Source organism: Poecile atricapillus, chromosome W, assembly GCF_030490865.1.
Source record: "Poecile atricapillus isolate bPoeAtr1 chromosome W, bPoeAtr1.hap1, whole genome shotgun sequence".
Classification (NCBI taxonomy): domain Eukaryota; kingdom Metazoa; phylum Chordata; class Aves; order Passeriformes; family Paridae; genus Poecile; species Poecile atricapillus.
Genome location: NC_081288.1, coordinates 22289130 through 22360087, shown reverse-complemented (window position 1 = coordinate 22360087; position 70958 = coordinate 22289130). Strand labels below are relative to the sequence as shown.

General features: G+C 45.1%; 2 protein-coding genes across 2 annotated transcripts; one reads left to right on the top strand and one right to left on the bottom strand.

The window, feature by feature from the left end:
* Positions 1-25090: 25090 nt before the first annotated feature.
* LOC131591877 (achaete-scute homolog 1-like) lies at positions 25091-26201 on the bottom strand. Its single transcript, XM_058862986.1, has 2 exons — positions 25412-26201; positions 25091-25189 (listed from the first exon to the last, which is right to left on the bottom strand). Exon 1 carries the CDS (start codon positions 26082-26084, stop codon positions 25434-25436), a length of 651 nt encoding a protein of 216 aa, XP_058718969.1. The 5' UTR covers positions 26085-26201; the 3' UTR covers positions 25091-25189; positions 25412-25433.
* Positions 26202-34987: 8786 nt separating this feature from the next.
* On the top strand, positions 34988-69557 carry LOC131592005 (phenylalanine-4-hydroxylase-like). Its single transcript, XM_058863197.1, has 13 exons — positions 34988-35133; positions 39191-39298; positions 49048-49231; positions 54576-54664; positions 56827-56894; positions 59206-59402; positions 59777-59912; positions 60828-60897; positions 62366-62422; positions 63429-63524; positions 63846-63979; positions 66062-66177; positions 66744-69557. The coding sequence occupies exons 1-13, from the start codon at positions 35092-35094 to the stop codon at positions 66785-66787; spliced, it is 1341 nt and encodes a 446-aa protein (XP_058719180.1). The 5' UTR covers positions 34988-35091; the 3' UTR covers positions 66788-69557.
* Positions 69558-70958: the final 1401 nt, after the last annotated feature.

Sequence of the window (70958 nt, the reverse complement as noted above, 5' to 3'; positions counted from 1 at the left end):
AGTTAGGATGGGTAATAATTGATAGGAGTGTCCTTCTCTGGCTCACATTATACCTCACAAAACAACCAGAAAGCACAAAGGGGAGGGATAGCGGAGGGTCTTTTACTCTGCATGCTTGGCTGAGCCTCAGACAGGGTGAGAGAGATCATGGCTGCATTGTCAGGGAGTTCAGTGAAAAGACCCTGTTGGCTCTGAATTTGCTAGTTCAAGGCCATGCATGTGTTGACAGGGTGCTGAGCTGAGCCCAAGCGAATACTCCTTGGCTGAGAGGAAAAGCCCATGTGTGTGTCAGGCTGATAAAGCCACTCATCCTGCTGCAAGTGTGTCTGCATGGCAGCATGCTCTCCCACAGAGGGACAGTCCCCCTGAGCACTGTGCTCCGCTGGGCTCTGCCCCCACTTCAAACTGATTTGGGAAAGGGACAATTTGCTTGCTGCAAAAAGGTGGCTGCAAAGCTTTCTTTCTCCCACCTGGTGCCCATTTAAACTGTCAGGTCTATTACAGCTGTGATGGGGTTGTACCTTGGCACATCTACACCCTTATTTCTCATAAGCATTGCTAATTCAAGAAATTCTGGAGGTGTTTATGGATGGCTGAACACCACAGAGCACTCTGAAGGGTCTTGTGGTCATTGGACAAAATCCATGCTCTGCACAGCACATTCACAGAAATTCAGAACACCCTTTCTATTGGATGTGTTTTAAAAATCCTAGAGGAATGACCACACAAGGTATCTGAGAATCACAGTTGAACTGTTCCTTTAGTCCCACATCCACAGTTCTACAAAGCTCAAGGCTTGGCTGGGTGAATACTGCTGTGTAGCACCCAAAATCTGTATTTTCTGGTATCATGAAAGGGGGTGTTGATCAAAAAAAGATATTGACTTGGCACTGAAGATGTTAGATTAAGCTTTCACCTGAGCTCTGTGAACCTTGCAGTACATCTAGACCAATGCAGTGTGAACAGAGCCTACAGCCAATGGCTCTCAGGGTGCTGGTGTCACTCAGATCTGCCTGCTGGTCACAGAGTTAATTTCTACATATAGACTGTATGTCATCCGTCTATGAATCTTCTTTTCTAAATATCACCAGACTATCCAATCTTGGTGCTGAAATGGCCTCTTTTGTGCCCAAATAGTGAGCACTAAGGCTGGAGAACCCCAGCTGTTGTGTCCCAATAACATCAAACGTGCTTTTACATGTTCATCAAGAACAACAGCCACATTCACCTCAAAGCTAGGAGTGTCATCTCAGCCAGGCCATTGCTTCTGAAGTCTTCACTGGCAAAGGGAGAAGCTGTTTTGTGGGTTCATGCAGGATCATGAGGAGGTGCAGTGCTGTTATGCCTCATATCACTATGCTGCATACAAAGTATTAGAAATGTACCTGACAACACTTGGCCATGGCAGGCAAAATGCCTGTGCCTTTGCTGTCCAGAGATGCAGCATGGAAATAAAGCTTTTCTTGATGTGCTCGGCCATAGGAATGTTTTCTAGGTAGGCATGTTTCCTCAGCATTATATATAATTATATACATATATATATATATAATATATATATATATAAATTATATATAATTATATACATATATATATTATATATATATATATAATAATTATGTATAATATATATAACCATGTGATTATAAAAATATTCCCTTTGAAACCAAAGGGGCTCGGCAGGGATTTCGGCTGGTGGATTTTGCGGGAACTGGAAGCATTTCCAGCGTGGTTTTTGCTGTCGCTCCCAGAAGAGTGCGAGTGCGGCGGGCCGGGCGCTGTCCGTGGTGCTGCCCGGCGGAGGCGCGGGGGTGCCCGGGTGGGAGGCGTGAGCGCCTGGGCACGCTTGAGAGCGCACAGGTGTGAGAGTGAGAGAGAGTAGAGGGGCGTGCAGACTGCTCCTGCTGGTGGTGATGTGTTAGATGCATCATGGAATCACAGAATGGGTCGGGCTGGAAGGGACCTCAACGATCATTTAGCAAACACCTTGCCATGGGCGGGGATGCCTCCTGCTAGACCAAATTACTCCAAGGTGCATCCATCCTGGCCTTGGACACTGAGAGGGATGGAACATTCACAACTTCTTTTATAAAACTGGTCCAGTGGCTCAATAGTCTCCTTTTTACGATAAAAATTAAAAATTGTGTCATTTTAACATGATTACACACAGGATCTCAGTTCAACAGTCACAAGTTCCTTAGAGGCCTGCAGTTTTCAAACCTTTCACAAGACAGATAAATCAGTATGGACCAGGGAAAACTGTATGAGTTAGTATTGTCTTCATATCCTTTTACTTCCCCTGCTAGAAATACCACACAGAGACCATCTTAAGAGATTGAAATATTTCAGAAACTTTTGAGTGATTCTGCTGATTATTATTTTTTTTTCTCTGCTTGATTCTGGTAGAGAGCAGGATGTGTCCCATTAGTTATTGTAGTATTTCTGTCATATGATAGTAATGCTGCTGGTTATTTTGACTCTTGCTTTAAAAAAACACCCCTTTTTGCTACAGTCTGCCAAGCTTGATTCTTTCATGTGATTATGGGAACAGGCACCTCCGCCATTTGCAGCCCAGGTATGGAAATTCATATTTAATATTTCTGGGGTACCAGAGAAATCAGTAAAATTGTTGGGCAAAAGCTGTCTTGCAGATGATGAGATATGTCCCATTGCTTCATTTCTGAGCAGCATTTTTTTTGATGCTCATCAGGTAGAAAACTATTCTGGATCTATTCAAGAGGCATGACCTCTTCATTCTGTCATGTTCTGCTGGTGGCAGGTACTTCTTGATGCTCATTCTCTCTTATAGTAGGTAACCTGTGAAGAATACCATTTAGCCCAGAAGGCTTTTCACTGGCAGCAGAATAATGCTCCCCACTGTTAGAATATACAAATGTGGGTTTGAAATTCCATCCCTTCTTGGAGTGGTGGGATGGTTCTTTGTGCAGACCTCATGATTCACAATGTTACTTTGCAACTCGCCCCAGGCAGCAGAGTTACTCAAATGCAATCCCAGCTAAGCCTCAGTGGAGAAGCCCAAACCTTTTTCTGTGTCTCTCTCCACGCGTTTTGATGGTGTCCTATGGTACCAAATCCTTTCCCAGGATCTTAGAGTAAGGAATGTGACAGAACCACTAGGGGCTATTTTGGCTCACAGGATGCCCACAGCAGCTGCTCCAGCTCTGGCCAGCTCTGGAGCACCACAGAGGCAGCTGCTTTGCACTCACTGAGTATCTGGGGGATGTTTTTTCCATTGCCTCGTGCTCTTGGTTTGAACCTTTCAGTGTCTGTAGGCTGACCTTTGCGTACTTACCCTCCTCTTACTGGAGTGAAAGAAACAAGTAGTTCTTGCCCCTTTGTTTCAGAGAGCAGTTCATTGTCCACTCTGTTTTCTAACACAAAATAAATAAGGAAATAATTTCATCATTACTTGTTAGTTTGGCTGTTTTTTAATAGGGATGTAGGGCAGCTGCACGGAGCTTTGAGAGTTTCCTTAGAAAACCCCAGGCCTTAAATAACAGAAGCAAACTCTTGGAGAGGGTAGAGAATGACAATGTACTTCTCCCTCTGTTTGGCAGGACTGGCAAATGGATATATAATGTGCTTCCTAATCACAAGGAATTCTGTCCTGTGATCAATTATTCTTTAATGTCATCACTTTAATAATATGTCATCTTGAATTTGTGACACTGTTGGGCAACACAAATGACCAATGAGGGGGATTTGGCCTGTGTCAGTGAACAGCATCTGCTCAGCCCCATGCCTGCAGAAATGCCTGAGGGAAGGTGTGAGTTTAACTTTGTTCCCTTCCTCGGCAGATTCCTGTTTCTAGGCTGAAAACAAGTACAGGATGTAAGGAAAATCATAAACAACTGAAAAATCCATTCTAATTTACAATTTAATTCAGTTGGGTTTTGTTTTTGTTGGAAAACCAGAAAAAAACCTACCAAAACAAAAGAACAACAAAAAGTCCCAGCCCTTCTAGGATCCCTGAATGCACGAAAGGTATTAATTTAGCTACTTACCTGGCCCATTGCCTAGAAACCTCACACTCCAGTGTTTTCTTCTCCACCACCACCACATCACAAAATGGGTGATTATCCTTACTTTACCAATGGAATCTGAAATAAAAGGAGGCAAACTGTAGGGTCAAATTGCAGGCCAAGGCCCCATCTACTTGGCTTTTCCAGCTTGCCTTTCACTGTAACACACCTCAGTTTATGCCAACAGGACTCTCTTAGCTTCCCCCTTTTCCCCTTCCAGCTGCAACTTTTGTCAAAGTTTAGTAATCAGGGTATGAAAGGTAAATAAGGCTTTCCACCAAAGATCTCTGTCGAGATAAATGCCTCTCCATGAATCAGCCTGACATCAGGAAAACAGCTGAAGACACATTCTGAAGCCTCAGCCCCACAGGATCGTTAGGAATATTACTGTCCCGACCTAATGAGCTACCACTGATCCTAAACAATGTCTAGGACAAAAGACTAGAGGGGGATTGGCTCCCCTCACCCTGCTGCCTGCAGACTTCTGACAACCCATTAAGGTTATAGCTATTCAGCTCTGTTCAGACAGCCCTTTTTTTCTTCTTTTTTTTCCCCCTAACAACTCCCAGCTAATGAGCAGACAGCGTTACTTTTATTTTGTGCAGGGAATGTATGGCTAAATAGGTGTCTGTGCATGGCTCTGGAAATTGGAACGAGATGAGGAAAGCAGAGGAAGAGAGACTGGAGGTCTTTTAGAAATGTCCCCGTCGCCTTCATCTGTCAGGCAGAGACCCTTGGCTGAGGAGTCGTCCCCGCAGGGATGGGTTAGGATTTGAGGCTGAGGCTGTGACATCGGGCTAGCAGAGAGACAGCAGCCCAGTCCTGCTGATCCCTGGTTTTGCAGAAATGGGCAGGGGAGGCAAAGCCAAAAGGCATCTTGGCATGTGCCATCGGCTCTAGACGCTCCTTGGACGCTGCCCTTGCCGTGCGCCTCCATCTACTTTTACTATAAAAATTGCCGAAGGTGCAGCTCTCCCTGTGCCTGCCCCCCTTTCCCTCCTACTTTACTAAGTGATTGGAGTTGCCCTCTTCCTTTTGCGCCTTCCCACCTCCTTCAAGCTCCCTCTTCAGCGACAAGCAGCATCACTAATTGCTTTTTAGGGTCTCTTTTCTGCTCTCTGTTCAAAATTCATGGGGCATTCCCTGGCCCCATTATGCTCCTTTCTGAACCTTTTCAGCTTCTTTTACAAACTTAGCACTTTCTGTTCTTCTCTTAGCCTTTGCAAAAAAAAAAAAAAAAAAAAAAAAAAAAAAAAAAAAAATTTGGATTTTTTTTTTTTTTTGGCAAGCAGGCCCCCTCCCTCTGCAGCCCCCCCTCCCTGCCAGAAAAGCACACGCACGGGCCCACCTCCCATTGAATGGTGGGCTTTGTGCAGGGAATTTCCGGAACACAGCCCAGGGCTGGAGGCGCAGTGTGAGTGGAGGGGCTTTGGGCAAGGAGCCTCCCTAAGCCCACCCCATTACCACGGTCACTGTTTGCCCATGGCTCTCTAAAAGGACTATTGTTGCCTGTTGCCAGGTATTCCCTAGCAACACTTAAGCCAAGCTGCCTCCTCTATTTATGGCAGAAACTTTTCAATGGTCTCCAAAACACGTGCTTGTCAACTTCAGAGAATACCTTCAAACAGACACAGAGGGGGAAAAAATAATCCCAAGCACTTGCTTTAGTTGAAATATGTGTGTTGGGGGTGTTTTTCGATTTCTTGTCATTTACCTTGGATCAGAAACCCAAACAATTGCAATTTGAAAAAAAAAAAAAATCCCTCCCCATCACCTTCTCCCAGCCCCTGTCCCCTGCACTGCTGAGCCTTTCCACTGGCAGGTGGGTGGGGGTCATTTATTAGATGGACGAGCTTTTGCTACACTTTGAATCTTTTTGCACAAAAGATTGCTTCATTATTTTAAGACAGATTTTCATTTCTTTGTGTGTGCCAGAGCCCTAACAAGAGCCACCATAGTTCTTGTGTTGTCTAGCAGCAAATGATCAATTACCAAGGGGGATGTAGGGTGGGAAGGGGGTCACTAATATACCTGTACAGCATAGACATGGCACCAGCAAGTCACACCGCCAAAGGGTTGAGGTAATCCCGTGTGGTGGATGCACACATCTGTGGATTTATTTCAGGATCTGCATATTCCTATGCCTGCATATCTGCAGTCATTTTGTCCGCTACAGACAGTCAGTGCTTCAGGCAAGTTCAAAGAGGGAACCAAGCTGTTGCATCTCCAAAAAGCTGCATACTATTTTGGTGATCAAATAATGATGTGAGAGAAAAGCTTTTTACAGCAAGTCTCACTTGATAGAAATAGTCTTTGTTCCTTGTGTGATGTCATACGAAGAGTTCCAGCATAAATTGGTGTCTTTTCTTCTATCACATTACTTGCAGATTGTTACTGCTAAAAAGCACTGAAGTCATTGTCACTTTTGGGAAAACCTTATCCGATAAGGCCAAGGTTTACAACGACAGCTGAAGCAATGTGGCATCCAACTCATCCCGAATTTCAATGGACCATGAGCACCTCTGAGCTACCCACCCACGTGTCCATGAAAGCAGTGGCTGCACTCCCAGTGCCATAGAGGACAACACACTGGTGCACTGTCAGCACCATGTCTGGAGTAATAATCTGAAATTTTCCCATCTGCAAATTCACATTGTGTTTCCTGACATGTCCTTTAAAGCTTCAGTATGTTAACATGTCATCCTGGGCCTGGGACCTTTTTCTTAGCCATACCCTCCACGCTGCTGTGGTGGCCCCAAGAGCTGAGCTTTCCAGAGCCATGCAGGAAGGCAGCCTGAGGCAGCTCCCTGTGGAGGGAGCACCATGGAGGCCTTCAGAGCTGAAGCAAAGCCCCAGGAGTGAGATGGGAATTGACAGGGAAATGCTGTGCTGCCGTTTGCTGCTCTCTCTCCCCAATAGATGGCCAGGGTCACAGTTGCCTTTCTTGTTCTGAGCAAGAATCTGAAAATATTGCATAGATGTGACTCATTTTGTATATGACTTTGGGTTGTGACTCTCTGATGAGCAGTGTCAGGTTTTTAGAAAGATTAGAGCACATGACTATATGGTAGTTCTCTTTTATGACCTATAAGTACGGAAGCTACTCAGTCAATGAGAATGCATACTTATTCCAAAATTACATGTGGGTTTTATGATAATACATCTTTTCCCAGACGTGTCTGCCAGTGCCTCTGCAGAGAAGTGAAATATACTATACCATCTTTCTGCACTGGTGCTTCTGCATCTGCCATGGAATAGCTCCTGCTCTCAGCTCAACCTTCAAAACTCAGTTTTGTTTCTGTTTCATAGAAGTACTGTAATTAGAAGATGCTAGATTTCCTCTGTTAACATATTCCCCTGAGGAGTTTGACATTACAGTGAATGTAAATGGTTTCATGAAGTGCAAGATTAGGGCTGTTTAAATAATTGTTGTAATTGGAAATATGTGTATTATTATCTCTCAAGATGTTTTAGATTAAATTAATGAAGTTCACATCTGGAAGAGCAGATATTAACCCTTTCTGTGTTTCTGATCCCTTATCTAGGTAATATGAAGCTCAGATTTCTGGTCCAGCCCCTATAACACAACTGTTCTTAGCTTTGAGAAGTACTGTGTTTTAGCCCTAGATATTTATTCTATTCTATTTTGTCTGGATTACACTGCTTGTCTTAGAGCAAATACATCAAAACCTACCAGCTTGGTCTGTGGAAAGTCTGTCCCATAGTTCCTATTAAACCCAATGGAGTACACAAGACATAATAGAAATTTCTGCCTTGCACTGCATTTAGTTAGCAATTATATAGCAAAATATTTCAGAAGGCCAAGATTTTTATTTCTGGAGCATTCACTGTTGTCCTACTGCTTGTCTAGAGGCAGTGTAGGAAAGAGGCATTCATATTCCTTCTCCAAGTCTCTCCAAAGTTCTTTAGCCCTATGACCCCATTTAACCTATCTGTAGCACATAAAGGTGCTCAAATAACTTTAAAAAAGGCATGGAGAAAGGGATTCTCTATAGAGGGACTGATCACTCAATACTTTCTTCTTGTTTAAAAGGGTTAACTTCTAGCTCTTGCCTTTGCAACTGGCTGACATGCATCCTAAATGTGATTCTGTAAGCTGGGAAAAAAAATTATGGTTCCCAAGTGAACAGAGGGATACAACAACTCTGGGCAAGCTATTCTGTGGACAGGCTTACCTAGGAATAGCTGTGGTCATCCCTGCTTGCCTGTCTCAAATGATACAATTTTCACTTTAAAAGCAACCCATAAAAATGGTGTTTGCAATTGTCAGCCGCTGTTTGCCAATAGCCAGCACAACTGTCTGTTACACCCATTTTGAATAAATGATCTACTAGCTGAGATAGTCACTGTGTGTTAGTTTGGAAACTACTCATTGATATATATGCCAGTGCTTGAAGTGATTCTGGGTGATTCTGGGGCAGATTTCTCAGCTTCTGATGGAATTAAGTTTTCTTGTCTCACTTACATGTGTAAAATTACACACTTGTCCACATTCTTGAGGGTACAAAATATTCTTTCACCAAAGGAGAAGTACGACTTAAGTCACTCTCAGATTCCAAAACACATCAGTTTGCACCTTGAAGACTCCTGCAAAAGTTTCTAACTTCCCTAAGACTTAAATCCCAGCACTTGAACTCTGGCCCTCCAGGAATACTGAGCCATCACTGAAGACCACAGACTTTCCTTCTGAAGCATCTGGACTACAAAAAGATGCCATGAGCAAAGCTCATGCTTATTTCTCCTCTGTCCGTATACAAGTCATTCTTAGAATATAAGGTTTGTCTTTTGCATACCCAGACACCATGGTCTTCAGCCACCCAGACCTCCTCTGGAAAACTCTATCCAGTTCACCTTTAAGCAACAGTTCAAATTAAGGTAACTAAAGAAACAGAGAGGGTGAGAGGTGTGAAATAAGGTTGAGGTCATCACACTGCTCAGCAGGCAGTTGGCTATCTCACAGGAAGCACATCCCACATCTCTAACAGCTGGTTCCAGTAGAAAAGCCAAGGACATGGCTCTAGTGAAGACACTGTGTCTTTTTTAGTGCCATCCTGTACAGAGGATGGTGAAAGTCTGATGCCAGTGGGGACCCTTGCCTTATTCCCATCCAAGTTATTCATATGGACGTGAACATCCCGAGGAAGCAAGCAAAGATGCTTCTAAATTCGAATTAATTTTTTGTTGATTTTTTCGTCTTTCTCAGAATCACCTGTGGGCTCCCAGACAAAATATTTCCTCTGTATAGGCCTGCTCTGACCCTATTTTTATTGTATGAAATTTGCATACTTTTGTTGCTTCCTGACTTCAGTGAAGTCAAAGGAGTCCCAAACAGACTTGGAGACAGCATCTACCCGAGAGGACAGTCACTGATTTTCAGAGGCACAGGCAAGGCTGAGAGCCAGAGGCTATGGTATGCTGAGAGTGAAAGGGCTCCCTGCTGCTGCCTTTGCTTTATCCCCTGAGTCAGGAGGGTGGTTGTCTCACACAGGCCAATGATCCCACTGCAGCAGCCTTTTACCTCTCTGTGGCAGTATCTTCCAGCTAACAGTGGTCTCTGTCCTGCCTAACCCCTACTTTGGGGCTGATAAACCACAGACTAGAAGAGCATCACTAAAAGGTTGTTGACCCTCATCTAGTCCAATCCTTTGCCCTGAAGGCAGTGTCAGCTACACAACCATTCAGAGATTAATAGACTTATATGCACAGCAACACTATCATGGCTGTACAGCAGTCTGCTCACAGCTAATTTTATTTATTTATGTACATATTTGAGGCAAAGATTAGTTTAAAACCTATAAAACGGTAGGGCATCCACAGTGCATAGCTGTGGGTTGACTCATGGCATAAGGATGAAATTCTGGATAAAAAGAGGGTAAATGCTGCTTTGCTTGCTTACATTCATAGCTGGATGTTTCTTACTCCTCTCCCCTATCAGTAGGAAAGGAATGAGAAACTGTAACTGCTCTGAGTCTTCAAGCTGCATATTGTATTTTTCTTGTTTTTGTTACAGTGTTAAAAATGTTGGGTTTTTTTTTAACAGGTGTTCTCCAATACATTGGGCTCTGAGGTTTGTTACCTACAGTGGAATCTAAAAGGCTTTCTTCACAAAGGCTTGGGGACTTCTCTGTCTTCACTCTGGACATAAAGTAAACCCTGATTAATTTGCTTAAGCCTGGATGCAGAGAATCACACTTGTACTTAAATCTGAGACCACGAAGCCTCTCTGCATTCAGGGTCTCAGGGCACTATGTACTTGGACTAGGAGACAAAGTTCTTTGTGGGACTCAATGTTGTTATGAGGCTTCAATACTAGCACAGTGTTTAAAGCTCCCAATCACTTTAATAATAATAATAAAAACAACTGCAACAGTAGCAATAGCATGGACATGGATGGACATGGGTGCATGGACATGCTATATTGCCCCTCTAGTCCTCAATCCCTCTTGCCCACAAAAAAGACAGACAGAAACTAAAACTAGATGAATTATTAAACTGTATGTGACTGCAACCCAGCTAATATGAGAACTCTTTTTGGTCATGGCGGAATTATTTGGGTTTCATGTAATAACTGACAATAGAAACAGGAACATATTTATATTATCCTAAAATTATTTTTTGGAAGATAACTTATGTCTGAAAGACAGACTCCATTAGTAGTTGTCTTCAATTTTCCTTTCTATATTTACTTTTATTCAAAACAACCTTATAAACAGAAGTTAGATTTTCCAAAATCATTATTATTATCAAGGCCTATGCTTTGAAAAAAAGTTTGTAGAGCAGTTTTCTACAGACAGTTTTTAACTGGATACAGATCCAGTTGAAGTCTATAAATAAAACCCATAGCCTATTTCTGAAACTGAAATGGAGACAAAGCTTTCACTTCAAAATCTGCTTAGATTTTCAGATTTCATTTATAGCATGGGTTTCCAAAGATAAACTTTTTTGCTTTCAAACTGCATTAATAGCATTAGGCATCAATTAATCAGATTCAAAATTTGGAAACAAAGAAAGTATTTTGTCTGTATAATCACTGAGAGGCCATATACCAGGATCTTTTCTTACCAGCCTTTTTAATGATTATTTCAGTCCAGGTTTTTGTTTTTTTTTTTTTTTTTTTTAAAGGAACCGCTAAAATCTAGGCTTTGAATTTTGTAAATGAGCCCGCTGCCCAACGCACTTCTCAGCAAGATAAGGGCAGAATGGCATTTGCAGAAATGTTTAGCTATCTCTCTAACAATCCTGCTTGGTTGTGGGCCCCTTGGTAACAGCTTGGCAAATCTGCAAAAGGAATGCGACTATATAGTTTGTGTGTGGATTGTTGAGTCATTATAGCCTCCAAATTGCACAGCAGATCATTAATCATAGGCCAAGATAGGCAATCACTGCAGAAACCTGATGAAAAGGCTCCAGAATAATGCCTGCTAAATCATGTTTAACATGCAGACCTTGCCTGCGCAGATATGGAAAGGGGGAGGTAAGGAAAAAAAATTATTCCCCTTTTAGGAAAGAAAACTTCTACTTATCTTTGATTTGCATTCAGCCCTCCCTCAATAGTCCTTAAGCCTGTTATTTAATTCATTTTGGTGCCAGGTCCCATCACAAAGCGAAAACCCTAACCAGGACCTATGCAGTCTATGACCTCCAAACCCCCTGTCTTTTCTTGTCAGTTCTATGTCATTTGTGCAGTTGAACTCCACCAATTTGAAATGCTGACCTCTTCCATAGACAACCTTATTCTCCTTGAGTGAAAGAAAGGGCCAAGGCCTACAAACCACTCAAGCGAGAGATGGCAAGAAAAGAGAAAAGTGGTTGACTCGTAAATCAATTTCCACAGCCCACCCAAAACCCACATGAACAATAACAATGGTATTTTTAAAAAGTTGTGCTGTTGTGGTTTTCTTAATTGAGCTTATTCTTTTTAGAAAAATTTTTGAGCAAAGCAAAATTGTTTGTTCAGGGTGGAAAATTAGGCCAGATCTTGCTCCCGATCCACTTCAGACCAGGGTATATTTATATCAAACCTCCTTTCCCACCTGTCATCTGCACAAAAAAGGAGAATAGCCTCACAACAGGTCTTTGTCTGCACTGGAAGAGGTGGCAATATCTAAAGAAAGGGAAACATTTGGGGCATAAATATGTCTGTGCAGCACCAGTATGCAGGCAGAGCGATGGTACCTGTCTTTGTGCCACACAGCCTGCCCACATGGAGATAGCTGCGCAGTTCTGTCTTTGGGCCCTGCCAGCCCCAAGTGTGTGTCTGTGGCCTGTCCCAAGCCCCTGGTGTCCTGTGAACAAGAAGAACATGCACATGTAAGGGCTGCATCACACCAAGTGCACGCACTGCCAGTACAGACACGCAGGCGGGCGTGCAGGCAAAGAAGCCAGGGAGAAATCTACCATCACACAGTGAGGCAAAGTTTTAAAGACCCATATTACACTCCCTGGGGGTCTGATTCTGCCTGTGTTGCTCTCTCAGGAAGGTTTCCTACTCCTCAGGTGGTCTCATTGGATTCAATAGCTGTATCTTTGAAGAGCAGATGCAGAAATTGCCTGGAGCATACCATGCCCCAGGCCCCCATCCCATTAGCATCTTTACGCTTTTCAGAGGCCTGAATCTGGCTGTGCTGTTTCTTACTGCATAGTCACATCTCTGAGTTTAAGTCTGGGACAGCCTTAAAAAAGCATTTCTCATCTTCTCAGAGGGAAATAGACCCTCTTCCCTTCCGGACCTGCATTTCTCACTCCTGCTCTCCCAAGATCATAATCTTCTGTAGCATGGGATGACTTGTTAGTGTCTCAGCAGAGGCAGATCCAGCCCTTAGGCTGAACATAAAAAATGAATCTTTTAAATTTTCTCATTGATTTGGTTTAGTTTTATATACATCCAAAGCTTAGAGTCACTTACAGCAGGTTTATGGCATGGCAGGAAAGATCTCTGGGAGGAATTAAATACAGTATCACTGCCTTGGCTCCTCACATCCTTGAGCTGAACTACACTGAAGGTAGCATCACCATGTGCTTCCCTTTTGTTATTTTTTTCCTTCTACCTCTGGCATTGACCCTTTCTGGGCTATTCAAACCTTCCCTTCAGCCTCGCTTTCTTGAAACAGAATGATGGAACTTTATGATCTGAACATGCTTGATACCTTACAAGCAAAATAGTGTGATGTGTTGTTATGAAAGTTGGAAAGTTACTCCATCAGAAAAGAAATACCTACAATGGCAGACTAACTCCTCCAAGGAACCTGGCCTATTGCATTGGATTTTCTCAAAATTTCTGTGAAAATGCTGGTGGGATGTGGTCAATGGGAGGAATTCCTCATCTGGGAGAGCAGATGCTCCGAAGGAATCTGCCTGTGGAGCCTGCTCAGCCAACATGCCCCCATCAGGTCTGTGCCTGCTTGCCCTGGGGCTTACCAGCTCCGAGCCCTTGGGTAGAAGGGAGATTTGGAGCTGTTTATCCCACTTGACCCTCCATACAGATGACCTTCCATCATCTGGGGCCAGCTAATGCTAAGCAGTAAATTAAATTCAGTGGCATGCTGTCTCGGTTCTCAATGGCGTTTTAGTGCAAGTGTCGGAGCCCATAGAGCAGGGCTCATTACACGCTGCTGCAGCAGCTGGAGCTGGGGGGTGTCAAGCTCATTACCTTTTATAATATGCCCACCGATGGAGCTAGGTGTGCTCTAGATGGATTTGTCAGAGGCCAGCACTTTTGTCTGGGGGTGAAGCATTGCGTTAATCTGACAGGCAAGGCTCCACATTATGCAAAAGGAAGAATTCAACAGGAAACAGATGCGTGTGGATAAAAATTAATCAATGTTTTTGCAACCTGCACCTCTGAATGCAGCATCTGTAGCACTAGGAAGAATTTATTCTCTCCTCCCTCAAATCTTTTCCTCAGCAAACCAAAGCTTATGGTAAGCAGTTTGCAAAGTTTGACTCCAGTTCTGTGAAATCCTTATGTGTTACTGAAGTTTTCAGCAATAATATTGTTGACTTTCTTTGTCAGCCTTGTGTACATCATTGTCATGCCCAACAATTCAGAGATGATTTTGTTCCTGGATTTTTGAAGTAATGCACCAAAATCTTTATTTTACTGCTCTTCTTACTATTCTAGCATACACTTCCGTTCCAAGCTTACCTTCCAACAGTGTTTTGTTTGGAATGCATTACAACATGTTTCAGTAGTCAATGTGCATTCAACTAATTTGCTATACTCCAGAAAAAAATGTGACATGTCTGTAAGGAAGAGAAAAAGGCAAAATCAATGAAGATAACTGGTGGTGCCCAGACTCCCTGGATAGATAAGGCATATCTTGTATCCATTCATTAAAATCTAGATCTTTGGGGGAAAAGAACCTCAGATGTATAACAACAAAGTCAGAAGAACAGGGCCTGCAGAGAGTCCCTTGCTGTGGCTACTGTCCATACGGCACCACAGCGGAGAGCTGAACTGGAAAATTTGAGTATAACACATTTGTCATTGCAGACTGTCTTCCTGGGAGCTTTGTTTCTTAAGATTTTTAAGGATAAAAAGCTCTTTCTGAAATTCGGAGCTCGTTAGTACTTATTGATTACAGCCACTGGGTTACTGATGGTGTACAATGTCCCTACTAGAGGAGTAAGAAAAGTTTACAGAGCTAGGAGGAGGTGAGCTCAAGGGAATGCACTGACATTGTACACCTTGTCCTTCCAGTGCCCCCTGATTCACACTTCTCACATCCCTGTTAGAAGAGGTGGGCTGCTGTATCATAGGGGGGAATTTTACACAGGCCCAACACTGGGGCAGACCATTTTAATTTCCTGTTTTCTTAGAAAGGGAGATGGCAAGGATATCTGTGAGTGGTCTCAATTACAGCAGCAGCAGCTAGCAGGAGTGCAGCATGCATTTAACAGTGGTGTTAATAAGGCACATGCTCCTGGTTGTGTCTCACACAAGTAGTTGCTCAGCCCCTGCTTCTTTTCATGCTGTGGTGTCATCTGGCACAGCTAGATCCTTGTTTGGGTTATTTAATTGCTTCTTTGCCTGCCTTATGCAAACTCCATTTGTAGCTGGGCTTTTGGGCACTCGGACCCATGACTGCACTGCATTTAGTAAGCACTCTGCTCTGTCTGTAGGCAGTATTTCACACAGTCACCCAGTGACTTTATTCAGTTTGCTGGTCCCCAAAGTTATTGTCACTCTGCATCATTTACCAATGCAATTTTCACAAACAAAATTAGTCATTGCAATGTATAGGTGTATGGAAGCTGTCCCACTCTGGAAGAATTCATTAAAATTCTCATAATAGTCTCCTTGTCAGGACTCTTGCCTGCTGTCTGGGAAGTATTTCAACAAGTCTGTCCTACTGTTGTGTTAATTAAACATTGTTCTATTTATAAATGCTCTGTTGGTCAGTAGCAGCTCCCCACACAGAGAGAGAGGCTTAGTGGTAACTAAAAGTGAAGTGCCAAGAAGACGGGGGTTGGCCATGCAGGGAAGCCAAGGGACAACCCAGACTGAGCAAAGTGCCCCTCTTGGATTTGTCATTGTCACCTGCCCTGGGGCTGCAGTGGTCTTCTGACATTTAACTTGGAGTAGGGGAGGAGGGAAGGAGGTTTGCTCACTGCTTTCTCCAGGAGCTATTTATTTCTGTTTGTCTGTACATTATAATTTCTTCATAGTGATTGCCACAGGGTCTTGGAGAAGGCGAAAATATATTGAAAATACACCTGCCTTCAGAAAGAGACCAAGTAGCTGAATTAAGGATAAAGCCATTATCCTCCTGTGTTTGTTTCACACTCCTGAAAGTCCTCTCTACAAGCTTTTCTGCTTGCACAGACACATTTCTACTGACATATACATGAACACGAGAAGAGGGACCTGCAAGAGCCCTGGGGTGCTGCTGGCTGCTATGGAATAGTCTGGGGCTGGCAGTGCCTGGTGTCAGGAGGATCTTCTCAGCATTGCTCTTTCTATATGCTCCCATTTTACACATCAGAACCCTGCCCTGTGCTGTACACAGCACTGCAGTTTGCTAGGGCCCCTCTCCCTGTCATGATTTCTGTGACTTTCCACCACAGCATCTTACACTGCATCCTCTGACACTGCAGGTTCATGCCATCCTCCTTTCTGCACTTGTAGAAACAATTGTCAGCATTTGTACCCAGCATTATTTTCTACAGGTTTGCTGGCCTCAGAGGCAGAATTTGGCCACCATCCTCACCAGTAAGTCCCTAAGGGGCAGAAGCCAAATCTTGGTGAAGACCAGGGGGATTTGGGATTCAGGTAGGTAGTACCTGTTATTAGATATTTCTGAAGGCTTCATCTGTGCTTTCTTCTTGGTTTCCTGGTCTCCTTCCAACCCACAGTTGTTCTCAATATACAGTGCTAGTGAGAGATGTGGGAATGCCTACATGAAGATGTTTGCAAATGGGTATTTACCCTGGAAGCCGTTTCAAGCGTAACTCTTAATCTCCCAGATATGAGAAGTGGGAGGTCAAAGAGGTAGAAGAGAAGGAAGCAGAAAATTGAGAGCAGAAAGTATAAAGTTCTGCCAGGCCTATCCATGGATATACATCTGTCTAGAACCTTAATTTTTGGCTGCTGAATTCCAACTTCAAATCATTGAGCATGCAAAATCTGTGAGAACCACGCAAAGCTCTGGAGTTCATCTGAGCAGTAACACAGTTGGGAAGAGGTGGAAGTATGGAGGTTGTGCCTCTTTGGTTTTTGTTTTTTTTTCAATACCTCCTGCTTGACAGGATAGTTACTGAAATTGTCCTTCCTAAGTCAGGGCTCATAACCAGGCAGGCCCACATGATGTGCATTAGAGCAACCTAAAATGAGATTTGCTGTGAAACATAAAACAAGATGAAGCAAAATGTGTCCCACTGCCTGTTGTTCCAGACTTCTGGATCAGCTGCTCCAAATGGAGTCTGTATGGCACAGAGGAATATATACACGTTTATATGTGCAAGTAAAAGAAACTGCAAGTAAAATCTTGGGTCTTCAAAGAATGCCCTTCATCTGAAACTCTCAAAGGGCTGGTTATTAGTGGGTAAAGTGACCCTTTGCTTGTAAACCAACTGTCTAATACTTTTCCATTTATTCTCTTAAAGCTAGTGATATCCCACAGAGACACAGTAGTGGATGTAGGCAGGACTGTAGGTTTTGTGTCCTACCAGCATTTGCTGCTGAATCCCCTGAGAAGCAAAAGCAAAGATCTCCTGCACAGAGAGAGACTAAAGTAGGTCCTTAAATGTGACTGCCACTTGAGAGGCAGGCTGGCTTCCTGCCCTGCTCAGGGAAACCTCCATTACCCTCTTGCAGGGTGGGGAACCTCTCTGTCCTGTTTCCCAGTCTGTGTTTGTCCTGGATGTGATGCAGGACTTCGCTCTCCAGCACTGCCAGGCGGGTGCCTTTCAGGAGCACTGTGTTCACATCTACAAGTGCACACATGAATTATTGTTTACTCAATAACAAATCAAACAAATTCTTTCCTATTCAGAGCAGACCACAATGATAAAGAGAGCTGATTTCCACTATTATGAGTACCGATTGATGTCTTCCCTTCTCTTGACTGTCTTTATTTCACATACAGGTGGCTTTTCTTTTTCTTTTTTTCTTTTTCATTTGAATATGTCATCACCACTTAATTAGCAATGCGTTGTTACCTGAAAGTAAGAACAAACCTATCTTAGGCCATATGGCAGGGTTTTAATCTGCACTGTCACGGTATAATCATGTCGAAATGGCTTCCTTTTTCAGTCAAAACTGCATTTCACACTTTACTAATATGGGGCTTTTCCTTTCCTGTTCCAGACTAATATAGCCCTACCAGTCCAGCAAGTGCAAATTAAAATAGATCCAAGCTGTGACCAGCAGCAGGAGGGGAGAGTGAGCAAGAGCGTGGTGTGACTGATGGGGAGGGAGGAGGACCCCATCCCAGAACTGGAACCTGTACTCTTTCTGTGATCTGCTTCTGTGAAATTGGACCAAATGAGTTTGAGCTCCATTTAGGAAGACAATTCCCCTCCCCTAGAGCAAAGGCCTGGATTATGCCACTGGGGCCAGTTGCAGGGGGTCTTTGTGAAATTTACCTTTCCTTCCCCTGTGCTATTGGGAATATATAGAAGCAGAAAGCAAGAAAGCTACGTGTTTGTGCAAAGCAGCAGTGACCAGCAGAAAACTTTGCAACTGACTGCTGTAGCTGTTTACAGGGTCTAAGAGAAGATTGAAATACATAGTTTGGTGGGTGGCATTTTCAAAGGAATTATACTCCTAAGCAACTTACAGGTAGCATATTGGACAACACATGGATATTTACTCTGATGTTTCAGGATATGTAGCTGTCCTTTTCTGGGTAGTAGACAAAGACCAAAAACTGCACTGAATCCTGCTTGCAGTGGGATGAAAGGAAACACAGGTTGTTTGTTTCCCAGAAAAATGAAGAAGACTATTAGTGTGCATGGGCTCTCCCCACAGCACCTTGCACAAAGCAGGGTCTGGGTCAGATGCCCCCTTGCTCTTGCCAGTTTTCTCATGTTCTCCCAATGCTGCATATCCCCAGGCATCTGTGAGGAGCTACTTATGATCTCTGTTTAGCACTTGCAGATCTCAGGTTAAAATGGATTAGTCAGGACAAAGTCATAGCCAGCAATGAATCTAGATAGCTTCAGTCCATAATCAACACCCTTAGCTTCCCATGCCTGCATTTTTACCCATATTATACCTCTGTAATTAGAATAGTAGGTAATAGGTAGCCAGATAAAGGGAGAAAAAGTATCTCTTGAAACTTCTCCCCTCTCCTACCAGTTGCTTGTGTTTCTCCAAGACAGAAGTGTCAGAGCCAGTGAAAGACTCAGCGCCCTGTGAGGCTTTTCTTCCATGTACATCCTTCAAGGGACATATCTGGCTCCAAAGCCAAAGGAGATCCCTGCCTTCTCTGAAGGACACCAGCAAGTAGTACCATTTCACCTGGATGTACTGTGCTGCTCCAGGGTGTGTATGGGATGGAGGTCTGGGGTTCCTGTCCCCAAGGTTAGAGTTTCCTCCCCACAGGATGTATAGGAATCACACATCTCTCTAACCATGGACAATCTGATGTCTTTCACATGCTGTCTGAACTGTGTTGCTGAATCCCTTTAGAGATATAATCCCTGGAACACCTCAGATTGGATGGTTGGAGGTACTCCTTTGCTTCAGTCACTTTGTATATTGCTGGAATTTCATTTTTTTCAACCCCCATATGAATACTACAATGCATAGCAGCAATCTCCCCCATTCTATCCCACCCAGCAGAAGGCTGAATAGAGAAGCTGCTCAGTGCTGATCTGCTCCTTATCAGTTATTAACATATACATGTATTTGCAATGAGACAACAAAGGCAAAAAGGGCAAAAGAAAAAAAAAAGAATTTAAGTGATGGTCTGAGGTTTTGCTCACAGTAAGAGATGAACCAGAGCTCTCCTGTTATTTAAATGACTGGTAAAACTGTGCTTTGGCCAGGAAAGTCAAAGTCTAGATGTTCACTTACAGAAATCAACATCAGTGCAGGGGAAGATTTAAATATTTTAGTGTCCTTGTCAGTAGGTATTTAACTAGGGAAAAGGACTCGAGCATATGGGTAGTTGATCTGTCTAGTCAAAACTGTACATTTGAAACACATTTTCCCAAAAAATTCTAAAGAGTGAGACAGCTCTGGTGCTATACATAAGCACAGCTCTGACATGAGGTCCTTCAGCCCAGCTGCAGGCTGGTTGCACCATGCATCTGCACGATTACAGACATGGAAGCTCAGAAATGCGGCTGGAGGGAGAAGAAAGCACAAAGTGGTAACAGCTCTGCTGGGCTGCTGTTTCACCAGGTACCTCGTGCTTTGCAGGAAAGGGTTGAAGGTGTAAAGGGATGGTGTGAGTGCGTGCACGTGTGTGTGTATGTGTGTGCAGTGGTCCTGAGAACAAATCTAATTCTGGAGCATGAAACAGAAGGATGAATATCAAGCTGCAGGTCCTTTCCCCTTCTTTTTCCAGCTTTTGGATGAACTGCAAAGCCGAGGGGGACTGTTAACTGCCTGGGCCTGTCCATTTGTCTCTCTCTCTTTACTTCTCTGTCTCTAACCCCGCCTCCCTCTCCCTCCTGCAGCTCCGGAGGGTGGAGGTGCGATTCGCTATGCCCGTTTTTTATTTCCAGCACGCTTGACAGGCTGGGCGAGGAAGGCGTTAATGTTTTCTGACAGGCCCCCTCTAATTGTTGGAGCTTTTCTTCTCTGCCTTTTCTGTGAAATTCTGACTTAGGCGAGCAGCATAACAAAATGCTCTGGCATTGAAATGTGCGCTTGCACTATACTGGGCTCGGGGAAACAGCATTATTCATGAAGATTTTCAGCTGTTTTTGTCTTTTAACTAACCTTTGAGTTTGATCAGAGGCTAGCCGGGCTCCCTTTCTCAAAAGGCGGTCTTGGCAACCCGACAATGGAGCCAAACTGTTTTCCCTGTTAAAGAGATAACTATGCCGTTGAGTTGGTACATGGGGGAAATTAATCTTCAGGCGCATACAAATGATAGCTTTACCTCGGTCTGCAATCGCCTGCATGGGATTATTAATAGGACGGGGGTAAGGAGCAGGAGAAACTCAGACTGGGGCAGGGAACTTAAAAAAAAAAAAAAAAAGAAAATTCGCAACCCCAAGCCCATCATCCCTTTTGATTGTATAAAGCCTGCGATTGATTCTTCACCACTTGCCTTTTGCAGCAGGAATTAGCCCCGCATTGTGCGGCCTGACACGCTAAGAACTCGCTCGCTTGGGAGCTCGAAGTTGCTGCGCTCTGGGATGAACCGGGAGGGGGGACGGGGTAGGGGTGCGACCGTGGGGGCGCTTCTCCCCTCTTCCCTTTCCAAGAGGCGAGGAGCAGGGAGACGCAGAATCGCCCCACACTTCAAGTCGAGCTAATCCCTGAATGCACTGAGTAATACGCGCTGCATTACGGAGCGGCGAGCCAGGGCGTCCCGTGTGTGCCCCCCTCCCCCGTTCCCCTCCCGGCCGCGCCCGCCTTTCCTTGGGCAGGTGCCCGCTCCCCTCGCGTGCTGCCGGCCGCAGCCGCCGGCGGGCCGGGGCAGCGCGGAGCGGCGCGGGGCGGGCAGCGCGGGCGGGCGGGCGGCAGCTGCGGCGGGCGCACGCCGCCCCCGAGCCCCGCGGGCCCCCGCCGAGCCGCCGCCGCCGGGATAAAGGCTGAGGCACGACACGCGCGGGGACAGCGCTGCCCGCTGCCTGCCCGGCCCCCGCCGCCCCCCCGCCTGCCCCTGCGAGCCCGCACACAAAAGGCAGGACCTGCGCCGTGGGGAGGGGCAGGAAAGAAAAAAGGAAGAAGGAGGGGGGACAAACAAACAAATTAAAAAGGGGAAAAAAAAAAAAAAAGGGAAAAGGAAAAAGAGAGAGAGTGGAAAAATAAAGGATTTTTAGAACAGGGAAAGGACCCCCGGGCTCCCCAAAAGCCAGTGCTAGCGGAGCTGGGTGCGGGTCGGCGCCTCTCTCTGAGGGGAAGGTGAGAGAAGGGCTGGGGACAAGAGGAGGCTCAAAGGGGGCCCCACATCCCTTCCCGGGGACAGGGCCTGGGGGGCTTCCCCCTCCATTCTTACCCGTGCGGGAGGGCTGGAGGGTGCGGAGGCTCCGCGGGACCGGCCCTGCTCCCGCGTGCGGGAAAAAGTTTGGGCATGAGATGGCATCACGGGGGCGGGGGGCAGCGGCCGAGCAGGAATGGGGAGTGAGGGCAAACCACCCCACGGCACGGGGAGGCTCCCCCGGCCCCCGCCCGGCTCCGCGGATCCCGCGGGCCGTGGTGTGGGGAGGCGGGGGCAGTGCTGCCCACCTCCGCGGGCCTCGCCTGCTACCCGAGGGTCTTGGCTTGGAGGAGGGCACACGCTCTGCCAGAGGCATTTGTCACCGGGACGCTTTTCGTGCCTTACAATAAATAAACACACAGGTAGATAAATTAATAAATCCGTGGCCAAGCGACCTTCGTCTGCACGCATATCCCCTCTCTGCTCCTCTTCCCCCACCCCCCACCAAATCCTGAGTAGTTCTAAAACTTATACTGCGCCCAAAGAAGTCCCTGATTTATGGAGTTTACTAATGCTAACTGAATACTGTCTGTCAGGCAGCGCTGAAAGGCTCTCCGCGCTAATACAAGAAAAGGCTTTGTGTTGCTAAGCGATTAGAGCAGATGTAATGAGATTTACCCCAATCCTGCTTTGCCCTTTCCCTATCTTCAGTAAAATTGTGTGTGTGTGTTTTCTTTCTTTCTTTCTTTCTGGAGGGGGCTGAGGGGAAAAGGGAGGGAGGAGGTGGTGAATTTCTGAGCCTGTCTTATACATTGTAGCGAACAACAGCGTAACTTTGCCTTTAGTTTAATGAGTCTGGATATTTACTATTCAGAAGTGAGCAAAAAAGAACACCTGTCTACACAAGGAAGAGAAATTTCGCCTTTGTAACAGAATGAAACATTATCCTAATGTTATATTCATAGCTATAAATTACTCGCTACACTTTCTTTGCATACCTTATCTGTACACTTGCAAAAGTGGGTAAATAAAAAGGGAGATGCTGTAAAGGGACAGCGGATGGCGGCATATAACGGTTATTATTTTCATAACTAAACATTAGTTCCACGAGCGGTTAAAACAATGAGTGTTTGTGCTAAAGTAATGAGGGATTTCGTGACCCCAGCGTGTCCCATCCTCCCGTCCCGTCCTCCCCCTCCCCTCCCCCTCCCCCCGCGATTAAATCACGTATTGATCATTTCAGGGCGTGGGGGGAGGAGGCGAAGGGCCAAACGTGTGTATACTTTTAAAGCAATGCAGGAAGGACTATGCACTGACATACACACGTATAAATGTCCATGTGTGCATATATATGCTTGTATATTTAACTAGCTCTTGTTACACACACATAGAGGGAAAATTCCGGGCTCCTCCACCCGAGTTTTTTCCTCTTCTTTCTTAAAAATAGCGCATCCCTCGCAACTCGACGGCACATTTGTAGCGGAGTGGACTAGTTTTTTTTTTTCTTTGTAACTCCGTACGGCACACTGGCTCTCCCCGGTCTTTGTTGGTTTTTTTTTTTTTTTTTTTTTTTTTTTTTTTTTTTTTTTTGTAAAATGCATTTTGAGCTTTGCTTTCCGCTTGGCTTGGTGCACGCAAACTGAATTTGCAAGTGATGCAGGAGCCAGGCGAAAAGAAGGCGAATTCTGGTCACGTCCTTGCTAACTGACAACAAGCAGGCTAGCCAAAAAAAAAAAAAAAAAAAGAAGCGGAGAATAGGGGGAAGAGTCCAATTTCTTTTTGAGTCTTGGTAATTGGCTACTTTTACAGGCGGATCACGCTATTTAGGCAGAATAACAAGTTTGGAAAGACTAATATCTCTACGCTTCCACCGATTTCTACTACTTCATTTATTTATTTAATTTTATCTCCCTTCTCCTCTCGCTTCCCGTCTTCTCCGCGACGGTTTTATTTCCCCAGCCAGTGTGTTCGCAGCGCCCCGTGTTTTGGGTGGCGGCGGCTGTGCCATCCCCCGCGTTTTCCTGCCCCGTTGGGTCAGAGGCGCGGAGGAGGACAGGGTCACGCCGCCGAAACGCGGGATGGAGCGCCCTCTTTTTTTAAGACTTGGGCTTTTGGGGGAATTCTGTAATGTGCAGTGATTTCAGGAAGGACAATGCAATCATTAATCATCCCCCCGCCTTTTGATTTGGATACACATTTGCAACACAGAAGGGCAAGAAAACAATGGTGATAGCGCTAGATCTTTGCATTTTTATATAGAGATAAAGATATATATGTTACATCCATCAGATACAAACACTTCATATGCAACTTAGCTCCGGTATAACATCGGTTAACATTCTGTCCTTACATTCATCGTTGCCAATGGCAGAAAGAAAAAAAAAAAATTGCATGCGGTAGGCAGCTGATCATTTTAATTAAAAAAAAGTTTTATTATGAAACTAGATTGTATAAAATAGGGTTATACAGGACCTTTGTAAGTTTGTAATAAAACAGTAAGAAAAGGCAGTGGTGTGGGGGGGGCTTGTTTGTTGCTTGTCTGGTTTTTCTTTTTTTCTCCTTTTTTTTCCTTTTTCTCCCAAAAGGCAGCATATGAAAACAGCTACCGTTTTGCGTTTGGACAATAGCTGCATAAACTTTGTTCACTTTGAACATTGTTTAATGACATTATTAATACATTAACAAAGTTTCTATAAAGTAAGACACATTGGTGCTAAAGTACATCTGGAGGAAATCCAAGTCCTTTACAAAACCACATACAAAAATGGCAGTTGTAAGGTAACGTTGACTACGAGTCTAAACATGAGGAGGTAATAAGCATTACATATTAAAAAAAGTATCAAGATATACACATTTTAAACCATTTGTACAAAACCTCTATAAATCTCTCTCTCTCTTATGTACAAAAATAGCTTAATATATCCCCAACCGGGTTAGGATAGATACAAATAGATTTTCTCATCATAAAAAAATTCACAAAAAAAAAGATTGGAAGCATTCTATGATGGAAACGAGAGGAAAAGCTTGGATCGAGGGGAGGGAGAGGCACGGGGAGATGGGGGGCTGACGGGGATCCAGGGACTTCTTTGAGTACAGCATAGCTTAACTTCAGCATCACCACAGACATCGGTAAACTAACTTTGTCCACAGGTGATGAACGCCAGTGTCTGAAGGGCCGCGGCGGCGGCGAGGTGCGAAGATGGGCCGCCTCTCTGCTGAGGAGGAGGAAGAGGAAGAGCTCCTCCGCCGGCCGAGGAGCGCAGCGCCCTTTCCCGCTTCCCGGGGCTCCCTCGCCGGACACACCCGCTCCTCCGGGGCGCAGTCCGTGGCAGTGCGACGGAGTGCAAAGGCCGGCCGGTCTCCGGGGCCGGGGCCGACCGCCCCGACCGCCCCCGCTGCGCGCAGCGCTGTGCCCGCCCGCCGAGAGACGTGCCCGCACCGCCCTCCGACGGCAGGGGAGCTGGAGCGCAACAGGTTCTTTTCCTGCGTGGATTTTTGTCTCTCTGTGTGTGACCTGTTTTTGTGGGGGTGGTTTTTTTTTTTTTGGTTTTTGTTTGTTTGTTTCTTTTCCCTTTTGCAACTGTCCTGTAACAATAAAAGAGAGAAGAGATGAGAGCTGCGCCGGGAGCAGTGCAGCGTCGGGCCGCAGAGCCGCTCGTAAGTACCGCGGGACAAGCGGCGCCCGCCCGAGGGGCAGCCCCGGCTGCGGCCCCTGCCCCTGCCCCGGCGGCTGCGGCCCCGCCGCCCCGAGTCCGTCCCCCCGCTATCCGCCCCGGCCTCCCCCGGGCCTCCGCGGCGCCTACCCACCTGCCGGGAGGGCGGCCGGCCTTCAGAACCAGCTTGTGAAGTCGAGAAGCTCCTGCTCCTCGGGGCTGAGCGGGTCGTAGGAGCCCTCGTCGGAGGAGTAGGAGGAGACGGGGGAGCCCGCCATGGAGTTCATGTCGTGGGAGTAGCTGGGCGAGATGGTGGGCGAGAGGACGCCTGCCTGGAAGGCGGCGCTGACGGCGTCATGCTCGTCGAGCAGCTGCTGCAGGGCGCGGATGTACTCGACGGCGGAGCGGAGCGTCTCCACCTTGCTCATCTTCTTGTTGGCAGCGCCGTTGGGGACGTGCTCCCGCAGCGTGGCGAAGCCCAGGTTCACCAGCTTCACCCGGTTGCGCTCCCGCTCGTTGCGCCGCGCCACGGCGGCCGGCTGCTGCTGCGGCAGGCTGTACCCGAAGCCGCTGAAGTTGAGCCTCCTCTTGCAGCGCATCAGCTCCGGCGAGGCCGAGCGCTGCCGCTTGGCCGCCCGCGGCGCCGAGGGCTTGCCGCCCGGGGAGGGCTGTCCGCCCGCCGGGCTGAGCTGCGGCGGTGGCGCTCCCGGGGGCGGCCCCGGAGGGGCGGCGGCGGCGGCCACCGCCGCGGCGAAGAAGCACGCCGGCTGCAGGAAGGGCGGCTGCCCGGCGGCGCTGGACATCCTGGCGGGGCTGCCGCTGGCCATAGGCGAGGGGGAGTCCTGCGAGGCGGGGGCGCCCGAGTGACGGTCGGTCCCCGTCCCCCCACCACCACCACAAAAAAAACCCAAAAAACAAACAAGCAAACAAACAAACAAAAAAAAAAACCCAAAAAAGAAAACAGAAAGAAAAAATCGAAAAAGAGAAAAAGAAAAAACTTTAAATTTAAAATTTAAAAAAAAAAAAAAAATGAGCTAGGCAACAGACGACAGGGGAAAGGGGAAGCGGAGACTAACGGGAGCGGACGGCAGAGCCGGGCGGGCGGCGGGGACGGCGGGCGGCTCTGCCCGCCCCCCTCCCTCTCGCCCTCCGTGCGGCGGCCGCGGGGAGGCTCGTGGCGCTCGCGTGTGCGCAGGCTGCTTTGCAAAGCCCCTTTTGCAAAAAAGTGGCTGAGGATTGTGTCTCTTATAAGGGGCGGACGGGGCTCGCCCCCCCCTTCTCCTACACACACACACACACGCACACACACACACACACACACACACGCACGCACACAGAGACAAACCTCCCCCCGCCACCCCCCGCGCTCACACACACACACACACCCTGCACCTTGCGCTTTCCACGCTCCCCAGCTTTGCCGGCCGCGATGCGCGGAGCGCCGCCGCCTTTTCAGCGCGGGACACGCACACCCACACAGACAGACAGACAGACAGACAGACAGACAGACACACACGCACACACACACACACACACGAGCCCCCACGCCCCCCGCCGCACACGCGCTGGCGGCCGCGCGGCCCCGCCTCCCCCCGCCGCCCCCGCCCCGCGCGCCGCCCCCGCCGCTCGCGGGTTTGTTGTCGCAAGTGCGTGCGCCCGGCGCGTGCCGCGCTCCCGGCCCTGAGCAAACACCCGCGCCGGGGCGCCGCGCGGGCCGGGGGCGGGGCGGGGGCGGCGCGCGTGGGCGCCGCGGGGGGGGGGGGGGGGGCGGTGCAGGGGCGGGAAAGCGTGATGGAGAAAGGGAAAGGGGGGAGCCCTGCCCGCCGAGGGGTGTCCGAGACGGGGTGCGGAGCCGGCTGAGGGAGAGGCAGCGGGTGACTCCCGGCGGAGCCCCCGCGTGTGCGGGGCATCCCCTGCTGGGGCCACCTCAGCGGCACCTGCCGGGGTTTGGAGGGGAGGGAGAGCCGCGCTGCGGGATGTGTAGGCACGGAGATGTCCCGTGGCGTGGGCAGGCAAAGCGGTGCTCGCCCGCGGGAGGAGCGCCCCTGCCATTGCGAGATGCGGCGCGTTCGGGGAAACTTCGTGTGCGGGACATCGGCTTCTGCTTGTCCCTAGAGAGCACCGGGATGCCTGGTATCGCTCCCTTCGCTCACCGAGCGCTGCCAGGCTGGACTCCGTGAGTGTCCGAGCCCCACCGCCGGAGGCTGTCGTCTCCTCCCGCTTCCAGCGGCCGCCGCGCACGCCCCGGACGGGCTGATGGCTCTATTAGCCAGCGACAACGGCGGGTGAGCCGCGCTGGGTGATAGGAGGGCGGCTGAGAGCAGAGCAGGGTAGAGGCTTCTCGGGAGAAGTCACCTCGAATTACTCCTCTGGAATGTTGAGCGCCACAGGATGAGCCTTCAGGAGAGAAAGGACAAGCCGCTCTTGGGCACGTCCGACGCGCAGGGTCCAGCACGGGGAGGGAGGAGGCTTGCCTCATAAAGTAAGGGTGTTTCGGGCAGAGCTGGCAGGTGTGGGGTCAGCCCGCCGTTCTGCCAGATCCCATTTCCCAGGTCACACAGTCTGCTTGTTGGGCCCGGGGAAGCCACAGAGCCCCCGCTCCTCCTGCAGCACCCTGCAAAGTGAAAGTATGTCACCAGCTTTCCAAGCAAGCAATGGCATTGGCCTGTAACTGGGGAGCCAGGCTATACGTGGCCTATTTTCCAGGGGAAATTATTGCTGCTCCCAGGTGAAGTCTCAGTTGTGGTTCAGGACTAAATGAGGAAAAGCAGCACTGAGGTGCTGGGAGTTTGAGGCTGGTGTGCTTTGGGGTCACACTGACCCTTGGGGCTGCAAGGATGAAGGCAGCCTGGGGAGTCATGGACAGGCTCAGCACTGGGAGAATGCTGATCAGGGCATTCTGTCCCTGTCCTCCTGCCTTTCAGGGATCCATGTATTTCTGAATTCTTTAGCACATTTTCTGCCTTCTACTCTGTCTCATTTCCACTTCTCTCTGCACCTTTCCATCCTGTAAAGTTAGATGTGTGTGCTCTCTAACCCACTAAAAAGAGCAGAGCCATGGTACGACAGCCTTGCCATGGTGATATGTCTCTAGAAAGTCCCTGGCAGGTGGCTTTAATCCCTGGTATGAGTACCAGCTCCTAAAGCTTCCAAAGCATGGAACGAGGTGACCTGCACAGTCCATGTTAAAGTTTCAGTGGAAATGACTGCAAAAGTAATCCCTGTGCTGTTGTTGACCTCGATTACAGCAGCCTGGAGCTGCAGAAATGATTTCTCATCTGCCCCTGGATCTCTGACACTGGCTGTGTGTGTGAGTTTAAGAAGTGCTAATCAGAAACATAGGACAGGAGAGCCTCAATGTGCACCTGCTAGCTAGAATTTTTATGATTTTTTTTAACATGTCAGCTTTAAAGGTGCTTGTGATGAAAAATGTGAAGTAGTTCTGTGTGGTCATATTTATTTTGGGGCCTCTTCACTGATCGCTGACCTGTTTCTGACTTCTAGCCTACTGGGAAAGGAGAAATTACATGGGAAATGTTTTAACTTATTTTATCCACTCCTGGGCACAACAGCCAGACCCTAGCAGGATAAAATATTTGCTTGTATTTCCTGTTTGGGGAACTCTCCTTGTTCAGTACCAGGTCTCCTGGATGGTTTTTTCAACATCCCTTGTCTGATGTCAGAACGGACTGCACTGGAAGCAGTTGTTGCATCACCAGCTCTGCATTGTGACTTTGGGAAGCGCGAACAGAAATATCAAAGTAATTGCAGCCCTGTAAACTATATATACATATATATATTTAAACAGAGTAATTCTTCTTGGGGCAGCCCACTTCCAGAACTGGTATAGAAACACCGTATAGGGACATTCCTGCCCTTTTTCCTGGAAGAGGCAGAATGAGATTGGAGTTTCTGGGTCCCTTCTTCTCCAGTTTCAGAGGGCTCTTAAAAAGGCAAAGCCTGTGAATCCCAGAGGTCACCGAGTGTAACTCACGTAATTGTGCCTCTGTGGTCCTGTGGCCATTTGGCTACCCTGGGTCATGGTATGTGTTTGTGTGGGGGGATGGATGAGGGGGTCAGAGCCTTTTCCTCCCTTGTCTCTTTCCTCCCACTGCCAGTGGGAAATAAACTCACCCGTCATTTCTGAGGTAATTCCAATCTCAGCAGCTCCTCTGTGTGCTCACTGCACAGAGTAAGGGCTCTGGGGCTCTGCTCACTGTGCAGGGTAGGGGACCAGATTCCTAGATAATAAATATCGTTCCAAGGTCCCCCACCTTCACCCACTCCTATGCACAGTCCTGCACCTGCGCCTTAAAATTCTTAATTCTAATATAATGATAAATAACCCTTGCTCTTTTCATTTGCCACTTTTATTTCTGTCTTATTTATTTATTTATTAATCTTGAACTGTCGTTATTTTCTAGTGACTTTTTGTGTGCTTAAATTGTAGCCACACTCATGAGGTCTTTTGAAGTCCTTGCTTTTTTTTTTTTTTAAAAAAAAAAAAAAAAAACAACCAAACTCTAGTATGCTTTTTTTTTTTTTTCTTGCCACTTCTTTTCTGTTTTAAAGGCCATTTACGTTATGATTAAATGCTGTCTTGGAAAAGCAGAACGAAAGTCGTTAATCTATATAGATCTTCAAAGAATTGATACATTCGGGACTTCTGTAGGATTTGTTACACTCCATTTTGTTACAGTAGGCAGCTCGTCTGGATTTGGGCACATGTGTTTCTCTCCCTCCCCTCGCCCTCCCCCTCGCCTTTCCAGCTTCCCCCCCAAGAGTGAAAATAAAGTAAAAGGTCTTTCATGGTAAACAAAACCAGCTTATTCTCCACATAGAACACATGAATAGCTGGAAAAAAAAACTTACAATAAATGGTGCATTTTTTTCTCTGCTGGGTATAGCATTCAAGATCAGTCCAGTATTCAAGAAGCAGTCCATTTTTTGCTCAGCAAGAGAGTTTAGAAAAGAAGCGTGGGGTCTATTCAAGGATCTTTTCCCCCTTCACAATTGCTGGGCTTTATGAAACCTATCTTCCATGCCTTGTCAGAGTATTTCTGGGGACCAATTAGTGCTTTGTTGCAAGGCTTCTTTGCTGAATCTTTGAGCAGCAAGAAAAAGCTCTCTTGAGTCTCCCCTTATTTTGACTATTTCAGTCATTACTCAGTGTAATAATTAATATGACAACTGGACGCTGAAGTTTGTATAGAAACACCTCGGCTGCAGGAGAGAGCGTGCAGTGGGTGGTAACAAGCTACAGATCAGACCGAGAAGCCACACACACAAGGAAGGGGGAAAAAAGAGAGGGAGAGAGAATAATGAATGAAAAGAAAGAGAGAAAGAATAAAGATAAATAAATAGTTGGTGCGGCCTGAAGAAACATAATACAGACTTGTAAAGAAAAAAAAAAAAGGCACTTAGAATGGAGTGGGGCAGGGGGAGTTGTCAACCCCAGAGAGGTAAACTTATTTTGAAGCAGTTTCCATGTGAATAGAATTTTCAAAATTTGCTACTTTCAGAAGTCAGAAAAGTGATTTTCTCCTGAAAAGGCAAGATGTTCCTTCGGATAAATAATTTTTACGGACCGTTTTGTTTGAACTTTTGCATACTTGATAAAGTCTAATGCCTCTTCCTAAGCATCCCTTTATGAAAATAAGAACTGAACCGTGAAACCTTATTCTTGAGTAATTGTTGCCCATCCTGCCCAGGGTGGAGAAGGCTGGTTATCCGGGTAGCAAGTTCGAGTTTTCTTGGTGTTGTATCATCTAAGAGAGGAATAAAGCCTGCGCCCCAATGAAGAATTAAAAATGACGTTTGATCAGGGACACTTCTGAATTCTCCTCGAAAGGCGTCTTGGGATAAACACTCATCACTTTGCAGACATTTCTTGGGCTGCCAATTAGTGCATAATAAATAATTAGAAGTTTTAAGCATATTAGATACAGCTCATGCTAATGAGCTACATCAGGTCTTGTGCTAACCTGAAGTGACAGTTTGCATATAGGGCTAAAAAAAAAAAAAAAAAAAAAACTGGAAAAAAGAAAAAAAAAAAACCCAAAACAAAAACCCAAAACCAAACCAGCCACCGAGGCAGCTTTTCCCCCGCGGTCCCGTCCCGCTCGCCCCTCCGCAGCTCCCGCGGGTCCAGCCGGGCGGTGCCGCCCGCTCTCCCCTGCCCTCCTCGCCCGCCGGGTGGCCCCATTGTGCGGCCACGAGTTGTGCGTCCGTCACAGCCCCGGGGGATAAATCACAGCGAGCTGCCCTCCCGCACACCCCCCAGCGCCGCTTTTTGGAGAGCCGAGTTTCTTGGGTGGGAGGTGGTTTGTTCCCGGCTCCTCCGAGGCGGTGATCCCTGGCAGGAGGGACAGGAGAGGGTTTGGGTGATGCCTGCGCGGGCTGGGAAGCCGATCCCCCGCTGGTCCCGGCGAGGGCAGGCAGAGGGGACAGGGGGGTCCCCGCTCCCGCCAGCCGCCTCTGCCGTGAGGACACAGTGCCACCTCCCGGCCACCAGCGCCCAGCAGTGAAGAAGCCAGGGAGATCCGGGGGGGATTGTAGCCTGGAGGTGTCAGGGAGCCCGGCTCTGCAGTAAGAGGGGATACGGCTGCGCGGCTTTGCCCGCACGATGCAGGGGGAAGTGCGAGGAAATGCTGCTTGTTTGTGGTGTAAACGAGAGCTACAGCACCCTGAGACCTCTGGTAAATGCACGCACGATATTGATAAGGGAGATGTGCCCCTGACATGCACACACACACAAACTACCTAAGATACTCGTGAATCCTCATCTGGAAACTTTTTCCACAAGCTTCTCTTTTCGCTAGAAAATCCCCCTTCCACTGCTCACTGCTCCCTCACTGCTCCCTCACATGCACTGGGACATCCTGAACCAGCAGGGAAGGCAGGGAGCCGCCGGCCAAGGACAGGCCCAGTGTCCTGGCAGGAGAAGGGACATCCTCACCCAGACACAGAGACTCACAGCTCCAGGGAAGCTGCCACTCTGCAAACGGGCGGCAAAGAGCAGTCTGAAGAGCAGCCAAAGTCCATGGCCCCTTGAACTCGCATCGTGCCGGCCAGGGGAGACTGCCAACTTCAGTGCAAAGAGCTCTATGAGCTGTGGCTGAGAGCACAGCCAGAAAGGACTACACATGGTGTGTGCATACACAAAGAAAGTGCGTTTTGGAGGGAGAACACATGTTTTTAGGCAAAGGCAAGGTGGGACATCAGTGCATATCTTCATATGGTTGAAAGGAGAGGGAGTGCACGGTGCTGCAGCAGAAGTCAGGACTAAGACTTAAAGCTGAGGTGCTCACATTTGCTCGGGAATCAGGCACATGAGGGAACCTGAAACACAAGTGGGAAAACCTGTTTGGCAGTGTCACTGCAGGGGGATGAACGCATGCTTGGCATGCTGAAGTAGTACTTCAAAGAGGACAGGGAAGACCCAGCAGTTTGGACTCTGAAAGGGCCCAAGGTAACAGCTGCTGATGCAACTGCATATTCCTAGAGTAACATCACTGGGCTCACACATACTCACACACCCCTGTGTACCACTTTGCTCCAAAACAAGAGAATTTGGGAATTCCTCCTGGCAGGATGGAGCCTTGTTTCCTCCAGCCAGTGTCTTTTGTGACCAGGCAACCTCTGACAGAGCAGACTGATTAAACAGTGAACTGGTGGCAATATACCGGTGGTATTATTATGATTGTGTAACAACAGGGTTAAGAGATAGTCCTGCAAAATAAATACAAAAAGCAGGGGGTAGGAGGCAAAATAGATAATGACAAAGATTTGGCATGAGTAGTATTTTGGGTATTTGATATTTCACTTTGTCTTGCCACTACCATTGGGTAGAGAGTGAACAGGTATAAGAAAAGGGATGGAGAAAGGGAAGGAACAAAGACCCAAAGCATGTAAAAGCCACAAAGAAGTAAAAGAGATATAAAAGACTAGTGTAAAGAGAAGGAATGAGGAAAGAAAGAGGAAGGCACAGAGGAAAGAATAGTTTATCTCACTGAAAAATACATCAGGTGGCAAGGCATGGTGTGTGGGGAAAGTAAACAAGACTAGTTGCTGGAGTCTGTCTTGTCCTGCACATGGGCTCTAATCAGAGTTGTCACCATTCTCATCTCGTTGTTTTTTTCTCCAATGTAGCCTTCATGTATCTGTGTCATGGATAGGGCTGTCCCTTGTGCCGCACAAACACAGGACACAAAAGACTGGCTATTTAATGAATTCACTGGCTGAGTAGTTAAAAAAAACAGTAGTTTTTCTACTCCTGGCAATTACTGAGGATACTTTCTCCTACTGCTCCGTCTTTCCTTGCCCCATCCTACTGTCATATGAGCAGTGTCCAGTGTGTTTAGTGTGCATCATATTTGGCTATCTTGACCTGCCAGTCCATAACACAGGCTTGCTGATCACTTCAGAAATAACTTTCTATCCCTACAGGCAGTTTCAGGATGCACAAAGAAGTAGTTATTCTGAAAACGGTATGTATTTGTACTCAAAGCACTGAGTTACTGCAGATGCATATTATATAATTGATAATTTCAGTGGGATGAGTTCTGACTCCACAGTCATGGGATCCAACACAGATTTGGACTGAGAACCGTGGAAATGGCTCCACTCAGTTTCCCCACTGTAAGGCTGCTGGGTTTTTTTCATATGAACAATTTACAGTAAGTCTTTGCTAGTGTTCACCACTAGCACATGCAGAGGTGTGTGTAGTAGAGCTTCCCTCAAGGAAAAAATAACTGTAAAGAGAATTTGTCTTCATCATGAAAATACAGCAAGATTACCCACCTTGGCACAATTTGTCTCAGTAAGACTTCACCTTCCCAAACAGCAAGATACTAGTCTAGTTGCTTCATTTTTTCACCTGCCTTCTGATCCTGGGCTACAGTTTTCTAATTTCCTTTACCCCCTTTGGTGATTCTTATTAAGCCAAATCTGGGCTCTTCCATATCAGTACTGTACTCACCTGAAATCATTTATATGTCCGACACCCTATGCAAGCACGTGTACATCATCTGCAGTTCTTCCACGCCTTCCTGCCCTGGAGCTCTCACCTACTCTTTCTTTCTCCTTTTCCTCCTTTACCTTCTTTCCTTTCCCCATGCTCAGGCTCATATCCCAGTGTGAGGTTCATGCAGCTAACTCCTAATTCATGTTTCCCTTGTACTGGGTGTCTCACTCCAGTGTCTGGTGAGCGGGGTGGTGGCTGCTGCTCTCTAACCTCTTTGGAAGCAGTCCCAGAGGCCCTATTAAAGGACAAATCCCTCAGCTGCTGTGCCTTGTCAGAGCCTTCCATGGCTGATGTTTGACATCCAAAGAACACATCCTGGAGAATATCTGATGTCTGTCCAAGGGAAGTGACTCCGATGGGAAACCCACCTGAGGCTGAACACGCAGCTGCAGTCGGAAGGAACGGGCTGGAGGCTGAACTGAAAACGATGTGTTGACGTGAAAAAATGAAAACAGCTGATGTTGATCAGGAGGAGGAAGGCTGTTAATTCAGAGCATGCTGCTCCTCCACGTTGGGTGCAGATAGAAACAATCTGCTGTAGGGCTGCTGCAGGCAGGCGTGGGGCTCACAGGGGATGGCCAGCGTGGAGCGGCGGGTTGGTGTGCCAGGGGTGGGTGGGGGGGGCGTGCAGGGAGAACGCCCCCTTGGCACGCTGTCCAGGGGAGGGAGCTGGGGAAGGGGGTGGTTTTGCCTTGCTTGCTCCACTTTAAATACCTTTGCACAGATTTCTGGCCACTGCAGTTAGGTTTGAAGGCTTCACCTGCTGTATTGAAGGGGCCTCCTGCTGTGGGCATTGCTGGCTCTGCAACATGGACTCACAGCACTGCAAAATGAATGGTGACTCTTTCCTGGTAAGTGAGGGGGTCTGTGCCTGCTTTATGTAGAGGTGGAGGGATGTCCTGCCTCACTCCTGCACTCCTATGCTTGTCCTCCACTCTCTGAGAGGCAGTGTGACCCAAGAGGGGAAGAATCAAGGTGGCCTCTTGTGATGCTTTGCTATACCTGAACAGTTTTGGCAGCCCCCATACTCGTCTGCTGTTAATTGTGCTCACAGAAAGGCAGTGCGAATGCAAACAAACATTGCAACAGTATCCTTGCATACATGGCAAAAAACCAAAGCATCAGAAAAGACCAGAAGCTTACTGGAGGTCTTAAACGTGTGTGATGTAAGAAAGCTGTCTTATTTTGTTAAAGGAAAATAGATAAAGTTATGTGTTCTTCTGGTGGAGCTTTTTGTTAAATTTTGGGACTCTCTTGTCCTCTTTTTAAGTGTTTACTGACTGACTTTGAACTCTTTACTTTGGGAAATACAGGAAAGACCTGAAGTTCATGCCTTTGAATACGGGCACTGATGTTACTGCAGGGGCAAGTGATGTAACCTGAGGCCAGCATAGTTAATTATTAGGATAAAATTCTGCACTTGTGTGTCCTATGCAATGCTGCTGAAGCTAGAGACAAGCTGCATCAGATATGCAAAAAAAGTGGCTTCTATTTTTTTATAAGAGCAGAGATGCCTCTATTCCCACTGCTTTGTGTGCTGAGGCTGAACTCCCACAATATTTCTCTAGGGTCTCACCTTGCTGCTTAGCCAAGCTGTGTAATTGCTTGGTTCCAATGAACTGCAGTGATCAGCATTTAAATGCCTGAAGAAATCTGACTTGGAAAGTAGTTCTATGTTCATAAGTAACTTGGAAATCTTTTAATTTGAAGTATTCCCCCCCCACCCCCTCCCCCATGTTGCATATCTAGTAAGTTTGAAATGTACAGCAGACTGGTGAAAATTTGTGATCCTGCAAATTACAAGAAAAGCTTTCTCAGGCTTTATCAGTGTTGGAATTCACTCTAAAGGGCTTTAGCTAAATATCTCAGCAATGGATTAGAAGGCTGACAAGATTGTGTTATTGACCCCTAATACTGCCACCTGTGTCACAATGGCAATACCAGTCTATGTGCAAAGTGGCTAACTAAAATGCAGGCTTGTTGTGAGGTAAATTGCATCTACATAACACTTTCTTTGAGATTGTATTAGGTCCAGGGATGGTTGTTCATGCTCATTAACTAGTTATCATTTTATTTCCTGGAAAAAACCAGAGCTGGAAGAAAATCAGAGCTGAATTTACTGCACACTGTAAAGCACATATACATATCACAGAAGCAATGTTTCTACTATATTTCTTCAACTCTAAATCATAATCACAATAGTAACAGAAGAGTAGTACTACCCCAAAGCTGCAATTCCTCCATGTATGTTGAGGAATGAGAAGTTAAAGTCCAAAATAAGAATGGAAAAACTGATCAACAGTTAAAATATGCATAAGTACTACAAAAAGCTCAACAATAATGTGAGTTGGCTGTGCTTTTGCTGCTATCACCTCCAGTGCATGTGCTGAGGTTTATTGTCTACAGTGTGTATTGATGCAGGCTACCTCCTTATATACTGACAAGAACTGGGTACCAAGAAAACAATCATTTTAGTCTTCTCCCCCTTTGCAATTAAAGATGTCACCTCTGTGACAGGCTCAGGCATGGACTGATGCTTGTTAAAAGGTCTTCCAGGGAACTGAGTGCATATGCAGATGTGCAAGAAGTTGAGCAAGTATGAGGCTGTTTACAGCACTAGTGCCTACTCCCTACTACAGTGTGCCTTTCTCTTGAGCACCAATATAAATCAATTTACAAGAATGGGAAAATGACTGAGGACAGATTGAAAGCAGCTGATCTCAACAAATCAAGGCTAGTGACCAATGAGTTTTGAAAGGTTTTTTTAAGGCTATTTTTGTGTAGTCTCATTGTACAAGGAGATCAGAATTACCTTGCAGGACTTCAACTTTGCATTATATCTCTTGCAAGTATCCAAACCACAAATTCCTCATTTGTCACACACATTCAAGTCAAGCTGTCATATAAGTTGGTCCTCACAGCATGACTTGGCAAGAATACGTTAAATATATAACTGCATGATTTTTAGAGCAGTTTCATTGCAGACAGTGAAAACCAAAATCTCGATCCATTGAACAGACAGTGGTGGAGCCAGTTCTGTCCTTAAGATCAGTTTTGGCTGTGGTGGGTGAAAACAGAAGGAAAAATCAATGCACGGACAGTATTTGAGATGACAGCTTTGGTCACGCTAACATAAAATTTCAGTACTACAGACATTTGTTTTGACTTTTGCCAGACTCCTGTCATCGTTTTCCCTTGTGGTTGCTTGAGGTGTAAATGGGTTTCATTAGCCAGCTGACACATCACTTCCAGCTGCTTTTCCTCTTGGTCCTCCCCATGTAGGAGCTGGGCTGACTCCCTGGCTGGATGAGGACTCAGGAGACACACAGATGCTGCAGGAAGTGTCACAACTGAACAGGTGGCAATCTTCCTTCTGGTGCATAAAGCCAGCACTTCTACTACAGTTCCCACTAGAGGTCCCTCATAAAGCTGGAAGACATTTGGAAAACCTTTTCAGCCTCTGGAAACAAAGCTGGATAGAAAAATGTGTGGCCAGTCTGTTAACAGCTTCCTTGGAGATAGCTTGAAGAATCAGCATTATTTACTTTACAAAAGAGGGCAGCTCTTCATAGCTCTGCCTCAGGAAATGTAGGCCCACCAAGAACTTTATGGCTTCAGGGCAGCTGGGTTTGATTATTAATTTGTCTTCTGAAAAGGCTATCTCTACTGAGGACAATATTTGGGAACTGGGACTCTTTTTACTCTGATTTATATGTTTAATTGTGTAATAGCCATAATGAGGGCAAGCTCTGCCCAAAAATACAGATCTTTATAAGGAATATTTGAATGAGTACCTTGAATCAAGCTTTAGTCCAGGACTTGTTACACCAGGATTCAATCTGTGTTGCAGATGTCTGGTGTGATCTTTGAAATGCCAACCACAAGCAATCTGTCCAAGGCCAGTAAAAGTTTTTTTTTTAAATGAAATAAACAAGCAAATGAGATATTAATGTGGCCTCCAAAAGTTTGTGGTGGTTGTGCATCAAATTTTCTCTGATATCAGAAAAATTAAGTACCATGCCAAGTACCCAGCTTTTAAGATCTGCCTCTACTCCAGGGCTCAGTTTAATCTTTCTGAAGTGGTGAAATAGCTCTTCCCTGCTTAACAGGGCTTTTGTGAAAAGAAACACATGTAGAGACATGCAAAGACATTCTAGTAATGAGAACCATGAAAATAACAAAAATAAACCTTTGAGAGTACTGGAAATTTCCTTTTGGAATTTGCACAGCAGAAAATCAATAAGAAAAAGGGAACAAATATAAATGAAAACACATCTTGCCCTAATTGAATCTTTACTCATTATGGGATTTAGGGAAGGTCTGTTTGCTCCAATAATTTTTTTTTTTCCCTTTGGTTTTCTTTGCTTGATGCTGTTATTTTGTTTTAAAAATCACCTTCCATCCTTCCTGTGACTACTGCCTCTCTCCTGGGGGTACCTGGAAGGAACAAGCAGAACTGAAGGGAAACACAGATCATGGTCTGCATCTCTGCACAGAGCACATCTACATTACTCTGCTTAACCCTGAGTGCTGATGGAAGGGAAGCCTGAGGGAAGGACTCTGCACTGTAGCTGAAACTGAAATGCAGTAATATTTTCAGTCCTCCCTGAGGGGTGAAGTGAGGCAAGGATGGTATTAGGCTTATTTGCGTGGTCTTTTTGACTACCTTGCTCTCATGAGGGCTCCAGTTTGAGGGAAGGGATTTGTGTCCCTACCACCATAAATCAGAGCAGCCCCACAGCTGCTCTGCTTCTCGCAGCAACAGTTGCCTTGATTCCCACTTAGAGCTGTTTTATACCCTCTTTACCTCACTGGTGCTGTGCAAGAGGGAAACGGAGAAAGGCAAAACTGACTCCTAGGGTGAATGGTAGTAATTTTTATTTGTGTATTTTTTTCCTTTCCTTTCAGGAATCTAGGTACATTGAAGACTCCCCCAATAAAAATGGTGTGATTTCTTTGATTTTCTCTCTGAAAGAAGAAGTCGGGGCATTGGCTAAAGTCCTGCGAACATTTGAGGTAAAGATTTTCCTTCAGGTCTTTACAATTGTGCATTGCAACCACATTTTCTTGGGGTCTTGGAGATTTGGTTTGTGGTTCTATTTCATTGCTATTACAGGGGAAAGCAGCTTGCATTTCTTTTCTGGGCTTAAAATCCCTTAAAGTCTTGGAGAAGAGGTAGCTTTTTTAAACTAAAATCTCTACTTTTAACTGACACAAGAGTGGGAAAAATGCATTTTTTCCGCTTAAGTGGGAAATATTTAATTATAACTGCTGTAGTAAGAGGTAGGAGTAAGTTGGGCTGTGACCTAAGATTGACTTAAAACAAAATAATTTGCCTTTGAACTTGTAAGGCAAACATAACCTGCATGTGAGCCATGCAGCTCACATTGCACAAGGTGATTCTGCTGGGGGCAGCTCTTAGCTCTTGTCCACCTCAATAAATCTGATATAAAAATTTCTACCATCTCCCACTTTCAGTACTTCTACAGAGTGGGTAGAGGGTGCCTACAGAACAGCATAAAATGACAATGTTTTTTTTTACACCAGTGGGACTCAGTAACTTATGCTGAGTGATTTGAAAAGCTTTAGGGGAAAAAAGGAGCCATTTACCTTTCAGGACATTGTGTGCCTATTTATTCTTGCAGAAATATTTCCCAGATGTCATGAATATTGTTTGAAAAGCACGAAACCCTTGCAATTCAGGATGGTTGTGTTGCAACACATACAACTGTGTACTCTGTGCTCCCAAGCAAATACACTTTTATATTGGTTCTGTGGCTTTTTTTTTTTTTTTTTTTTTTTTTTTTTTGCGTAATAGTTGTGCCTGAAAACAGAAATTTCTTTCTAAAAAGTTGTGGCCTGCATATTTTCCATTCTTAAAATGAATTTACCAGGAAATGAAAGGTTATGTGTTATGGGTACAAAAGAAAAATAGGCCATATTTGATTCACTAAGATAAAAGGAAAGTCACACTAACAACAGAAGAGCAAGTCTGAATCTACGAACTGACCAGTAAAGTCCTGCAAAATGTCCATGTCAGTGATGTGCATGTCTGTAAGTGAATTAATGAGACCAGATAGTCTCTCATTAAATGCATTGCTGTCTACTAACTAAATTGCTGCCAGCTCTAAAGAAAAAAATTGTAGAGGAGCTAGTACAGGAAAGAGAGAAGTAACCAATTCTTGGATGTGACTTTTCTTGCCCCAAAGCAGATACCTAAACTAGGCCATCTGAGTCATGTTTTTTCCCAGTGACCCTGATTGCAGCTGAGAGGTTGGGACTCAGTTGGTTTTCCATCCCAACAAAGCCAGTTCTTTCTGTGCTAAATTGCAGCCTCCTCCAGCATCAGGACTTGACAAGAGACCTGGCATAGCTGCTCTTATATCAGTTTTACATTTGGCATTGCAGTGTGGAAACGGATGGGTGGGTGGATGGGATTTAATGGTATGAGAACATCTCCTCAGGGCTGTTGTTAGTGAATTCCTGGTGTGAACCAGCTGCCTTTGGGCTCTTGTAACTCCATTCCAAGGACTGCACAGAGGTGTAAGTCTCACATACATGCCCAGCTGAGATAACCTTCCCCCTTTTCCACCCGGGCCGTAGCTATGGTGCCTCAGAGAAACAGACTTTGTGCCCAGTGACATCCACAGCACAGACACGGAAAGTGGTGATATGCAGGTGAAGAGTGGAAACAAACAGAACTTCAGGGAATTGTTTTGTCTTGTACTCCTTCACTGCATAATAACATTAACTGTGAGATGCTGCAGGAGTTAGCTCAGATTCTCTGTGGGTGGGCTCCTTGGGCAGGGAGATACCCAGCCTTGTCCCCTGGTTTGTGCCATCAGCTTGTTGCTGGCTTGTGGAAATGCAGTGGGTTTGTCTCAGAGGGGGCCCACAGGAGGAGATGTGAGGATGAGCTCCAGCTGTCATTGACTCACACAGCCACATGCAGAAGGAAAAGGGAAAACTGACAAGCCACGAATAGGATCAGACTGTTTCCAGGAGCAGCTGTGGTGCTGCAATTATTGACTTCGTGGAGGGGGTCCACACCTTGTGCAGCTGCTGGTGCTGATGGCCATGTGTTGCATGTCTGTAAACTTTCTGCTCCTTGTTGAGGCTGGGAGCTGCCCAGACTCTTGGTACCTCCCTGGGCACTCATGCATGGGAATGCAGGGAGTGAGCGCAGCTCAACTCTCTTCTCCCAGTTCGGATTTGGGAGTGATTAAGGGACACTGCCTCCAGCAGTGGCTTTGACAATTTTGCCTCTTTTCTAGACAGTCTGTAAAACTAGTCTGGAATATTATGGGGAGAGGAGGAGTGTTGAATGAGCTGTAAATATAAAAGACTTGAAAATTTGCCCTCTCTCCCAGGGAAGGAATCATGGAAGCAAGATCCAGGCTGAGTCATAGGGAATTAAGGGGATATCTAAAGGAAGGAGTGATCTTGAGCTGCCATCAGCACACAGGATGTCTTTCTGTAGAGAAGGTTTCTGTATGGACCTGGGAAGGTTCATCCCCTCTTTGGTTTATGAAGTGGAAAAAAAAAATCTGGGACTATTGTTCAGCCACTCTTGAGTCCCTTCCTGGGATGCACATCCTGCCCATGTCCCACTCCTGTGCAGGGGTGAAATTGCCCAGATTTAGCCCATCACAGCTTGTTCTCCATGGGTAGCAAGAGCCCAAAAGGTGTGCTCTAGGCTGGGTCTGCCCCTGGATATGATGAAGTCCAAGACTTCTGGCTCATCAAGCATTATGGCAGGTAGAATCTCTATTCACCCACAGAGCAAACCACCCAGGAAAGGAATTGGTGTCCAGCCATGGCCCAGATGGAAGGGGTAAGCCCCCATTATGGGAGCCAGGATGGACTGAAGGTAGGGGAGCCTCCCCCAGGTAGGTGGAAGCTCAAGGCTAGAGATTACAGAGTGTTCATGGCACAGAATTATGTCCTCTGAGACACCAAGTTTAAGAGAATTTCAATGTGTTTTGTGGAAAAAGTAATGTTTGTCCTACTCAAACATCCTTCAGGTTGCTCATGCAGTTGGTGGAGTACTGCATGCTCTCACATTTGTTTTTTGCTCAAAGACCCAAACTCTAGTTTTCTGTTCATGTCCCAGTTGCACACAAGTATGTGGCTACAGTGACAACTTTTGTTTTTCCTGTTTAGCTTGAAGGTTTTTTCTTGATCTCCTCAATGAACTCAGCTCTTTTTTTCTGTTGGCTTTATGTCCAAAAAATATTTGATTATTTCCAATTTTTTCTCATGTTTACTCAGTTTAGGAATACTCATGTGAACACCAACCTCAGTAGGATTCTAAGATTTTCTGATCCCTGGCTCTTGTCCCTTTTCTCTCCTTAGCAAATCTTTGTCTGACTGCATGAATCTGTTCCTCCTGGACTGCTCTATGCCACTGCTGGCAGTACAGCCCCTGCAGCCACTTCTTCACCTGTCCTGTGGAGAGATGTGTCTGCAGGGCCAGATTCACACTGTGATGTGCTGTAAAGTGCTAGCAGTTCAATCATGCTCAGCAATAAGCAGATTGCTAAAACTGATTCCACTTTGCTTCTGCGCTGACTGCTCTGTTTGTGTATTGGGATGTGGCTGACATTCACTTTTTGCTTGTCAAACCCAATTGTTTTGTACTTGAAAAGTCCCTTTGTCACCTCTGTCCTCATTGAGGCTTGAGGGTGGCTGTAGGGACAGCACAAACCCACCAGCAGGGTCTTCACACCAGCTTCACTTTAATGGGATCTGCTGTACTCTGAGGTACTCCTTGGTGCAGCCCTGTGCTGTTTGTGTTGTAGAAGATGACAGCTAGGTAGCCAAAAATAGAATAAGTACCTTCATCTAAAACAGAACAGCACACATGAGTAAAATATCATGCTTAAAATCAGGAAGACAGAACAGTCATCGTGAAATTTGTTTCTTTTTTTAATTCACTGGACACATCAAATATGTTCTGAATATAAGCTGAGGCGAAAAAAAGGAGAAATCTTCTAGGTTTTTTATCAAAACAGAAAAAGCAAAACTGAGCACCTTGACCCAAGTGTTACACGTAGTAGAAATATTTGTTTCTCTGTAGTGATAAAAGCCTATTGAAATTGAGGTAGCTTTTTAAACAACAAAGTTCATTCTGAAAGAAAAAAAAAAAAAAGAAAACCCCACATTGTTCCCCCTCAAAGATTGCCTTTTCTGTAGTTAAATTCATCATTAAAAAGATCAGAAATAAGGATTTTCATATAAAAAAGGATTGCCTTCAGTTTCAACTGCAGATTCTACACATAAATCTGTGAATACACTGATCTTTTCTGAAGTTCTTTTTCTGATGAATTTACAAGTAGTAAATCATCAGCTGTTTTAGGTGGCAAACATTGGGATACATTAAAAGCTTGCTCAACCCATTGTCAGAGAGCAGCCTTCTATCTTTTCCTCACTGATTGGACCTTCTCAGATACAGAGCAGGACTTCAGTGAAAGGTACAGCCATCAGTGGGTAGGGCTCTAGCTCAAAAGCAAAAAATAAAAAGTTGATTTGCACTAGGTACTCCTGCTCCCAGAGTAAGTTACTGTCCCATGGGGATAAGTTCCTGCTCCTGGAAGGATGGGATGGGAGTAAGAGGCTGTACAAAAGGAGACCTGGCACTTTCAGAGTCAGCAGAGGTAACTGCTCTGCTTCTGTTTAGGAACTTTATTCTGCAAGAAGTCCTACGTGACTGTTATCTCTTTGTCCCCTGGGAAGGTATTGGCTCTGTGGTGGTTGTTTCCAAATCAGGGGAAGAAAACAGTCACTTTGGCCAGGGGGTGTGTTGGGAGTGCCTACAGCGATAGGTGAACAGGCCAGGCTTGCCTCTACCACAAGACTGTTTTTTCATTACGCTGTACATATGCACAGCAATGATAATTTCATTACACTCTTCCAAATCCACATCCTTGGTCTTATCCCTCCTTTTCGTACGGCCACAAGAACAGGACTTCTTGATCTAAAGAACCAGCATGGGTTTAAAGAGAGGAGTGTCCTCTTCACAGGTACTTATGTAATGTCACATGCTGTCACGTTTTTGGTTTGTCCTGCTCCACGTGTTTTGTAGCAGATTCTGCTTCAAGCCTCATGCTGAATTTCAGGGCTGGAGTAGAAGTGCTGAGGGATGGACACCAGGGGCTGCTCCAGGCCAGCTGCCCTCTCGTGCTCTTTGCTGGCAGTGACCTCTTCTAGGACACTTTTCCTCCAGGAGTTTGGAAGGAAGACCCTAGCAGCTGGGAAGGGGAAGAAGGGGAAGCACTGTCTCCAGATGAGAAGCAGGCTCTTGGGCAGTAAAGCTGAATCAAATGGCTGTCTTTGCCTTTGCTTTGAGAATCCATGGCTGAAGGCACCACTGTAACTTTCTAAGTCCTCTGATACGTGAAAATTAAGCACTGAGTTTATACTTGTGCTTCTGAAAGTGTCCTCCCTCATGAAACCCTAAACTATACCATGGCAAGGATTAAAAGAACATGTAATCTCTTTCTCTTTGGTACCAGAAAGTGCAAGTAAAATCTTTCTTTTGGGAGATTTTTACCCAAATTCTCACTTAATGTTTATTAGTGTGGTCAAAAGTTCTTCATTTGGTAATAGTGTGTCTCCTGATGAAGCCAAGCTGAATTGACAACAGTCATGAAAACCAACTGCAGCTGGATTCACAGCTGTACTTAGTTTTAGAACCAGCTATAGGAGCATTTAGTAATTAGTGAACAGAAGGATGAGTGAGTTTCACAGGAAGTAGTAACTCATAATATTTTCAGAAAATATCCGTCCCTACTGAAAGCTTCCCTGTGTAGCTATGAACATCCAACTTTCCTTTTCCAGTTACCAGGCCATTAAACAGAGGGTGGGACTAAATTCTCTTGGCAGTGACCTCAGTGAGACTGCCGGTGTAGTGCAACACCAGTCTGGTTTTCTCTTGCTGGTGTGGGGCAGCTGCAGCATAGGCGGTACTCAGTAAAGATGGAATAACTGGAATAACCTGGGCAAGGGGCTGGAGCTGCTTCACAGACTCTGAAAGGGAGCCAAGGCTGAAATCCAGCACTGTGAGGTAAGGCAGGAAGGGACATGGGCAATCTCCTCCCTGCATCCACTATTGTTTCTGTTTTAAATTGATATTTGCATCGCTGCCCCCTTCTAACTCGGTTAGAACTAATTCTAACTTGATTTTGGAGCTCCAAGAACGTCTTGAGACTTCCTTCTCTAATGGGCAGTGATAGAGGTTGATTTGGGTGTTAAAATAACAAAAGCTGAGTTTTCCGCCCCTAGGAGTGAGGGTTTTAAGAAAAAAAAACCCTACAGCAGACATATGGTTGTATGACAGCATGTGTCCATAGGGGAGAGACTCAGCCTCTCCCATGGTCACAAACCTGAAGATGAAGGAGAGAAGTCCCAACCTGCTCTCCAAGTTCCTTGCAGCTGCAAGGGGTGGTGGGATGAATTCAGCAAAGACATGTCTAATCTCGCTCCATGGGCTCATCTGATTCCCACCAGCTCTAAAATAGGAAGGGCAGAAGAGATCCATGTTCATAATTCAGGTGGCAATCCAGCCACAAATATGTGACAGTTGACGTCTTCCAAAGGTGTTAGGTTCCATCAACAAAAAATAGCTCATAAAAATGGAACAACTTTTATTAGCTGACTTTTGAAGACATACATTGTCAAGTGGTCAATCTCTACTAAAAAAACAGATAGAGATTGAAAACTGCTTAAAATGTACAACTAAACCAAAAAAATTATCTCTATTCTCCTTTCTCAGGTAACTATTTGTCTCCAGAAGTTGGAGCTTTAAAGAAAACATCAGCTATTGGGAGAAATGTGATGCAATAGCAAGATTTGGCAACATCAAGGATACAAAAAAGTCCTGAACAATGTGAAACTATGAAGATTAAACACTAGATGGAGTAGTTGGACTAGAATGAAATTGAGACTTGTATTGTAAAGCAACTCTAGTAACAGAGCCACTGTAAATATTTTGAAATCAAGGGTTTAGTAGCAAGGCACAGCACGCAAGAACATATTTTTCCAGGAGTGCCAGTTCAGGGAATTGGACATATGCTGCTGGATTCTTGCTCTTAAAATAGTCACCAGAAGGGTTCTCCCTTCAGTTTCTCTGCTGTGAAGTTCTGAAGTCTCAGCACAAAGAGGTAACAAAGAGGTTGGCTCTGTACATTGCTGAGTGGCAGATACCCCTCAAATAAACAGCAAAGCAGCTTGATACTCTGTGGGAAGGTGTTCTGCTTCTCTCAGGTGTAAGGAAGGAGGTAACTTTCTTTGTGGGCTCCTTCTTCCATGGGCTCTTTCCTCCATCTTCTTTTCCCCCCACCTCTTTGTCTCACAGTCTTAGGTTGTGATAGTTTGAGAGGTATTGGTAGTCCTGCTGCCTTAAGCATGTCTCGTGCCCACCCTGCAGTTTATCTCTTCATTCCCAGCCCCTGAATCATTCCATTCATTTTGGGGGCATTGCTGTCTGTGCAGCTGCTCACTGAGCCCAGCTGGAGAGCTGGTACAGTAGAAGAATCACCTGATCAAAAAACAAAAGGATATAGTTTAAGGAGCTTTCAGCCCAGAGAAGAGAAGGTGCTGGAGTGATCTTATTGTGGCCCTCAAGTACTCAGAGGGGTCCTATAAGGAAGAAAGATGGGGACAGAGTTTTAGCAAGGCCTTTTGTGATGGCACGTGGGATAATGGTTTTAAACTAAAAAGTGTAGATCCAGAGTAGGTATAAGGAAGTAAACTTTTAGGGTGAGGATGCTGAGACACAGCAAAAGCGAAGCAGCTCCCTGTGCCTGCTCTCTGTCAGGAGCTCCCAGTGCCTCACCACATGGATGGGACAATGTGCAGTCTGTTTGGGAAATGGCTTTGGAGGCCTAAAACAAACTGTCCCTGGGGCCAAGGACAGTGCTGCCCATTCTCTCCCAAGAACAGCATCTCTGGAGAGCAGCAGTTGGTGAATGTGCTTTTGACCTTTTCAACTTATTGTATTGGTATCTAGCCAAACAGTTTGAGTTCATCTGTAGTGTGCCATGCTCAGGGAACAGAGTAATGACATATATGTTTCCTACCAAGGAATAAACTGCCTTTTGTGGAGGAGTAAATCAGTCCTTTGCTGCTGATTGCCAGATGCCCTCCAGCGCTGTGCAAGCACTGAGAGGAGCAAAGAAAACCCTAAAGAGGCTTAGAAAGAGGGATGTACAGTTAAAAAATCTTCCCTTTTTCTTCCTTGTAGGTCAAAAGTAGAACCTCACAGTGTTACTTTGTGGAAGAAATCCTGACCCCGCTGTAGCAGGAGATTAGACATTGACACCAGCAGGGCCATCCCTTTACCCCATGGAGTTTGAAGTCATCTTTATCTTGAAAGACAAAAACCAAAAGTTTCTCCAGGGATGCTGATCACCATGTGTCAGCCCCTCTTGACTCTTCTCTGGGTAATGATTCTATGATTCTGTGACTTCAGGCCAGGCCTGGCCCAGATTTCTTCCAGAGATTTGTGTATTCCTCCCAGGGGACAGAAGTCCAGACCTGGCCATGGCATGCTGTGTCTGCAGCACCAGTGTGAGTGACAGGAAGGTCAGGTGGCAAAATCAATGCCTATAGAAGCCTGTTTAAAAGGTTTTTCTAAAAAAAAAAAAAAAAAAGGAAAAAAACTAGTGTTTTCATATTCAAATTATAGTGCTCAGTAAAACATTGAGTTCAGTTAACAGGGGTAGACTTTTCTTTTGGACTTTCTGGTTTTGTTTTGTTTTGTGTTTTTTTTCCTGAATTTTTTTGTTCAACTGCTTACTTGCAGTTGCAACTTACACATCAACATGGCAGCATGTCTGAGGTCAGGCTCCCACTGGCTACAGTCGTCAATGCTATGGGTGCCAATGGTCTCTTTCTTCAGAGCTAGGAGACACTGCTGATGGTTAGCAAAGATATTTGGTGAGACAGAGCTCGAATTTCTGAGATAAGAAAATCCTTCTCTGTGAGGGTGATTAGGCTCATGAGCAGTTGCTCAGAGAGACTGAAGAGTCTCAAAACTTGACTGGACATAGCCCTGGGCAATCTGCTCAGGCAACCTGAGCAGATTATTGTACTTGCTGATCTCCAGAGGTCCCATTCAACATCACCAACTCTGTGGTTTAGAACATCATCTTTTTATTTGTACAAATGTAGGCTGCCTTTTTTGGTGCAGATCCATGTTTCCCTTTGGATCTTTGCCCAGCAGCTGCTCACAGCACTGGAAACTGTGTAGGTGGCCTTGCAGGTGACTGTGCAGAGGTTTGGCAGAAGCTTATCTCACAGGGTGCCCAGCTGCCTGCTCATCTAGTCTTCTGTCAAGATGCTCATCAAGACAGCATTCAGTTTCCCATGAGAGGATGCTCTACAGGTGGAATGCCTCCTTCCTGTGTTGAACCTGGGGAAATGTCTCTGTCAACACAGACAAGCTCTCATTATGTGCTTGAGGTACTGGAGTTGCCATTTACAATAGAAAGCCTGTTTACAGCTTGTATTCTGCTTCCACCTTCCTCTAAGCCTTCAGTAGTGCCTAGTCTTTGTGATGGTGCTCTGTACAAGGGTGAATCCCACATATTTCTCATTCTTCCTTTCTGTTTCTCTCTCTGTTGTTAAAGTCCGCAAGTCCAGTGGCCGCTTTTGAGTTATTTGGATGGTACAGTATGCTTTGTTGACTGACACATGTATTTATTCAGTCTTTGTCTTATTCCTTCCCCCAAGAACTGTGGGATCAAAATTTCTCCTTCTTATAGGAAAAAGGTATAAACTTGACCCACATTGAGTCCCGACCTTCCCGTCTCAACAAAGATGAGTATGAATTCTTCATTAACTTGGAAGGCAAGAATGTCCCAGCACTGGACAAGATCATCAAATCCTTGAGAAGTGATATTGGAGCAACAGTCCATGAGCTTTCACGAACAAAGAAGAAGGACACTGGTAAGGATATGCTGACAAGGTTAACATTGACACAGACTATTTATGTCACATACACATGAAATTACTTTTTTTTTTCCTGCAGTAAAGGAGATCCTCTTGGGTCTTTATGATTACATTTCTCTCTCTCTGTTTTTTCTATACTAAAAGTTTTTCATTTGGAGATTTTATGTCAGTGTAAATCTTTACAACGATTCTGACTAGAAATCAAAAATGGGAAACTAGGGAGGCTTCACCACCCACTTTGGTGAGAACAGGACTATCTTGCTATTACTGTAAGAAATCCCAGGGAGGTCAGTTGCAGTTCTGCCTTCTGAGGGAAATAAGGAAAGATTTTGTGAGTTGTTCATGCTCGTAATTCTCAGAGATTTGCTGGAGTTGAGGCTGCTTGGTGCAGTGGTGGCTGCCCAGCAGATAGTCTGAGACAGACTTAAATGCCTTTTCAGATAACAGATGTGATTTTAATAGGATTTCAGACTTTAAATACTTTAGGTCTGGATCTTCCTCTTCCTCCCTAGGAGCAACATGAAAGACCATTAATACCTTCTTGAGATCAGTGCTCGTAATCCTTTTACCGTTTCCTTTGTGTCCTACCCATGACATTACATTTGAAGATGAAAAAGAAGAAGGCAGATTCTCTTTGGAGTCAGTTTTCTCCATTCATAGACAAAGGGACAAAAGGTTGATTAGGTGATTTATGATCATGTCAGATTGAAGAGGTTCACTTTTGGGGGCTTTTTTATTTTCAGAAGAAAGATGGAGGACCTACTAGGGCTTAACATTAATTTTTCTAGTTACTATGAAGAAGTTAATAATAAATTTTACTAAATAATAAAGTTGTCTTTAAACATATGCCAGAATCAGACAGAGATACAGCTCTAAATATCATCCGGGAAAGTCTTGCGTGTGAAATTCTGACCTCACAGAAGTCAAAACTCCTGTGGTCAGCTGTAGGATTAGGATTTCACTGCATGTTACTGTGTTGATCAAAGGAGTTTTTGAGCTAGATTATCCTGTCAGTGCTTCAAAAAGGGACTTTATCCTCTTCTGTCTGAGAGGATAACTTGTATTTGTTAGTTTCAGAAATAGTATAAAATGGGAACAATTTATTACTGAGGAGAGGAAGATTGATATTTCTTTTTTCCCTTTCTCTTTTTTTTTTTTTTTTTTTAAATTTCAACTCAACTCCTCTCATGAGTAATAAGGGTCCAGTCCAGTCAAACTGAAATCCCCAAAGGACCATATTTTGAAAGGTCAAACAAGCCCTGCTTAGGGGATGAACTGTGGGTGGCAAATCCTGGGCAGAGGCAGCTACAAGGGCAGTGTGAGATGGGAACAGCCCGAGCTGTAGGAAGTGTGGTGAGATGCTGTCCTTTATCAGCGATGGCATTAACAAATAACAGGCTTTGTGCTGCATTTTAGGCCAGCTTGTCTTTCAAATGTATTCTCCTGGCAAATCTGGTCACAGTCCACAGACATGCTTGTGTGAAATCTTATTCCCAAAACACAGAACAAGAGCACTATGCCTCCAGGGAGCAAAATCTCAGACAGATGGTTTATGGGGATGTTGCCACACTCGTCTCAGTGGGCAGGTAAAGGCTGGGAAGGTTTTTCTTCCAGAGGCAGTCTGGAATCCCATGGGACTGATTCTTTTACTGCTGCCTAAGATGCTCTTATTTCTTCCCTGCTAAAGATTTTGCTCCTGCTCATGATTTGAGGAAGAAAAACTGTATTTTTCTGTTTCCTGTGGGAAGTACACAGTCCCTTTCTTGGGGCACTGCTTTGTGGGCACTCAGAGGAAACTTCTTTATTCTGCCTCTTCTATATAGCTCAGTGGTAAACACTGTGCGTATGTGTTTTCTTGGGCTAGGGATAAAGGAATGGCTTTTTTTTTCTTTTTCTTTTTTTTTTTTTTTGGGTCACTTTAGCTGCTTTTAGTAGTTTGTCTCAACTAAATGCAAAATTTAATCGACACATTCAAATATCAGTTTTGATGATAGTTACACAGTTACAAATATCGGATTTGGATCACCAGTGAAATTTTAGGTGAGAGTAGGCCAGCAAAGTGCTCCAAATCCAAATGTAGCTTTAGAACTTCAGAAGAGAAGAGAAGTCAGTTCCTGGGCCAAAAGCTCTTTGTGTAGATGGAAAGATTTGTTGTAAAATCACAGTGCATCACTTAATGTCTCTTTGTGAAAAACAAGATGGGTGTCTGCAGTCTACTTGGAGCCCATGAATAAAAGTAATTAAATATTATTCTGTTGCAGCATTAGGGATATGCAGACAATTTATTGCATTTCTGAAATAAGCTGGGAGCTGAGGATCTGTAGGGGCCTTGTTTGCTAGACCCTGAGGCTGGCCAGAGCATTTGAGACTGTTTAAAAAAGGGCTAAACCTGGGCCTTGAACTGCTATAAATTGCATAGACCTGTCTTTGACCCTCCTCACAATGGTCCAAGTGGAGGATTCTGCAGAAGTCCTCGCCCCTGCTTTGCTGCCTCTCATATAAATGGCTTATTAGCATTCTGCTCAGCATTTGACCCCACGGTAATTTGGTCACCACTTGGGTGTCCAGCACCATCCCATAAATGCTGCTGCTTCACTTACAGACAAATCAATATTTATTACTGATCAGCCCACGTTTGCTCCTCAGACCTTCACAGAGGGCCAGTGTTGCAAGAGCTCGCCCTGGCAATTCATTAATGGCTGTGCAGACAGACAGCGAGTCTGGCAAATGGGCGGGAGGAGGATGTTGCAAACAAAATATGGGATAGATTTAGCTGGGGGTAATTTGATTTGATCTTTTGAATAGTTTCTGGGAGGGCTGGGGACAGCATCCTGGCACATCACATCTAGGCAGAAGACCCACCAGTAGCCTTTTTTCACCCTGGACCTCGATGTGAGGGCTGTATGGACTTTATGAAGTGTTTGCCTCAGAACTGTGTTCAAAGTTGTTGATTCTTGCTTCCTTAAGAGCCGAGAAAGCTCAGGACTTTCCAGGACCCAACAGCATAACAACTTACACTGGTGCAAGCAGCACTAAGTCTCCTTGGGGATTTCCCTTTCACAGCCCACCACTTTAATCCAACTCTGCAAGCTCAGAGCTGCTCTCGTTCAGCTGCTGCTGGTGTTTGGGTAGGCAGGATCAGGACTTCATGCCAGGAAGATAAGTTGCTGCTCCTGTGTAGGGGAAAAGCAAGTCACCCATTTCCACGCCCAGACCTGACACCACGTCAGCCTGGAGTCAGTTTTTCCTCAAGTCTTTAATGAGGTCTGCACCAAGTACTAAGGCAATCTTGAGAATAAAATATTTAATGAAATAAGTCAGTATGGAAGGTAAGTCAGCAATGGTTCAAACCCTGCCCAGTGAGACCTCTCTAATTCAGGCCAGCAAAGCCCTGCAGACATCACTGCTGAAATCCAGTGCAGACTTCAGCCCCCACCAATTTTCTACACAGCCTGGACCCTTCAGGTCACGGTGCATCCCTGAGAAGAGTGGTTTTCTCTACAGCACTGACAAATCCTTTGCTGTGGGGCTGCCAGGCAGCTTTTTTTTCCCCAGTGCCTAACACAAAACCATTCACCAGTGTGCCTAACCCCAGGCTGGTAGTGGGGAGTCTGAAGCCCAATGAAGCAATTCCCCACCATCACACTAAGCTCAGTGATACAGCCAGGAGATAAACCCAGATAGAAAATGGGCAGGACATGGTGTATGTAGTAACCATGGATCAAATGGGTCTCTATGGATCAAACACACCTTTTTTTTACTCCCCCCTGTGACTAGTTTAAGTGAAGGGGTTGGAGGTGCAGGAAACTTTCTAACAGAGAGGGGAGAGAGAGTTTCTCGAGCAGCTAAGAGCTGTTTCTCGAGCGGCACATCTAGCAGCAGAGAAACCCATTTGGGGACCTTCCTGGGTCTGCTGCTGCCATCTAGTGACTTGCTCAGGTCTGGTTTCTCGGTCAAAGAGAAGCCTGCGCATCCCGGAGAGAGGCAGACCAAATCCCGCTTCTGCTGGGTTGGGAGAAGGCACGGCCGGGGGTACCGCTGAGCCCCGCGGCGGGTCCCTGCACCCCGGCAAGCTCCGGCAGCTTCCTGGCAAGCAGCCGCCTGGGCTCCCGGCATGGAGCCAGGCTGGAGATGGGACAGCAGTCAGGGGAGTGGGCTCTCTCTCCCTCTCTCTGCCTGGGGCTGAGCAGCGGCCCCCAAAGCGAGCCCTGTAGAGCCGCTGTTGCTGCTCCAGCGCCTCGGTGCAGGTGCCCGGCAGAAACCCACTGCTGTGAGCACGGCTGGATAGTCCTGGAGACAGAGATCCTCTTATGCTGTAGGTGGTCCAGCAGGTCTGGGGTGAGCCCCATCACCAAGGCAAGGTGGAGAACTCATTCAGCAGCTGCTGGCCGAGGATCAGGTTCACTTGGCACAGCCCCCAAAATAAGATGGGGAGATAAGGCCCAGCGTGGGCACTCCCAGCTGAGCAGAGAGCCACAGAGGGGAATCAGCTGTTTTCCAAGCACTGGCTGAGCAAACAACACCCATTAGTACAAGAAAGCTTCAATGAATTGCAAACTTTTTACTGATAGAGGCTGCCCCTGTTCAGTCCTTGTATTGAATTGCTGTGAAGATGCTTGACTTACTCTTTTCTTATCTCAACACATCACATCTGGAAATCCCTGTGATTCTTCTTTGTCCTTCACCTGATGTCCTTCTGTAACGAGAGGGTCACATTGGCATTACACTCTGTGTGGCCAACACAGTCCCTTCTCACATGCTTGCTGTGCCTGAGACAGTGCACACAGAAAATGAGTTGCAAGGCAGTAGAGAACCAGACCAAGGAAGTTAATCAAATTAATGCATTATTGTGTAATGATTGCAGTGACGTGACACTAGTCTGAGGTATTAGGATGCCATTTATAGTTTTGTTTCAGAATCCTAGCTCAAATGGGTCTTAGAGTGTTTCAGACAGTCCAAAAATTCTTTATCCTTATTGTGGGGTTTCTTTTTATTCCCTTGAAAGGGATGATTCTGGCTTATTGTGAAAATTTTCTGCATTTTGATAAGCCAAGAGACCAGAAGTAATAAACAGAACATCATAAACATTACAAGCTAGCTCTGCACCAAGGGTCAGATGCTCTTGATGTTCTGTATTCTTCCAACAGTGTAAAACAGTCACAAACTCAAGTCAGTTTCCTTGGTTTGTTCTTGTTTCCTACTATGGGGGAAAGGATTGAAAGAATTTAGCCCCTTGCCTGTGGTTCTTTATATATATGATGAAAAGATGAAAATGTCAGAAGGCAGCCCAAAATCAAGTAACAAAGAGGATACCAGTCTATATTTATTTTCTGTTTTGCAGTACCATGGTTCCCAAGAAGTATCCAGGAGCTGGACAGGTTTGCCAATCAGATCCTAAGCTATGGAGCAGAATTGGATGCTGATCATCCTGTAAGAATTACTTTTAGCTTTTTTTTCCAATTATTGGCACTGATGTTTCTCTCATTTATATGTGCTTCCTTTAGTACAGATCTAGTAGACTGAATCTCACATGGTACAGGACAAGAAGGCTACCACATTTCTAGGGTTACAATCAGCCCAATCCCTGGTTATGGAATAAATCAAACCAAAGGCTGTTGTAATTGAGCAAATGCCAGGAGATCTTAAAAGTTGTTGTGGTTTTCAGAGCACAGGGCCACTGCAGGGACACATCTAGTCTTCCCAGGAGGCTCTGATGTAGTAGTGATTTCAGGCTCACTTTACGTATCACTAACAAGAAAAAGAAGCAACATATCATAACCCAGAGAAAGAAAGACTTTTTTCATCCTTGATTATGTACACATGACTTAGCTCCGTGTATTGTTATGTGGATGCTAAATCTCACAAGGTACTTTTATGGTGAAACACAACAAAAGAAAAGGTTCTTGGTTCAAAAAGTTTGTGGTTTAAATGGTAACATCAGAAAGTTTTTTTCATTGACTTAGCTGATAAAAAAATTTGTTTTGTGGTTTTTTGGTTGTTCAGATACAAGAATATTTTCTGCCTCTATTCCCTCTCCAAGCAAACAACAACTTATTTTCATTTGTCAAAACACGCTGAGTTCCATGCAGTGCACCAGAAATTGCTGCTATTAGTTTAATTGAGATAGGGTGATTATAAATAAATTACATGCAGCGCACCAAAAATTGCTGCTATTAGTTTAATTGAGATGGGGTGATTAGTTATTCACTACCTATTGCTTAATTCGAGACGTGTTATGTACCATGCACAATGATTCATGATGTTCACTGTGGTCATATGAAAGGCAGAATGAAAGGAGGTACACTGAGCCAATGGCCCCCTTGTGTGTCATGCGGGAATAGACCAAGATTGTATGTGAAAAAAGAACCAGAAGAAAAGAAAAAAATATATAAAAAGGAATGAAGCATCTCTCCTCCAGTTCCTAGAATTAGTTAGTGAGCACTTGTGCCTTAAAAAAGAAAGCCAGCTGCTGGGGTAAACAGGCGTGACAGTCCACAGAGTGCAGAAAAAGAGAAATTAAAGTAGACCGTGTTTTTAGTAGCTAAGTGATGCATGGAATTTAATAACAATGACCTCCATGACAGGTTAATCTTGAACAGTGCATTTTTTTTCAGCCATTGGTTACCTCTTTTTGATTCACACCCTTGAATTTACACTCCACTGCAGCTGCCTCCTGTACTTGGTTGTGTTTTATGGCCCCTCAGTCCAGTTGTGCCATTCAGCACTAAGAGAAATGTTTATGGACTGCTGCAGCACCCAGGAGCTGTTCCAATTTGTCCTGCAGAAGGGCATCCTGGCTTGGAAGGAGGATGTTTCTGCACTCCAGCTGGTGAAGGCACTCCTAGTCCTGAGGATCTTTTAATCTAAACAGCAGGCACACTGGGGTAGAAGAATGGTTATCCCAGATGAAGATTTAGAGGTTTTATTTCTTATCCTTGGGTTTGTTGCTAATTAGCTGCAAAGGTCAAGCTCCCAGCCACAAGGTCTATTAGGCAGTCTTTGTAGTCATTAATTGTCTTCAAATGGTTGAATTTGTACTACAAATAGGGTTTTTTGGCCTGCTAAATGGCTACTGATCCTCCAGCAGTTGGAAAATGAGCACTTTTAAGCGTGGTTCATGATGAAAATCTGCCTAAAAGGTCCGATTGAGTCGATGTTTGTGTTTCTAGTGTGTTTTGATTCTGCTCCTCTATAGCAGCCCAGCTGTGCCAGGGACAGCAGCAAGCTCCACGGGAAACCAGAAGGGCATGGTTATCCAAGCACTGATAATTCTGGGTTGCTCTCGCCAGGAGCACCTCATTGTTGCTGTAAAGGAACAGTTTACCTATATTATAGGAAATGAGAATGAGAAAACGAAAAGGCTTGGGGGACGAGGGGTGGAGAGGAGCTGTGGCTGAGTGGCTGCTCCGGTGGCTCTGCAGCCCGGGAGGGAGCGGTGCCCTGCGGGAGCGGAGCCTGGCAGAACGGAGGCAGCTTTCCCACCGACCTTGCTGCACTTGCATGCACCAGCCACACCCGAGGGTGCTCTCTGGGAGGAAGGCTCTTCACCTTTTGCACTTAGGCGTGGGCTGACCGTGGCCATTTCTCTTCAGGGGTTCAAAGATCCCGTGTACCGGGCCCGGAGGAAGGAGTTTGCAGATATCGCCTACAACTACAGACAGTGAGTGCCCACGGCATGGGCAGAAAGCAAGCCCTCATCTCCTGCCCTCTCCTAGGCTGCTCACCCTGCTGGCCAGCCCTGCTTTTCCACAAGCATCCTCCTGCTGTTGGCTTTTCTCTGCCATGTGTTTAAATCTTCCCGTTCGTGCATTTATCCCCAAATCGCAGCAAAACAAAAGTAAATTGTCCAGGCACACGTTCAGAGGAGACATCTCCCTTCTCTCCCCACAACACCCCTCTTTCCCAGCTTTGTTCTCTAATTGAGCAGCAGACTGTTGCTACTACAAAGACCTGAGCATTGAATAAATCTGGTATTCCCCATTGAACTGGGGCTGAGGGAGGAGTGCCTATCATTAACATTAAAGCAGGATCTGCATACACTATTAAAATAATGAGTAGCTTATGGTTCTGCTGCTAATCCTGTGTCTGTTACCCTACTTTTATCATGCCTAATCCAGCTGCAATCAGCAATTTAGGCTTTCATTTCCCAAGAAAAATAAATTAATAGAGATGATAAATTCAGTCAGAACAGGCTTATTTGATTGCTTTCAGTGATCAGATCTGAAGGAAAAAAAAAAAAAAAATGTTCCCGGAGACACTCACATGTATAGGTCAATACTATTGGGCCTGATTCTTGCTGGACTGGTAAAAAGTGTGTTTGCAAAGAAAAAATTAACATATATTGTAAATCTTGGGCTATGCTTTGCACAGGATCAAAAGATAGCCCCTGAGCCAAAGAGCTAATAATGTAATCAAAAAATAAGAGACAAAATAGGACTGGTAGGTGGAAAGTACAAAGTGTCAGGTGAAAAAAAGTCTGAAATCCAGTTTATAGCTAGAAAATTTGGATAAGATTTGGTGTCTAGATGTGAACAGATCTATTGTCCATTCTTTGATATCCCACAGAAGATACAGAGAAGTGGGCAGGAGAGGCACAACCAAAGTTATCAGGCTTCACTGAAAAAGCAAGGGTTCTTAAGTTGTGAAGGTGCTACACAGCTGCAACAGTGAGATGGGTCAGTGCTTGCTTGTGTTGTATTCTTCCTAATATTAATTTAATCCTTTTCTGTATCCCTTCTTTTGCATCTGTTCTGTCCTTTTCCTTTGTGCTGTTTGTCTCTACTTCTCCTTCGCTATTTTGCCTCCTCTCGTGATAGATTTACCCACTGTTTTTGTTGAATGTTCAATTTCCCTGACTTCTCTTTTCTTTGCTTTTAGCTTGCCTTTTCCCTCTGCCTTACTTTGCTTCTGGCCCCATTGACCCTAGAAAATTTTTTTAATTAAAATTTGAAAGGTTTTTAAGACAGAGCCCTGTAGCCCTGGAAAGTGGTTGAGAATTATTTAGGAGTGCTGTAGGAACAAAAAATCCCCCAGCAATCTTCATAATTCAACGTGTTTAAAGCTCCACAGATCAAGGAGAACTGATATAGAGAGACAGAAAGTGATGGTTCTCCAGAGGAGCTGCCCTGAGGCTCAAGAAAAAAATGAGGGAGTGGGAGATGGTGGGGTGTCATCAAGAGTTTTACAATGGATCTCTGGAGCTTGGAAAGCTTCAGAGTTATTCTAGCAGTGCTGTTAACCCTATTAAGTTACTTAAACCCCTTTGATTTTTCAAAGCTGCTGGGTTCACCTATGACCTTAACATTATTGCTAAGAAGTTGGTTATTCACAGGAGGCCAAACTGCACTGCTAGTGATGTACAACTCCTGTTAGCTTCAACTAAGCACATGGAGGCCTGAGGGTGGGATTTAACTCATAAGTACTCCTTACAATTATAAAGTCCAACTGGCTGAAGTCTGTGCCTCTTATGGCACAGAGAACAGATCAGAATTTCTCTGCCACTGCAACAGAGTTTTATGGATCTGATGGTTTCATGTGTTTACAAAAATAATTAATATAATGCTCACTACAGCAAGTAAAACAGCTCCTTCATATCTAGAAGGAAAATAAATTGGAATCAACAGCCAGCAAGTATTTTAGAAGAATGCCTTTAAAAGACAAAAAAAGCACTGATTTATTTTTAACACAATAATGCAAGGAGCATTGTCTAAAGGCCATTATCTCAGCCAAGATCAGTAGAGTCCTTTCCAGCCAGTGCCTAGGGACAAGTGAGGCTCCTTTTGCACCTGCGTGGCAGCCCAAAAGCATCTCCCCTCCTGCACCAGCAGCTCCTGGCCAGCCCTAGTAAAGCTGCAACATGAAGAACATTTACATGTTTTGTAAATGGCAAGTGGGAAAAGACAAAGAGCATGATGTTGATGGAATAGGACATTTTCTGTGGCTGCTATTGAGGGTATCCATTTTCTTTCTAGTGGCCAACCGATTCCTCGTGTCACCTATACAGAAGAAGAAAAGAAAACTTGGGGCACTGTCTTCAGGGAGCTGAAGAGTCTGTATCCAACTCATGCTTGCTATGAACACAACCACGTGTTCCCACTGCTGGAGAAGTACTGTGGCTATAGGGAGGACAATATTCCCCAGCTTGAAGATGTTTCAAATTTCTTGCAGAGTAAGTTCAAAGCACCTAAAAGAACCAAATGAAATGAAAGGTCTCAACCATCAGTGGGGGGTGGTGCTTCCAGAGAAGGAAAAACAATCCCTGATTTATCAAAGGTTCCCTATGATGTTTGGGCGCATCACTTAGCCTGTGTCCCAGGTCCTTCTCTAATGCTTCCAGGGGTACAATGGGACAGATGCTCAGATACTGTGCTGGTGGTATACCTGGGCAGAAAATTGCTTGCAATTAAACTCTATTTAACATAAGGAGATTAAAAAAAAAACCCAAACCAACCATCAACAATCTTTTCCTGCTGTGAGGAGTCTGGAGAAGGCTGAATCAAACATATCAGCTGTTTTTAAGATGCTGTCTCTCTGTCCCTTCAGGCTGCACTGGGTTTCGGCTGCGCCCTGTTGCAGGCTTGCTCTCCTCTCGGGATTTCCTGGCTGGGCTGGCGTTCCGAGTGTTCCACTCTACGCAGTACATCCGCCACGGCTCCAAGCCCATGTACACCCCAGAGCCGTAAGTACTCTGGCACACCGAGGGTGTAAAGCTGGAGCACACCAGCAGCAGGGTCAGTCCAGCTGGGAATAACTGCGAGGGACTCTGCAGCACTCCTGGGAGCAGAGCTAAGGGAGAGCAGCCAAGGCACTGCTCTCTTCTGAAAACACATATGGAGTGTTTCTAGTCTGTTCAACAGTCTGCATCCACTTCTGCAAGTTCTCCTGGGGCAGATGAGATCATTTTGCTAGTGAAGGCTTGCTTGTGTGGTGGCTGGGATGCAAGAGAGCAGTGCACAAGGGCATTTGGCTAAGCTATTAGCACTCAAGTAGTGCAGCAAGGACTCAACCTGTTGCAAGCAAGCTCCTGGCAGTAAGATAGGAGAAGCCCAGGCCATTTAACCCATCTCTTTTTAATTTTTGGAGTGTTTCTCTCTGTCCCTGTCCATTGTCCTTTTCCACTTGCCATTTTTAAAACAGATTGCTTATTGTGCTTCATATTGTTGCAATTCCTCCTTGTTTTTTTTTTGCTTCCTATTTTTCACAAACTCTTTTCCCTTTCTTTTTTTCTATTTTTGATTTTTCTTGTTTTCCTTCCTCCTTACCCCATTGTCATCATGCCAGGCTGAAATGTCTTCCGCAGACTTGGCCTTTTTGGACATCTTACCCCCTTCCCATCACTTCCCTGTATTTGAAAAAATCCAACAGTCCCTGCTGCTGAGGGATGTATGACACAAAAAATACAAAACCCCTGGGATTTGCATGCCTTTCCATCACAAGAAAAGCTTCAGAGGAAAATGTTTTCTTGTGAATGATATCTGCTTTGTAGGAGCAAATGCACTGCACTCTTGACTGTGTGCTGGCTCTAGGGCATTCTTTCCAGCATTTCTGGACTTTTCCTGAATCACAGTTATTCAGATGTCATGTTTTCCTGCAGTGATATTTGTCATGAGCTGCTAGGACACGTGCCGCTTTTTGCTGATCCCAGTTTTGCTCAGTTCTCCCAGGTAAGTTACTTGGAGGTTATATTATTTATATAGTCAAACACACAGTAATTCAGAGCATGATCCAAGGGCTGTGAAGGGTGATGAAGAGTCACCTTTAAGCATACTGTGTAAGAGTGGCCAAGATGGCTTGTTTATTGCTTGAAATCTGGACACAATTCACATAGGTGAAATCATAAAGTCCCACTCCAAGCATGATCTTGAGTGAGTTGCTTTTTGACAGGTGCTGTGAAGCCATCATCTTAAAACCTCCCTGCAGATGTTGATCCTTCTGAGTGAAGTCACGTAGCTCATGAGTCAGACGGATTATTACCTCACCATGATATTCAAATGTTAGGGAAAGTGGAGATTTTGTTTTGTTTTCTGTTGAAGTGACATTGGAGGCTGAGTAAAGTGAGGAACTGTCTCAGCTGTTAACATGGGAGAAGGCTGGAGAGGAGATTCCTTTTTGGTAGTGTTAATGTCTCTGGAAAAGAAGCCAAGGCCTGGTGAAGCAGTAAACTTTTGGCTGCATCCTACCAGAAAACATGGAAATACATGAAGACAGAAAGGCATAAAGACAGACTGACAGATGAAAGAGAGAAACAGAGGAGGGAGAGGGAGAAAAAAGAAAGGAAAGAAGGTTAAAAGAAAGAAGGAAAGAAAAGGCAAGAAGTAAGAAAAAGGGAATGGAGGGAGAGAACGTAGGCTTAATGTAACATCTCAAAAGACAAAAGTCAGTGTGATCTAATTAGTAAGTTCTCAGTATTGTCTTCAGGCTTAGCCCTTTCCCAGAACTGGTGTTTCCTTCCAGACAAGCCCTACTGTACCTTGGCTTACTAGGATTTGACATGGTGAGAAGCTGGTCCAATGCCTGTGCTGTGTGTGGGGGGAACCCTCTGACTTTTGCACTGTGCAGTCCTCAGTAGAGCAAATCGAGAAAGGAACCTGGTTATATGTGGTCTCATATGTGTGTTTTAAATCCAACTGTTGCATGCCTCCTGGAAAAATCTTTAGCTCCCAAGGTATGAATAAGCTCTTTCAAATCATGCCCTGTCATTCAGAAAAAACCAGCTCATTCAAGCCTCCAGGAAAGCTCCTTTAATCAGGACCCATCAAAACAAAGAGGAATATATAAGGTGTGTAGGTGTGATTGATTTGCCTCCTTTTGTCCCTATCATGCTCTCAGATGTTCATTGTAGACTTGATCAAAAGCCTGTCAAAGCAAGAGGAAAATTTTATTTGACCTCAACGGGCTTTGTACCAGGCACAAAGGATCATGCCTTGTAAATGACATTTGGACAAGACTCTTTGTTCATTTTTGGAGAGATTTCTGGTTTAAAATTGATCTTGCATGATAGGAACATGTCCTGTAAACATTTGTGTGTGGCAGTAAGCAATGGTAACATTTAAAATGTGAGCAATTACATAAGACGGGGCAGGAAGAATGTTTGCAATAAACAGCTTGAAGAATAATGGTTTATTGTTACAGGAAATTGGACTGGCATCTCTGGGTGCTCCAGATGATTTCATCGAGAAACTTGCTACGGTAATTTAATAAATGAGAGCTCAATTTTCCAAAGCACCCTGTGTTGTCTTAATTCTGCTGCCACTGAAGTCACTGATAGAACTCCCATAGAGCTGAATGGGATCAGAGTGAAGACCATGATTGGAAAACCCCACCCTGAAACAGTTGCACTAAAGGAAAATAGCTTTGGCACCCCTTATTCAAAGTGACAGTTGTGATTAAACACAGAAGCCCAAACTAGATTTCCTCCAGCACAAACATATTGGGCAAGAAAAGATTATATGTTACTACATCCCCACAGGAAATTTCAAGAGGCAGCTTCTGTATTTGTTTTACCTTCAAGCATCTCTTCCACTTCGCCAGGCAGGCAATATCCTCTGTAGTCAGCATAGATCACCTGGGTGTTACTCTGAGACTACTGAGACCAAGGGCTGCAAACTTTGAACAAAACCAGGGATCCTCCTCTGAGATTAGTGTCCCCAGTGCCAAATGGAGGCCATCTGGGCAAAGAATTCCACCAGCTTCGACACTTCTGATAGATGGGGCAGTTTTTTCTGAGCCAGGGCAGGTATCCCTTCAAAAGGACAGACCCAGGAGTCAAATTAGGCCACACTCCATTCCCTATGGCACCAACAGCGCCTGCTCACGCCCCTGCTGCAGTCAGATGCCCTGTGTGAAGCAGAACTCTAATTTTTCTAAACTAAGGTTCAAACTTCCAGGGTTGGCCAGCCAAAGGAAAGCTTTATTGCTATAATTTCATTGTCCCTGCTGACAAAGATAAGCACAGTAAAACACAGCTTTGTTTGTCATGGAACTGAACTGATTCTCAGAAAGAATCTAGTGCTGTGCTTCTCCCAGGAGAAGAATTTTAGTCTGAATTCAGACATTTATTGCATTTATACACTTCAATTTGACACAGGGCAACATTTTGCATAGAAATGAAAACCCCAGATGTATTCAAATAAATGGTGTACACATATTACTTTTTATCAAGGAGTTGTAAGTTTCTGTCTCATTTTCTTTCCAGGTTTATTGGTTTACAGTGGAGTTTGGACTATGTAAGGAAGGAGATTCTCTCAAGGCATATGGTGCAGGGCTTCTGTCTTCATTTGGGGAGCTGCAGGTGTGTTCTAGAAAAATATTTCAAATATGTTTATAATTATTCAGATTTATTTTTGAAATGTCTTTGGATCTTTGGTTTTGCTTCATACTTTGTGCATAGATGTAGCATGAAATGTAGTATTTCATTATAGAGCTCTGATATATGTGTAGGTGTATGGATGCACAGGGAACTCACATCCCCTTCTTTCCCAGTAAGTGACTTTATCACTGTATACCACAGGAGCAACTCTTCCCTGTCTGAAATGGGGTGGCTCTTTATTTCTTTCATAGCAAATTCGAACACTCTTACACTGAAATAAATTTCTTACCTTTTTGTTCATAGTATTGTTTATCAAGTAAGCCTGAGATTCAGCCTCTTGTCCTGGAGAAGACTTCTGTGCAGAAGTACCCTGTTACTGAGTTCCAGCCTATCTACTATGTTGCTGAAAGTTTTAAAGATGCAAAAGAAAAACTAAGGTACTCCAGTCATTCCAGAGAAGAACCCATTCTTTCCTGCTGCAAATACAGTGAATCTCATTGCCATAATGGGTCTCGGGTTGACAATCATGTTTTGAGAGGCATTAGAAAAATTTGTGCAATACTTAATGATAACAAACATTTTATATCCTCAGAATCTTGGGGAAAAATGAGTAGTAACAGGAATATACCTTATGCATGAAGACAAGAATTTGTCCTAAGTGTAACTAAGAGCTTCGTCTGTCTAACCAAAATGCAACAAAAAAAAATTCTGTTCAGCTGCAGTGATACCAACATTTAAGGTCAAATCTGGCTAACTAATGCAAACCAAGTAACTTTGCCATTACTAGAATTAGCAGTTCTTGTAAAAAAACCAAAAATATCTTGTATTATCTACTCCTTTTTCTCTGAAGTTATGTCCAGGTTCAGCTCTGATTCTTCAAATGGGAATGGCTCAGCTTGTGTTGGTGTTTAGCTTGGTTTTCACCTTGACAGCATTCCTATTCCTGTTAAAACACCAACACACCACCATATTTCTGGGTGTTAGTCAAGCCACTGGGGGTTAACCTGGGTTCACACTCAACATGTTTTTCACTTGGAGATGCTGGACTTGTTCCAGACCTGCAGTCCCTTATCTTCCTCTATCATTCACAGATAAATTGTGTTACATCCCAAGATACTCTGCTACCTCAGGCTCCCCAGCTCTGAGGTCTTCCTAGCTCTCTCCCCTGCTGCTTCCTTAATTGTCATAAGTCTGAAGCTTTTCCTTGTGCCCTTTTCTCTGGGGAAATACCTGGGAAAGATGGCATTCTCTTCTGGGCTGTGCTTTCCACTTGAGGAAGTGGAAAATCCTGCTTTACTTAGCTGAAACAAAATATCTTGGAGCTTTTTTTCACTCGTTTCAGTGACCTAATTGAAAAAATGGTTAAAATACAAGTTCTGGGGGTTGGTCTAGTGCCTGTGTTAGTGACTTGAATCTAGACATGCATGTTTGTGGGTCACAGAATACCTTTCTGAAAAATTATTCTGAGATTGACCTAAAAGATCTCAGTTTAAGGCATTCGTCTTCTAACTGGGATCTTCAGATGAGATTTAGGAAAGCCATCTTCTAATGTGATCTCTCCTCTTAGAAAAAATAGACCAATGCTGCTAAATTCATCATAGTCAATGTAATATTTTTTCACTCTCACACCTAGTGACCTGCTCATACTGAATTCTGATTGAGACAATGTCCTTAGCTGGTGATAATAAGGTTTAAACTGAAGAAGCTTTGTGGGGGTGGCATCCAGCATATTCCACTGTTCTAGTTGTATGGGATTTACCCTGCTGAGTCACAGTCTGTGTAGTGGGGCTCCATAATCAACTCCTGCGTGCTTCCCTTCCTCTTTCAGCAATAACTTCAGTAATCCAAAGCAGATATATAAGCCAGTATCCTGCTGGGGTCTACAAGGAGCCTGGAACAATAGCTCTGACCATCTCATCCCATTCAGAGCCCTTCTTTCCACAGTTCTGTGGTTATGCAAATTAGTATTTTTCCCAAGACACCAAAATCTTAATGATTCTGACATGGATTTAACTATTTTGCAACAGAGAATGCTGCTTCATTCCCTTAGCTACCGTCTAGCTCTTAAATTCCCTGAAAGCTACCAGGTAATTTAAGAGCTAGAACATGTCAGAAGTTAGGTCTCTGCTTGCTCCTTGGCATGCCAGGATAGACCCTTGGCCTTAATTCTCCTGGAGCTCACACTTGGATTAGAATTCCTACATTTTGCAGTAACGAAAGGAAGATGAGGTTTTCAAGCTCGGCAGATCCCAGTTGCTACATAGCTGGCCTGTACCAGGAGCAGTGTTGCCATGCCAATAGCTTAGTTAGTCTTATTCAGAAAAAAACAGGTGGTAAGGACAAATGCAGTTACAAGGGAGCTGCAGAACACTGTAGGTCTCAGATCAGTCAGTAGGAATTTCAGTTATTTCCTCCCATAGATTTTCTTATCCTCACAATCAACAAATGCACAGACCAAGAAAAGAGTTAGGGAAAAAAAATAAATTCAACTGTACATTTGTTTATGTTTTTTCCCTCAGGAAATTTGCTCAAACAATCCCTCGTCCTTTCTCTGTTCGCTATAATCCCTACACACAGAGGATTGAAGTCTTGGACAATGCAAAGCAGCTGAAGAACTTAGCTGACACCATCAATAGTAAGGAACTGCAGATTTGTTACCTTGAATTCCTCAAAACTTGGGCCAGAAATAGGAACCACAAGATGGATTCCATCTGGTTGCATTTAATGCTCTGAGCCTATCCAAGATAAGGCAGCATACATCTTCTTTCTCGTGAAAAAATTACTTCCCAATTCCAGCCAAGCTTCAACAAGCTTGACTGTAACTTGTTAAATCTGAAAAACCCATTTTTGGGGGAGATGCTAGAAAAAGTCAGATGGCCTTGAGGTGGATCCTGACATGTGGCTCTAGCTGTTTTCAGTAAGGAGGAGAAGGAGAAGCATAGCTTCCTCATCTTCCCCCTCACATTGGCTGGCCTGCTGAGAGCCAGCTCCTCTGATCCTGTGAGCCAGCCTCCTATGGCTAATGAAGGCAAAGGATGACTCTGCAGACCTAACTCCATAAGAACCTAATAAACGTGTCCAGTTCAGTGCTTCCCTGCTCACCTCATTCTTTAAGAGAATGGATATAAAGCGTAAAAACATACAGGAGTGTTAGAAATGTGTTGGTTCTGGAATTAACTACTCTGATTATTTCCTTTGCAGGTGAGATTGGGATCCTTTGCAATGCCCTCCAGAAGATCAAATGAAGATTTGCTGTAACCTGCTAGTGACTAGAAGCTATCATGTGCAAGTGCCAGTCTTGATCTAGCCTCAGTCTATTATCTTCTAGTGTACTGCATTAATACTTATGTTATATATCTTAATTGTTAGAGATTAGCAGAGAAACAGACATCCATAGGAGACCCTCAACTCTTCTGGCCTTCAGACACTAATCCATTTTTTTCTCACTAATGTATAAAAATTATCTTTTTCCTGGGAATCTGGGAGAAGTCTGTATACATTTTGTGCCAAAGGCTAGCAGAAGGAGATCTTCCCCATGCAGAGCTATAATCTGCTGAACCCATGAGGTCTGAGACCAGGGGTGGGATGTCAATGATGAACAGAGTGATGCCTTCTCTCACAGTCACTCTCCCCTCAGTGCTTCCCAGTTGTCCAAGATTCCCATGGAGTCTGAAACTCTATACCTTTTGGGGTATACAGGGAGATTTTTCAGGGTACAAAGGGAGATTTCTCTTCATGGACATATGCAGCTACTCACAGTGGACGGCTGATGTGTGAAGGCCACATTTTTTTGTGTGTGTGTCCTTCCCTGAGAGGTGTCTCTTAACTTTCTGGTCTCACAAGGTGGAAACCAGCACCTTGGAAATGGAGAGGAAGAAGCCTGTTACAGTGCAGCTGAAGATGACAGAGCCTCCCAACTCCGAACTCACTGCATCTGTGGCTAGAGTCCCCACCAAAGCCATGGAAGACCTGGGTCAGCTCTGTCCCAGTCTAACAGCATTCAAACCCAAACATGTTCTCTTTCAAGACAGGACCTAAGTAACACCACCTTTTTGTATCTCCACTGCCCATCTGAGCTTTAATCTCCCTTTTTTTAGGTGAAAGCAGTTTTGTTTTTCCTGGAGTATATGTCAGCTGAGTCAGCAAAACGGAACCAAAGGTGACTCCAGCTTAACTCAATGGCTGAGCATGGACAGAGGAGTTTTGCTGTTCAGGAAGCTGTTTCTGTATTTATCCAATAAATTTCACTCAAATCATCTAAATGCCCTCTTGGACTGGTTCACATTTTAGAGTGTTGCCTTGTAGCTCCCTGGTTGAAGGAGGGGACTTGGCATTGGAACAGAATGGAGCAAAGCGAAGCTGAGCAACATTTCCAGCTTGAAACAATTTTGCATCATGACACTAACATGGCTCAGGGGTCACATTTCTGTTAGAGGATTGAAAGATGGAGAGGGATTTTAAGGCTCATGAGTCTCATACCTGCCATAGTACTAATTTTCTATTTATGGTTCGAAAATCAATACTGCTTTAATGTAAGCATCATCCTTTAGGAAGATAAGAAAGTACAGTTCTTTTCATTATATATAGTGGGTAATAACATTAATCTAAGATTACCAGCTGGAACCCTTTTCAATAGACATATGCTTATGCAAAATGGTATCATTTTGGTGCTTTGAAGTAACCTTTTTTATCTCAGCATCTTTTTATTCCTTTTTTTTTTTTTCTCATCACATTGTCTCTCTAGATCTTTCAATCCCACTTGACATGTATTTTCAGTGTGAAAGTAGCCCATATGATATTATGTTATATTATAATATAATAGGACCCATGAGGTAACTGTATGCTACAAAGAGACAATTTCATCCCTAGGGTAAAGTCTTTCAAACTAATCCTCAGACAGCTTTCCAAGCTCCTCTGCTTCTGGCTGTTGGTATGAATGACAGGGGCGATAGTTCTACAGTGATATTGAGAGCCCAAGACTCATGATTTTCTTTTATGTGCAAGTGGAATGGTTAGAGACTATTGATGCCACATGTCTGGTTCTCTGTCCTTTAATGCAGGTTTAAATGAGCAATAGCTCCAGCCAAAGCAGCGTAGCATGGCTGCTCAGCAAGACAGATGAGAAAAAATTAAATGTTCAGCATTTTAAAAGCAGAGGAAATGTATGCAAAGTAGATTTTCACGCAGAACAAGTAATCTTGTACATAAGTACTTTAAATACTACAAATAAATCACATTTTAAATAGTACTCCTTAATGGGTGACTTCTTATTTCCAGGTTTAAAGAAAGTTCCAGCTATGTAGGAAAATGCTTTTTGCGTTATCTGACCAGTGTAAATCCTCCTTGTATGGTAACCACTCAAGTCTACCAGAATTAAATACCCAGGTAGGACGGGATGCCCATCTGAGTTGCTCCCCAGCACAGAAAAAGTTTCTCTCACACTGGCTGGTTGTTACTCATCCAGCCAAGATTATGAGCCTGAAAGAAACCCTTCCCAATGTGTGCCCTTACTTAGAAATGCACAACAAAGCCCAGCTTGCTCTACTTTTGCATACTCCATAAGTCTTGGAGTGCTACTCTGAGTAACCTATCCCCAGCTAAGCTTTTAAGTAACCTTCCTCTCTTCTGTCCCACTATGATGACATTTCTTGGTGTCCTCATCTCCAGCTCAGTTTCAGATGATCAAAGAAGGTTTTTGTGAGACCCTTTCCTGTACAGGGACATTGGCCCTGGCCAGTGGTTGTGATGGAGGGAGGACTTTTTGGCACAGGTGGACTCCTCTGCGTGTCTTAAGATGCCTACATCTGACAGCAGCCTTGGAGAAGGGACCAAAGAATTCCCCAAAGAATGCAGAAATTGTTGAAAATGGGATTAAGCACAGGAGCAGTCCACAGGAATGCATTTTGGACCTCCCTCTGCTGCTTCAAACCATGCTGGCAGCTGTCAGAGAAGACATTTTGATGTTCAGATGTAACCATCTAAATTAACCTAAATAAACTAAAAATATTAATCCTGCATCCATCTCAAATGAGTGGCGCTTTGCTCATACAGGATAAAGATACCAGCAATGGTACCAGATGAAAAAAAGGGCAGGTTGTTTGTGGTGATCAGACAGGGCCTTCTTCTCCTGTGCTCAGCTTTGCCACCACTGCTTGTGGGGGGAAGTGGGAAGAGGGTTTTTTCCTCTCGTAGTCCATTTCTCCACCCAACTAATTCAGTTGCAGCTGCCATTCAACCACCTCTGAGGTGCTCCCTTGCCCTCCTGGAGTCACCTGGGACACAAGGCAGGCCTGGAGGGTGCTGCAGTGTGCATGAGGGATGGGTTCTGAGTCAGGGGTGGGCTCTGCATGGCAGACAGTGGCCTGCCCCATGGCCCCTGGGCATGGCTGGGACACCCCTCTTCCCAGGCCAGCACTCACCACACCCTGCAAAGCCCCCTGCACCTGAGGTCTGCAGGAGCCAACATTCCTCAGGATGCTGAGACCTCCCTCCTGGGCATGGTGCTGCAAAGTTAGCCTTGGGTTTGTCAGTCAGTAGGGAAATAGATAAGGAAATCAAGACCTTCCCAGTGCTCTCTCTTAGCCCAAGAGAAAACTGGTGCTGTCATGATCTCTAGAAGACAAAATTTTGTTTATCTTCCACAGCTAGGGAAGAAGTAAGAGCACAAAAGAGCACTTAGGGGCGTGACTGAGCCAGGATAAGCTCAGGGACACATAAAAAATGGCTCCATCTGCAAAGGGAAGCCAGAGGGGTGGTCTTATCTCTGGACCTGCAGATGGCCTCCCCAGGGGGTCTGTTACACTGTAACTTGAGATTATGAAAATATGGGTGCTCATATCCAGAAATGTTCTTTTTGATGTCAAGTGTAAGGGAAGGGAAGATGTGCCTGCCCTGTCAGGACCAGCGCTGAATTCCCCTAGAGCTTGTCCTGCCACCCACAGCAAAATGTGACCCTAGTCTTTTTGAGAGCCTGTTTCACTGGAGATAAAACCAGGACAGAAGCAAGCTTCAATGGAGGAACAGAGACTGGAACACTTCTCTCTCACAGGGGTAGGGTAGAACAGGTTCAGATCCTGTGGGTAGGAACAGCTCAGAAGTAAGCAATGAGTTCTGACTCTGGCTGAGGTCTCTCTGGCACTCCTGGAACTGTGTCTGTGCGGAAGAGACAACACTTGGATTGGGCTGTGATTTGGGAGAAGAGTCCATTGGTTCACAGAGGTTATAAACGATACAGAGAGAGTGCCAGTGAGGTAAGAGAAAGTGGGGATGAAGGACAGTCTCAGACATTGTGCAGGTCAGTCCAGACTGGGAGATGTAAATGGAGCTCGGGCTAATTGCCTCTCCACAAAGGAACCCCTATCCAGGGCTGAGCAGCTTGCAGACACCTTCAAAACAGAGCAGGAGGACAGCTCTTTG

Excerpts from the sequence above, each read along its gene's own strand:
- LOC131591877 (XM_058862986.1), bottom strand. The coding sequence starts at position 26,084 with ATGGCCAGCGGCAGCCCCGCCAGGATGTCCAGCGCCGCCGGGCAGCCG.
- LOC131592005 (XM_058863197.1), top strand. The coding sequence starts at position 35,092 with ATGGACTCACAGCACTGCAAAATGAATGGTGACTCTTTCCTG. Across the intron at positions 49,232-54,575 it reads AACAAAGAAGAAGGACACTG|TACCATGGTTCCCAAGAAGT; the intron begins GTAAGGATATGC and ends TCTGTTTTGCAG. Across the intron at positions 56,895-59,205 it reads ATCGCCTACAACTACAGACA|TGGCCAACCGATTCCTCGTG; the intron begins GTGAGTGCCCAC and ends TTTTCTTTCTAG.